Genomic DNA, 72,089 nt, shown 5'->3' with positions numbered 1-72,089 from the left:
CGGGACCACTCGGGCGCGCGCCGCTACACTGCTGGCATCTGAAAAGCTTCGGCTGATACCGCGACGTCGAGTACCCATAATTCTTCCCGCGTAGCCGGTTAGTGCGAAAAGGTCTCCGACCAACCCAGATCAAATACCCAAATTCATTAGCATTTTAATTAGGCCAACAACACAGTCTCACGGGAATCCACCCGGCTTACAACTAATCACCAATGATCCCAGTAACATGGTCGAGTAACTGTGTGGTCGTAACATCGGGGGGGAATCCGAGGAATCACCCTCGTTGGATTCCGAACGATGTACCCGTCAAGGTGGGCTTAGAGGAATCACCCTCGGGGGTCCCACACTCGCGGGGGGGCACGACAGAGACGTCATCGGGAATGGTGAAAGAGGAATCACCCTCGATAACCACGACCGATTAGCTATACTACAGAGATATCATCAGGAGTACTTAGCGAGGTGTCACCCTCGGTACCCGATAGTATCCCTGTAGCGTCGTACAACGAAGGGGGGGTGAACGTGCTGTGTCGGTTCTGGCTCGTCGATCAGGGATCGAGATTTGAAAACAAGCGGGGCAACTGATCTATAGGGTCAGAGGGGATGACTGCTCCACCTATACTAAGCAGATTAAAGGTACAGGACTGAAAGTAGCAGTTCATCAAAACAGGCTATGCATCAGATATAGGAGCTAACTACAACAGTAGCAAAATACTAATGCAAGCAGTTGGAAGAAAGACATAGGCGATATAGGAATGATCAAGGGGGGTTTGCTTGCCTTGCTGCTCTGCGGCAAAGGACTGATCGGCAGGGTCGTAGATGTACCCGGCAGCAGCGTCAGTCTCGGGGTCTACCGGTAAGAAGAGGGGGAAGAAACAATAAATAATAGCACCGATGCAACACAAAGCATGACATGGAAAGATGCAGGCTAGACATGAGCTAACGCAGCAACATCCGTCATAGACGGGTCGGAAGAATATCTGACGATATTTTCCGGGTCTCGGGCTACTACCGGTTACACTGGAAACGATGGAAAAGTTCCATGTTTGCTATGCTAGGGACGCGTGACAGACGAACGGGCCGTGTATCCGGGTTCGTCTCGCTTTGCTGATCAACTTTCATGTTGAAATTATTTTGATCTGACTTACGGATTATTTAATATTATTTTTCAAAGTTTTATTAATTATTTAGGAATTAAAAACAGATTTAAAAGATTTAATAAAATCCTATTATGACATCATCGCGATGTCAGGCTGACATCACATTTGACCGGTCAACTGACCAGCGGGTCCCGAGCGTCATAGGCACAAGTTTTATTTAGGATTAAATATTTATTAATCAGATTAATTCAACGAGGGACCCACGTGTCATACTCTAATTATGTTAATTAATTATTTTAACTAATATATCTATTTATTTATCTATTTTAAGACAACATTATTTTTTAATCATCGCGCGGGGCCTCCCTGTCATTGACAGCGGTGCATAGGCCCCACCGGTAAGTGGCTTAAGGTTATTTTCTCATTTATTTTTATTAGATACCTAACCGTTCAAATACCGTATTCCTCTAATTATCCAAATACACAAATACATACATCACATCTCATACATACATACATACCCATCTAATACACCATTTATTCTTTTTCATTTATCTTTTCTCTCAACACTCATCTCTCTCTCTCTGTTAACAGAGACACAACTTTCTCTAACACCACCTAGAAGAACCAAATACTCAAATCCTCCTACCGGAGTCCACCGTCGACGGATCGAGGCCCCGTTTGCCGGAACGGAACCGTGACGTCGAGGGGAACGACAAGGTGGGAGGAGCCCGAGGAGGGGCTCACCGACGGTGACGTGACGGCCCGGTGAAGCCGGAGTTCGCACGTAGTTGACGGTGGAGACGGGCGTGGAGGCGGTGACGGTGCCGATGGTGGTGATGTGCCGGCGAGGAGGAGCCGGTGAGGAGGGCCCCCCGGAGATGGAGCCGCCGACGGTGAGGGGCGGCCACCGTAGAGAGGGCCGCCGGAGATGGACCTCCCGGAAGGGGCCGGCCGCCGAGATGGGGGGGCCGAGGTGGCCGGCGCCCCTGCCGGCGGGGTGGAGGCCGAGAGGTGGGGGGGGCCGCCGGGAGAGGATGCTCGGTGGAGGGAGGCGGCCGTGGGGAGAGGAGGCCGCCGGCGTGGTGAGGGGGGCCGAGGGGGGGCCGCCGGTGGGAGGAGGAGTGGCCGCCGGGGGGGGGGGGGGGCTCGCCGGCGTGGTGAGGGGTGGCCGCCGGCCGGGGAGGGAGAGGGGCGTGGTGGAGGAGGCGAGATGGGGAGGGAGAGGCGAGAGGGGCAGAGGGGGGCGACGGGGTGGGATGGGGCTCTCGTGGGGAGGGAGCCACGGGAGGGGGAGGAGATGGCGCGTGGGGGGTGGGGTGGGGCCCCACCACGAGGGTGGGGTGGCTGGCGGCGGCGTACAGGGGAGGGGAGGGAACAGCGAGGGGAGGGTGGCGCCCAGGAGGGCGTTAGGGTTTGGGGGGGGGCGGCTGGGCCACTTGGCCCAGTTTGGGCCGACTAGGGGGGGGCTTTCTTCCTCTTTTTTTTTGTTTCTTTTCTTTTGTTTTTATTTTGTTTTCTCCTTTTTTTTATTATTATTACTTCTTCTAATCCCTTTTTCTTTATTCTATTCTTATTTACTTTTCTTTCATCGTTTATTATTTATACTCTTAGTCCTTTCTTTTGTTTATTTATCTGCATTTACTATATCTCTTTACTTATTTTGTTGAAGCCCCTTTCTTAATATATCGGGATCATCAACGATTCCAAAAGTACCCGACTTGATATTATAATTTGTTAGGGAATCTTTACAACTCCCCGACGTTGTTATCTCAACAACACGAAGATCTTTTCATGTTTGACTTAATCCCGAAGCTTCGAACTATGATTCGGTTTCAATCATCACGAGAACATTGTTATAGTTAGCGGTGACGTGGCATCATTAGCGGGTGATCACTGTAGCTTAATTACAATCACTACTGTAGCAAAAGTCGAGGATGTCACAATTCTCCCCTACTAACAAGAATTCTCGTCCCGAGAATTAAGAGGTAGAGGGAAAGAGCCCGGGGTATTCATCACGAAGATGATCCTCGCGTTCCCAAGTGGCTTCATCTTCAGAGTGATTTGACCACTGCACCTTAAGGAACTTGGTGACCTTGCGACGAGTCTTACGTTCAGCTTGGTCGAGAATGCGGACCGGGTGCTCTTTATAAGAGAGGTCTTGTTGTAGCTCAAGCATATCGTGATCCACTGCTCGAATAGGGTCCTTGAAGCAGCGACGGAGCTGAGAAACATGGAAGACATCGTGAACCTGAGAAAGGTTCGCCGGCAGTTCCAATTGATAAGCCACTCTTCCACGCCTTTCGAGAACAGTGAAAGGACCAATATAACGAGGAGCTAACTTGCCCTTGATTCCGAAACGGTGTGCACCTCTCATTGGTGTGACACGAAGATAAGCCTTTTCGCCAGGTTGATAGACCATATCTTGATGATGACGGTCATACTGACTCTTCTGACGAGACTGAGCAGCCTTCAGATTCTCATGAATAATGCGGACTTGATCTTCGGCATGTTGAATAATATCCGGACCGAAGAGTGATCGTTCCCCAGTTTCTGACCAATTCAGAGGAGTTCGACACCTTCGCCCATACAATACTTCGAAAGGGGCCATCTTCAGACTAGCTTGATAGCTATTGTTGTACGAGAACTCGGCATACGGGAGAGACTCCTCCCATTTCTTACCGAAAGAAATGACACAAGCTCGAAGCATGTCCTCGAGAATTTGATTGACTCGCTCAACTTGTCCCTGGGATTGAGGATGAAATGCAGTGCTGAAGGACAGATGAGTCCCCATAGCCTTCTGAAAACTTTCCCAGAATTTTGAAGTAAACAAGCTGCCACGGTCCGAACTGATTACCAACGGAATACCGTGAAGTGAAACAACTCTTGACATATAAAGATCTGCCAGCTGACTAGCATTAATCGTTTCTTTGACGGCCAGGAAATGTGCAACTTTGGACAGCCGATCAATGACGACAAGAATAGCATCATTACCTTTCTGAGACCTGGGAAAACCAGTGACGAAGTCCATTTCAACGTGATCCCATTTCCACTCGGGAATAGAGATAGGTTGCAGAGTTCCAGCAGGCTTTTGGTGTTCTGCTTTGATACGCCGGCATATATCACATTCTGCCACATAGCGTGCAATGTCTTGTTTCATATTGGGCCACCAGAATCTTTGCCGGATGTCTTGGTACATCTTGGTACTACCCGGGTGAATAGACAATGGTGTGTCATGAGCTTCTTCCATCACCTTCCCAGTCATCCTGAGATTTTCCTTCTTATTTGGGACGAATAGGCGACCCTTGAAATACAAGGCACCACCTTCATCAACAGTGAAAAAGGAGGGTTTACCCTTCGCAATATAACTCTTAATCCTGTCGACATCATCGTCAAAGTTTTGTATATTCTTTATGGAGCTCACAAGATCTGGTTCAACCACTAGGTTACTGAGGGAACCCTGATTAACAACACGAAGGTTCATCTTTTGATACTCTTCAGGGGGAGGAACAAGGTAACCCTGAGGAACAATGTGGAAGTTCAGCTTACGGAATTCCTCTTGCAGACGATCGTGAACCTGATGAACCTGGAGGTGGTTGCAGTATGACTTGCGACTTAAGGCATCAGCCATTACATTAGCCTTGCCAGGGGTATATGATATACTACAGTCAAAATCTGCTATACGCTCCATCCATCTTTGTTGACGCAGGTTCAGCTCCGGTTGAGTGAACAAGTACTTCAGACTTTGATGGTCGGTGTAGATTTCACAGCGATTACCGACAAGGTATTGTCGCCATTCCTTCAATGCATGAATGACTGCGGCAAGCTCGAGATCATGAACTGGGTAGTTCTCTTCATGAGCACGCAGTTGACGTGAAGCATAAGCGATCACCTTGCGATCCTGCATTAGGACACAACCTATTCCTTGACGAGAAGCATCACAGTATATGACGAAATCCCTTTTCGTATCTGGAGGAGCAAGTACTGGAGCGGACGTCAGTTTGTCCTTGAGCGCCTGGAAACTTTCCTGACATTTATCAGTCCATTCATAATTAACACCTTTGTGAAGCAGGTTGGTTAAGGGCTTTGCAATCTTGGAGAAGTTCTCGACGAATCGACGGCAATAGCTGGCGAGTCCGAGAAAACTTCTGACTTGCTTGACATTCTTCGGGGGAGTCCAATCAAGAATAGCTTGAATTCGTTCGGGGTTGACCGCAATACCATCCTTGGAAATCACATGACCAAGGTAAGTCACTTCGTCTAGCCAGAACTCACATTTGGAATACTTCGCATAGAGTTTATGCTCCCGAAGCTTATCCAGTACAAGACGAAGATGTTCAGCATGCTCTTCTTTGTTCTTTGAAAACACCAGAATATCATCCAGATATACCACGACAAATTTGTCGAGGTAGTCCATGAATATATAATTCATCAATCGAGAGAAAGTTGCCGGTGCATTGGTTAAGCCGAAGGACATGACGGTGTACTCGTATGATCCATATCGAGTAACAAAGGCGGTCTTTGGAATATCCTCCTTGCGAACACGGATCTGGTGGTATCCCAATCTCAAGTCGAGCTTAGAGAAAACGGTGGAACCAGCAAGTTGATCATACAAATCATTTATCCGCGGGAGAGGATATTTGTTCTGAATAGTGGCCTGGTTGATAGGACGATAGTCTTGAACCAATCGATTTGTCCCATCCTTCTTCTTAACAAAGAGAGAAGGTGCTCCCCAAGCAGAGGAACTCGGACGGATGAAACCCAGACGGAGCGAGTTGTCAATTTCTTGCTTAAGTTCAAGGAGTTCATGTGGTGGCATTTTATAAGGACGCTTGGCAATAGGAGTGGTACCGGGTACCAAGTCAATGACAAACTCGACAGCTCGAGCAGGGGGAATCCCCGGAAGTTCTTCTGGAAAGACATCTTGGAATTCTCGGACCACTGGAATGTTTTCAATCCCTTCAAGAGGCGACGCATTTAATGCATTCAAGGCATACAGCCGTGCCTCAGCATTACGGACGAGATGAGCCTGGTAGCTTACTAGTTCATCCGAAGGGTGTAGGAGGTGGACGGTTTTGGTGGCACAAACGATCGATGCCGTATGAGCTCTCAACCAGTCCATCCCCAATATGAGATCAATGTTGGATGACTTTAGTAGGATGGGGTTGGCAAGGAATTCTAATCCTTCAATTTCAACTGGAACATGGGGGCAAACCACAGAGGTTCGACATTCGCCCCCAGGGGTGTTTACCACTATCGGGAGGTTCATCTCTTCGCTCCTAATGTCATGCATGTATGCAAAATTTTCCGACATAAAGGAATGCGATGCTCCTGTATCAAACAATACAGAAGCAGGTACTGAGTTAACGAGAAGTGTACCCATCACGGTAGCAGGCTGGTCTTGAGCTTGACCCATATCAATGTTGTTGGCCTGACCACGAACATAAGCAGGCTTAGTGTTGAAGTTGCGGTTCTGGTTGTTGCCACGGCCAGTTGCGGGAAGTGCCAGCTGATTCTGATTCTGCCTGCAGTCTCTAGCACGGTGACCTGGACGGCCACACTTGAAGCACAGCCCGTCCTCAGGACGGGAAGGAGGAACTCGAGGCGGTGGAGCTGGGAGCCTCGGCTGCCTAGGCGGTGGAGGAGGCAGGTGAGGTGCAGCATAGGACGGCCTCGGAGTAGGAGCAGGTGCATGGTACATGTTGTTGGGAATCCAGATCTTCCGCTTCTGTGCAGATGAGCCCGAAGATGAGCCCATGTCACGGTTGCGCTTGCTGCTATCTTTGTATTCCTGTAGACCAGTCTCAACCTGAATAGCCTTGTTCATGAGGGTGGCGAAATCAGCATAGTCCTGAACGAGGAGTGTCAGCTTGATATCAGGGTGGAGGCCTTCACGGAACTTCTCCTGCCTGCGTGCATCAGTCGCAATGTCTTCTTCAGCATAGCGAGATAATTCCAGAAATTCCCGCTGATAAGCATCCACAGTCTTGTTGCCCTGGACTAAGTTGCGGAACTCACGCTTCTTCCGGTCCATGATTCCCTGGGGAATGTATCGAGCACGGAAAGCAGCCTTGAACCCTTCCCAAGTGATGATAGCTCCAACAGGCTGAGAGCGCCTGTGGCTGTCCCACCATTGAGCAGCGGGACCCTTCAGAAAGTATGCGGCAAAGTTGACATAGCTCGCCAGGGGCACATTGGCAGACTCTAGCTCATAAGAAATGTCACGGAGCCAGTCATCAGCATCTAGAGGCTGAGTTGAGCTGCGGTAGATCGCAGGGTTGAGACGGCAGAAGTCTTGCAGTGTCACGCCTTGTGGTTGGTTCATGTTCGGCCTTTGGAACTGATCCATGAGCCCTTGCATAAACTGGCGGTTCACCTCAAACTGTTGGATCATCCCCGCCATATACTCAGGAGGCGGGGGTGGTGCATCGTTGGCACGGCCACGCGGGCGGCCAGCTGGTCTAACCATCCTGTTAAATATTTAGCAGGAGTAGTTTAGCTTAAAGTAATCGAAAGGCATCGCACGCATTCATGAAGTAATCAAGCATAATGAAAGGGAAATGCGATAGATACTCCATAGTAGTTGAGTTCGACATACAGACCCATACATAAGTTCGATTACAGACTAACGATTAAAAACTCGAAATTTGGCGATAGCCCGGACGCATTTGACGATACCCTGGACTCACTAGGCGGCGCGCAGGCACGCGGTGGAAGAGTACCACAACGAGATGTAGCGATAAGGCTACATCAACGTCGGAGAGGACGAACGAATCCTGGTAGCTGGCGGTGATAGAAGGTAGGGACAGGACCCTGTGTCCCGTTGTGACTCTGATGACGGTGCCGCATCCAGTCGAGGAGCTGAGGTCCAAGTGCAGGGGTTCTACCCCCAACATCTGTCCACTCGAGAGCTGATGGTAGCTCTGTCCTGCTCGGCTCGCGGATGCGCAAAGGGGGAACCCTCGGACAGTGTGATGGCTGCAGCTCTGTCAATGCGTCGTAAAGACGAGTGCGCGTAGCATACAGCTCCACAGTCAGAGCTCGGAAAGCACGATCCATTGCCTCAGTGTACTGCACCAGAATCTGCGCGTCGTAGCGACGCGTCACGTAGGGGGCGCAGACAGCGACGTAGGAACGGTCGCTGCGCTCCCGAACGTCAGAAGCGTAGGCAGTGAGATCAGACCCAGTCTCATCCCCAGCGGGAGCATGCGGGATGTATCTGAAAGGGCTCTCCTCCAGGTGAGGGTACGCTCCACGGAGACGGGTGATGGCGATGTAGGCCGCATCATGGACGGCCATCTCGACCGACACTCCAATACCACAGAACACGTGGCGCTCGAGGGTCTCGCCGCCCCTCTGGTCGAAGATGCGAACCTCAGCCTGGTACTGGCACTGGTTGTACTCGCGGAAATCCTCGAACACGGTGTACTCGGGGTACCAGCGATATCCCAGCCTAGTCAAGAGATCGACCAAAATGGCCGGGAACCCAGTCGTCTCGGTGGCCTGTGTCAGGCGCACGTGCTGTCTTGCGGGACGCATCTGAAAATAAGATTGACGAATGTCAATGACAGTGTGTGTAATACATATTCACGAGAAAAAGAGTAGATAGTCCAGCGCTCCGGATTGATGTGATTCGAGAACCTAATGTTAGAGTTAGTAAAATCTTTGACCCGAAAGAGAAGAGAAAGTAGAGCCCAGAGTATAGGAACGGAATAAAAGATACTAATACCACCCAATTGAGATGTGGGCCCGTAAGCTACAACATCAGTGTTAGTAAGTTTTTCAAACACTAGACTCAACTTCGGCCAAGGAGTTGGAAAGGGGGCTACCTACAGGCAGTTGGCTCTGATACCAACTTGTGACGCCCTCGGCTTAATCGTACGCTAATCATACACGCAAATGCGTACGATCAAACCCAAGGACTCACGGGGAGATATCACAACACAACTCTAGACACAAAAAAAATAACATCAGCTTCATATTACAAGCCAGGGGCCTCGGGGGCTAGAATACGAAAGCTCGATAAACACACGAGTCAGCGGAAGCAACAAATATCTGAGTACAGACATAAAACATGGGGTGCCTTAGAGAAGGCTAGCACAAAAGATACAACGATCGAACGAGGCGAGGCCTCCTGCCTGGGAACCTCCTAACTACTCCTGATCATCAGCGGCCTCCACGTAGTAGTAGGCACCATCGGGGTAGCAGTCGTCGGCGGCGGGGATCTCCATCTCCTGGGCTTCATCATCTGGTCGCAGCAAACGGATCAAGGGGACAAGGGGGGGGGAGCAAAGCAGCGGTGAGTACTCATCCAAAGTACTCGCAAGTCTTACATCAGAACTATTCTAATTATGCATCAGTATCAAAGAAGGGGGTTATATGTGGACTGACTGCAGCAATGCGAGAATAGAGAGAGAAGGCCTAGTCCTATCGAAGACTAGCATCTTCAGGGTCTTGCAGCAATAGACGAGAGTAGAACAGGGGGGGGTAACACATTAATAGTCATATTGTTACAGCAATATTAAAGTGAGGTCACGCCTAAGGATCCTCCCTCGACTCCCTGCGAGGAAGCAATCCCGAGGCAAACTAATTCCAGTTAAGTAACAATTGTAGTTGTATAAGATCGGGGCACAACTCCAAGTCGTCCTGTAACCGTGGACACGGCTATCCGAATAGTTAATTTTCATCCCTGCAGGGGTGCACCACATGTCCCGTCACGCTCGATAACACTCTGGCCGGACATACTTTTCTGGGTCCTGCCCGGCCTCGGAATATCGACACGTCGCAGCCCCACCTAAGACTAATCAGAGAGGCCAGCCCGCCGGTCTAAAACCTAAGCACAAAGGGTTCATGGGCCCAGTTCCCCTTCACGCTCCCGCACGTGGCGTGGGCGGCCGACGTCAGTCCTAGCATCCCTTAATCACAAGCGCGATGCATCTCAGGACCACTCGGGCGCGCGCCGCTACACTGCTGGCATCTGAAAAGCTTCGGCTGATACCGCGACGTCGAGTACCCATAATTCTTCCCGCGTAGCCGGTTAGTGCGAAAAGGTCTCCGACCAACCCAGATCAAATACCCAAATCCATTAGCATTTTAATTAGGCCAACAACACAGTCTCACGGGAATCCACCCGGCTTACAACTAATCACCAATGATCCCAGTAACATGGTCGAGTAACTGTGTGGTCGTAACATCGGGGGGGAATCCGAGGAATCACCCTCGTTGGATTCCGAACGATGTACCCGTCAAGGTGGGCTTAGAGGAATCACCCTCGGGGGTCCCACACTCGCGGGGGGGCACGACAGAGACGTCATCGGGAATGGTGAAAGAGGAATCACCCTCGATAACCACGACCGATTAGCTATACTACAGAGATATCATCAGGAGTACTTAGCGAGGTGTCACCCTCGGTACCCGATAGTATCCCTGTAGCGTCGTACAACGAAGGGGGGGTGAACGTGCTGTGTCGGTTCTGGCTCGTCGATCAGGGATCGAGATTTGAAAACAAGCGGGGCAACTGATCTATAGGGTCAGAGGGGATGACTGCTCCACCTATACTAAGCAGATTAAAGGTACAGGACTGAAAGTAGCAGTTCATCAAAACAGGCTATGCATCAGATATAGGAGCTAACTACAACAGTAGCAAAATACTAATGCAAGCAGTTGGAAGAAAGACATAGGCGATATAGGAATGATCAAGGGGGGTTTGCTTGCCTTGCTGCTCTGCGGCAAAGGACTGATCGGCAGGGTCGTAGATGTACCCGGCAGCAGCGTCAGTCTCGGGGTCTACCGGTAAGAAGAGGGGGAAGAAACAATAAATAATAGCACCGATGCAACACAAAGCATGACATGGAAAGATGCAGGCTAGACATGAGCTAACGCAGCAACATCCGTCATAGACGGGTCGGAAGAATATCTGACGATATTTTCCGGGTCTCGGGCTACTACCGGTTACACTGGAAACGATGGAAAAGTTCCATGTTTGCTATGCTAGGGACGCGTGACAGACGAACGGGCCGTGTATCCGGGTTCGTCTCGCTTTGCTGATCAACTTTCATGTTGAAATTATTTTGATCTGACTTACGGATTATTTAATATTATTTTTCAAAGTTTTATTAATTATTTAGGAATTAAAAACAGATTTAAAAGATTTAATAAAATCCTATTATGACATCATCGCGATGTCAGGCTGACATCACATTTGACCGGTCAACTGACCAGCGGGTCCCGAGCGTCATAGGCACAAGTTTTATTTAGGATTAAATATTTATTAATCAGATTAATTCAACGAGGGACCCACGTGTCATACTCTAATTATGTTAATTAATTATTTTAACTAATATATCTATTTATTTATCTATTTTAAGAAAACATTATTTTTTAATCATCGCGCGGGGCCTCCCTGTCATTGACAGCGGTGCATAGGCCCCACCGGTAAGTGGCTTAAGGTTATTTTCTCATTTATTTTTATTAGATACCTAACCGTTCAAATACCGTATTCCTCTAATTATCCAAATACACAAATACATACATCACATCTCATACATACATACATACCCATCTAATACACCATTTATTCTTTTTCATTTATCTTTTCTCTCAACACTCATCTCTCTCTCTCTCTCTGTTAAGAGAGACACAACTTTCTCTAACACCACCTAGAAGAACCAAATACTCAAATCCTCCTACCGGAGTCCACCGTCGACGGATCGAGGCCCCGTTTGCCGGAACGGAACCATGACGTCGAGGGGAACGACAAGGTGGGAGGAGCCCGAGGAGGGGCTCACCGACGGTGACGTGACGGCCCGGTGAAGCCGGAGTTCGCACGTAGTTGACGGTGGATACGGGCGTGGAGGCGGTGATGGTGCCGATGGTGGTGATGTGCCGGCGAGGAGGAGCCGGTGAGGAGGGCCCCCCGGAGATGGAGCCGCCGACGGTGAGGGGCGGCCACCGTAGAGAGGGCCGCCGGAGATGGACCTCCCGGAAGGGGCCGGCCGCCGAGATGGGGGGGCCGAGGTGGCCGGCGCCCCTGCCGGCGGGGTGGAGGCCGAGAGGTGGGGGGGGCCGCCGGGAGAGGATGCTCGGTGGAGAGAGGCGGCCGTGGGGAGAGGAGGCCGCCGGCGTGGTGAGGGGGGGCCGAGGGGGGGCCGCCGGTGGGAGGAGGAGTGGCCGCCGGCCGGGAAGGGAGAGGGGCGTGGTGGAGGAGGCGAGATGGGGAGGGAGAGGCGAGAGGGGCAGAGGGGGGCGACGGGGTGGGATGGGGCTCTCGTGGGGAGGGAGCCACGGGAGGGGGAGGAGATGGCGCGTGGGGGGTGGGGTGGGGCCCCACCACGAGGGTGGGGTGGCTGGCGGCGGCGTACAGGGGAGGGGAGGGAACAGCGAGGGGAGGGTGGCGCCCACGAGGGCGTTAGGGTTTGGGGGGGGCGGCTGGGCCACTTGGCCCAGTTTGGGCCGGCTGGGGGGGGGGCTTTCTTCCTCTTTTTTTTTTGTTTCTTTTGTTTTGTTTTTATTTTGTTTTCTCCTTTTTTTTATTATTATTACTTCTTCTAATCCCTTTTTCTTTATTCTATTCTTATTTACTTTTCTTTCATCGTTTATTATTTATACTCTTAGTCCTTTCTTTTGTTTATTTATCTGCATTTACTATATCTCTTTACTTATTTTGTTGAAGCCCCTTTCTTAATATATCGGGATCATCAACGATTCCAAAAGTACCCGACTTGATATTATAATTTGTTAGGGAATCTTTACAACTCCCCGACGTTGTTATCTCAACAACACGAAGATCTTTTCATGTTTGACTTAATCCCGAAGCTTCGAACTATGATTCGGTTTCAATCATCACGAGAACATTGTTATAGTTAGCGGTGACGTGGCATCATTAGCGGGTGATCACTGTAGCTTAATTACAATCACTACTGTAGCAAAAGTCGAGGATGTCACAATAAACCACATACAAACACCGTGATTATTTTGACCTGATTTTTGTTGTTGAAACATCTCTCAATAATGTTGTGTGAATAACATGGTCATTAACGCATTGTGGACCTGATAAATTACATAGAAACACCTTGATAACTCACACATCACAGACCTGATAATTTATGTACCCAGTCCTGATAACTTTGGCGCGCGTGCCGGGGGGGGGGGGGGTGATCAAGTATCCTCCGGTAACTTTCGTGTGAATAGCATGGTAACTGACACATGGGAGACCCGATAACTTATGCACCCGGTCCTAGTACTCTTCGCGAGGGAGGGGTGATGAAATATACCCCGGTAACTTGTATGTGAATAGCACGGCAACTCACACATCGTAGACCTGATAACTATTGTACCCCAGTCTTGGTAAATTTGGTGATCGGTGGGGGAGGGTGGTTGATGAAATATATCATTGGTAAATTTTATGTGAATAATATGATAACTCACACATCGCAGACCTGATAACTTATGTGCCCCAGTCCTAGTAACTTTGGCGACAACGGTGAGGGGTGGGGGAGGGTTGTGGATGAAATAAACCTCTCATAACATTTTTTGTCAATACCATGGTAACTCAGACATCATAGACCTAATAACTTAGGTACAAACAACGCGGTTACTTTAGACTCGAATAAAAAGTTATTGAAACATACCCTGGTTACTTCTGTGCAAATAGCACAATAATGTATGCATCCGGAGCTGATAACTTAGGTATAAATACCACGATAAATTAGACCCAGGGGAAAGAAGTAGTTCAAAACACATCTCCGGTCACTTTTGCATAAATAACATGTTAATATACATATAACATAACTCGTAACTTTACGGTAAGTTTTGACGAAAAAGTGATTAAAAGATGTCAACATGAGATATAGTTTCGAAGTTCTCATCGCGATGGATTTTTTATGTGAAAACAATTTTTCAATAAAAAATGACAGTTTGAGCTATAAAACATTTTAATTTTTGAAATAGCGAGAATTTACACTGACATCAAGTTTCCTGTGCTCTACTGCATTTGCATGTGGAGAGAATGTTGGAGGAGCTATGAAACAAGTTATGAGATCCCATTTTTTTGCCTCGGTAATTTCCATGTAAACAGGATGGTAACTAGCATACCACATAGGTAATAACTTATTTAGCCTAGGTCTGATAACTTTTGACCTGAGAAGAAAAGCCGTCGAAACGTACTAACATGGGATCTAATTTCAAAGATCTTGTTGCAACGAATCCTCTATGAGAAGACAATTTTTCAATCCGACAGATGGTTTGAGCTATAAAACATTTTGAATTTTCAGTTTTAAAAAGAATCTACGCCGACATCACCATTTTTATTTTTATGCGTGCATAGAATTAATCAGGAAGCTAACTTCCAGTCGCCAACAATTTTGCGATAGATCCGTACTATTTGGATGACGTACGTTTCGCATCCAGTGGCATGCTAACGTCCTAACTAATCAGTAACCTTCTTTCTCTACTCACTAATAGCATCCATGAATGGAGTAAACACATGCATCACCCGATTGATCACAATTCCATGCATGAATGCAAAGTAATAGACAAAAAGAATGACATCAACAAAAGATTCTTCCCATTTCAAAGCTTTAAAGCGTTTTTTACCTTAAACCATCGCTTGGATTCAAAATCTGTTTTCACATAAAAATTGTCTCGACAAGATCTTTGAAACTAGATCCCATGTTGGTATTTTTCGATGACTTTTTTCTGAACAAAACTTATCACATCTAGATTACATAAACTATCACGCGTGCAATACGTAAGTTTCATGGTCTTTACACTAAAGTTACCAGGGGTATGTTTCAACTACTTTTTTGACCGGATCAAAATTTACCATGGTATTTGTATGTAAATTATCAGGTCTACAATACCATCATCTATAATTGGTGTCGTGTCTGGGCCGCGAGGTGAAGTCTACATGCCAACACGGCATGACCTGTTTGTAAAACGGAACTTTGCGGGTCGTACCACCTATGATCAAGTCTATTATGAATAAAGTACCAAGTTATTTAAGAAGTTATCATGGTTATGTTTGTTCACTTCTTTTGCCCATATCAAAGTTATCGCAGTGTTTGTACGTAGGTTATCGGTTATGCGGCCGAATATCACCATGTTTTAAACACAAAATTTCGGGGTTATGCGTTTTTAAACCTAGTCAAAAATTTATCGCGGTGTTTGTACGTGAGCTATTAGCTCTGTTGTGCGTATATTAACATGCCCTTGACACAAAAGACTAAGGTATTTTTTTAACAATTTTTATCTCCGGGGTCGAGAAACTCACCGTGGTATTTGTACGTGAGTTACCAAATTTTTTATGCATATATTACCATGTTATTTGCACCGAAGTTACTAAAGTTATGCGGGTGACGAGGGGTGATGAAATATACCCTCTGTAACTTTTATGCGAATAACACGATAACTCACACATCATAGACCTCATAACTAATGTACTCCGGTCTTGGTAAATTTGACGATCGGGTGGGGTTGGTTGATGAAATATACCCCCGTTAAATTTTTGTGTGAATAGCATGATAACTCATAGATCGCAGACTTGATAACTTATGTACCACAGTCCAAGTAACTTTGGTGATGGTGGTGAGGAGTGGGTGGGGGGATCGTTGGTGAAATATACCCCGACAACTATTTGTGTGAATAGCATGATAACTCATACATCGCAAACCTGATAACTTGTGTACCCTAGTCCAGACCTGGCCAAACGGGCCAGCCCGGCACGGCCCGTGCTAATCGGGCCTGGCACGACACGGTCCAGCCAGACACGTTTATTAGTCGGGCCGTGTCGTGTCGGCCCATGGGCTACGACTCTAGGCCGAGGCACAACCCGACTATTAAACGGGCCGGCATGTTGGCCTGATTAGCACGCTGGCCGCAATTTTTTAGCCTTATGGGCTTACTTTTAGGCATATTGTGCCATATTTTTATTTATATATATATATATTTAAAAAATCTAAAAATATATAATAAAATAAACGGGTCGTGCCGTGCCGCCCCGCGTGGCCAGCCTCCAGGCCCAGGCACGACCCGAGGTGTGCTTCGTGCCGGGCCCGAGCACGATTAGACCATGTCGGGCCGGGCCCATGTCGTGCCAGGCACGCGGGCTGTCGGGCCGGCCCATTTACCCGGCTCATTTGAACAGATCGGTCGTAGTCCTAGTAACTTTGGCGACGGTGGTGACGGGCGAGGGAGGGCTGTTGGTGAAATATAACCCCGAGACCCTCCCGGTAACTTTTGTGTGAAAACCATGGTAACTCACACGTTGCAGACCTGATAACTTAGGTACAAACGCCGCGGTAAATTTAGACCCGAATAAAAAGTTATTGAAACATACCACGGTTACTTCTATGCAAATAGCACAATAATATATGCATCACGGACCTGATAACTTAGGTACATATACCACGGTAACTTTGACCCTCGGGAAAGAAGTTGTTGAAAACACACCTCCGATCACTTTTGTATAAATAACATGTTAATATACATATAACATAACCGATAACTTTACGATAACTTTTGACCAAAAAAGTGATCAAAACATGCCAACCTGAGATGAGATCTAGTTTCGAAATTCTCGTCGTGACAATTTTTTTATGTAAAAACGATTGACAATCACAAAAGAAATTTTGAGCTATAAAATATTATACAATTTTGAAACAGCGAGAGTCTACAATGACATCTGCTTTCCTGTGCTCTAGTGCATTTGCATGTGAAAAGAATGTTGGAGGAGCCATTTTATGCCCTGATAATTTCTATGTAAACATGGTGGTAACTCAAGTACGAGAGAGGTGATAACTTATTTAGCCTAGGCATGGTAACTTTTGATCTGAAAAAAGTCACACAAACATACCAACATGGGATCTAGTTTCGAAGATCTTGTTGTGACCAATCTTTTATGTGAAAATATTTTTCAATTGGAGTGATGGTTTGACCTCCAAAACATTTTAAAGTTTTAGTTTTGATGGAATCTTGAGTGACATCATTGGTTTTATCTTATATGCATGCATGCAATTACTAAGAAAAATTAAACTGAAGGTGATTGTTTTTGTATTAAAGAAGAATTAACACCTCGTAATAGCAGCCCGGCACTAAATGAGTCGTTTGAATCTCTTGTTATAATCCGGTTGTTCGGACGTTAGCGCAATCCATGATTAATTGCTAATTAAAATAGCTATTAGTGAACAATGTACACATCGTCACGAACATGAAAAAAGAAATGAGACGAGCTAGTGTATGCATGTAAATTCAGAAGGGTGGATCGTCTGGATCTATCGATTGTCTGGATCTGTCCCTAACGTCCGGTCGACTTGACGTTAGCATAGTCCTTAATAATTCTGAGCAAAGAGAGCCGGGTCAAAATCCCTAGTTAAGGTTTACCCCTTGCAAAGATCACCCCTCACCTTCTCTGATGTTGACAAGTGAAGTGCACCGCTTGTCGCAACATGAGTGTTTTCTTTTTTCTCGTAGATATTTTAAATGTTTTATTCTTAAACCATCCGTCCAAATAATGAATCATGTTCATCATTGAATTTCTCGTGTCAAAATCTTCAAAATTAAGTACCATGTTGATAGGTTTCAATGATTTCATAAGGAACTAAAAACCCAGAAAAAGAAACAACTAGGAAAAACTGAAAAGCCGAACAAAAAGAAAACCAGAAAACAAAATAGAGTCCAGAAGCACATGCTGCGCTTTCCCTTTTTTGGGGGAAGCACATGTTGTGCTTCTAGCATAAGCTAAATTGTATTTATTCCCGAAACGCAAATGTGTTTCTCGTAGAAAGCACATGATGTGCTTTTCCTTTTTCTTCGATGGAAGCACAATTGTGGTTTTTTCCTTTTCGGGAAGCATAATCATATTCTTTTCCTTTTCTCCGGAAGCACAACTATGCTTTTCCCTTACACGAAGCACGACTATGCTTCTCATGAAAGCAAAAACTATGAATTTCACAGTTGCGCTTTTTCGTTTTGTGGAAAATCTTCTCGCAGAAGTATATATTTATTGCAAGTAGAGTCCTAGTGAAGTGTGAACAATAAATTGGTTGCTTTATTGATCGGTATATATATCCCCTGAAGCGAGACACGTCGGCACATGCGTGACATTTCGGAGAGATGCATCAAACATGAGCTTCCATTGCCGAGAGAAAATAGGAGGGGGTGTGCGTGGGAACCGCGCGTAAGTTACAATCGTGGCCTAACTAAATCTCTTGAGTTTCTGCGTCCAACACTAGAGCTCCATTCCACACTCAACGAATCGAGTAATGCTACCTCTACAAAAAGTTACTTAGTTTTTTTTTTACAAAGAACCGAATGTGGGAATTATGATTGACAATATGGTGATGAAGGGCCCATCCTAATTGAATTAGGAGGGGTACGTAGTGGGGTTATAGTTTGAAAGGTTAAGTAAGGCCCCGTTCGGAGTCCCTCCGCTCCGCGGCTCTGCTCCCGGAGCGGACAGAGCTGTAGTTAAAATTCATGGAGCGGCTGCACAGGTGCTGTGTAGATTCTTAAATTTTAAAGAAACGGTGAATTATCGAACAAGTTCTAAATGTTTGTGATTCTTTGTCGGTCTAGCATTATTGGTGCGGAACTGGACCGAGATAGAAGAAGACCATACATTCCCCCTTGTTAAGGCAAGTTAAATCTGTGCGTTTTGTAGTGTCCATCCTTTAGCCCGCAGATTGTCTCCTGTGCGTGATTGCACGGCCACTCCCATCCCATCATTTTGAATTTCCAAGCATGATCACCGCATGCACCGCCTCCCATCATTTTGTGTTTCGTCCCTTAACTAATCTCCTCCGTCAGATCATGCGTCTCATGCCATCCGCCACTGTACATGCCCACACGTACATGAACACTCTGTGTACCTGACATTTTCAGGGAGGGAAAAACAAATTTGAACGGTAACGGCTCTCTCCCCCTCTCCGAGGCTCCACCCCTCCGGCCCATACCGACGGCGGCCACCCAGGCGCAGCCGGCCACCCCAGTGCGCCCCTCCTCAGAGGGGCCGACCATGCCTTCGTTGGCCCAGCCCCTGCTTTGGGGATTCAATCCCCTACCTCGCCCAGCTGCAGCCGTGGCCGGGACGACCGGCTCAGATCTGGATCGACTACTTCAGACGCTGCCGCCTCCGCCTCCCGACCGGCCACCGCGCCTCGCTGATGAGGTTGACTGTATGCTCGAGACGCCCCCCCCCCCCCGGTCGCAACTGGGTCTATTGCCGCGGGGGCGGCTGAGCCGGTCGAGGCTGTTGCTTTCAATGCTCGACCGGTCCCTGCCCGCATTGACGCCGCGCGTCTTAACTCTGAGGTGCTGGGTGGTTGGCTCACTTGCTTCAAGCCGCCGGCCGCGTCCTATGCGCTTTCATGCCCGTGTGGCGCGGGTACGGCTGGCGCTGCTGCGGGAATCGAGCCTGAGGTGACGGCGGGATGGGAGACGCCGAGGTCGCGTTGGTCGCGCCGGTCGGCTTTGCAGCAACAGGAATTCAAGGCACGCGCTCCTCCCCCAGGCTGGCTCTTTAACCTCTGCTTTCATTGCCTTCACCCAAAGCACAGGGTTGTAGATTGCCGCAACCCGGTCACTTGCAGGCGTTGTTTTTGCTTGGGGCATTGCACGCACGGCTGCACCAACCCTCCAGCGCCGCACCTGCGTCCGTGTGCGCCTCCTCGTCGGCAGACGCTGCCGGCTTAACCAAGGCGGTCACTGTAGCTTGATTACAGGGGTTACTGTAGCTTAATCCGGGAATGTCACAATGGTGGTGGATGATCTACCCACCTATGTGACGCTGATTGCGAGGCCTCTCTCCCTGTGTTTGTTGCTTCATCGGCTATAGGGGGAGGAGAGCAAGGGCTTTAGTCCGCTAGCGATATGGGCGGGGGTAGGAATAACTTAGTGTATATAAACGCTCACGTCTTTTCTATTATATAAAAAGCTAAAAAAAACTGAACCGAAGGCCCTGTTCGACGGTCTTGGGGTCCAGCACGAGAGACCGATTCCACATGCATGCCTTGTGCAGGAACCGGCCGGAAATATAAAGGCAAACAAATCTAATCAGTCAGCCAAACTAATCCAATCTAATCTGGGTGTCTTGTAGTGTCTATCCTTTAGCGCGCAGATTGTCTCCTGTGCGTGATTGCACGGCCACATGCTTTGTTCGCTCCCATCCCATCATTTTGAATTTCCAAGCATGATCACCGCATGCATTGTCTCCCATCATTCTGTGTTTCGTCCCTTGACTAATCCCCTCCGTCAAATCAAACCATCGTGCCCTCTCATGCCATCTGCCCCTAACCAGAAAAAAATTGATAAGAAATCATCTCCGTACATGTGTATATATTCAGTTTCTCTTTTACTCCCCACATAACATTTGTCTCAAGTCAAACATCATGAATTTTGATCAAATTTATATTGAAGAATGTCAGCATTTACAAGCATTAAGACATACGACATGAAAATTAATTCCATGAAGCATCTAACCACATACGACATGTTCATTCTTTTTCTACATTCCTAGTCAAACTTTATGAAATTTGAATGAAGGCAAAGCTTATATATGCCAAGTAAAACAAACAAACAAAGTACATAATAAAATACTCCAACACAAGCATGGCATGCCAGTACGCGGTTATGTCGAAGCGGTTCGAGATTTGTGCAGCTCTTGCAGAAAGCAGACGGGCATCATTTCATTTCTAAGAAAACATAGAAAAGATTAAGGAACACTTAAAGGTGTGAGCTTTTACTTGTAGTTGCTGCTACTAGCTAACTCCTCCGATCGATCGGATGCGGCATCACTGTTCATCATCATGCATCGCTGCTCACAACTCATATATGGTTCACGGGCGCTGTCACTTGACTGTTACGGAAAACCTCGCGACTTTACTCCTCTATATATGCTCCATTGACTTCTCTCTACCTACGTACGTACGTACTTTAGACTCTAATTGATCGACTTTGCACCTTGCACCCACGTACTATCTACTCTTTAGTAATCAAATTGAATCAGCTACCAGCCTTTCTTCCTTTCAGCCACCAAATGATTTGCATCGACCAACTTTTTGTTTCCATCGAGTTCTCATGTACACTGTGCAGGTAGGTACTGCATGTCTGTACCCAAAGGCCGGAGTATGATGTTATTGATCTACTACTATGTTTGCAGTATCATAGACTCGTAACTACTACCTCCGTTCTTATTTTTAAACACAGTACACACTCAAGCGTTTATATACACGCCTATACATTTACCTCTACAAACGTATACATGCATATCCTATCTCTATGAGCACCTCTGAGAGGCTGAGCCAGCATATTATTTTGAGATTTATGAAGTCATCGTAGACGCCTCGTCATCGACGGAACGTTTCCTCTCGCTGAAAGTGTATCGTCGAAAATTCTGAAATAAATTCAGAAATAATGCAAGCACCAGGACTTGAACACTGGTGGGCTGGGAATACCGTTGTTCCTCTAAAGCCTTTGCACAGATTTTAATATGGATTATATATGGATGCACATAAACATATTGTAGAGTGTACATTGATTTATTTTATTTTATACGTAGGCTAGATAAAATCTTTAAAATAAATTATATTTAGGGACAAAGGAGCAACCGATAATAATCAAGTCAATGCAGGGTACGTGGCAAGGCGCATTTCAACGCAGGAGAAAACAAAGCAAAATAAAAACGAACCAGTGCAGTACGTACGGACAGTGAGATTAGAAGGATATAGCACTCTTGTCATGACCCTGCCACTTGCCAATCAAGCATGGTGCATCATAAAAGAGATGGACGGTCATCTGCCACAATAAAGTCCAGGGCATCATGCCACTTTGTTGCAAAAGAGAGTTGGAGGGGCATTCTAGTCCAAGAACGTGTACGCAACCCCTTGGCTTGTTTAATTAGTGCCTCATCTTGCATGACTAATCACAATCAGGCCACTTTCCACTACTATTATTTTTGCCAGCAGGCCACTCCTCGTTGTTTCTAGTGATTTGTGTGTGTGCGTGTGATCAGGCGTCTATTATTTTCGACATGAAGGGATGCAGATTATTTTGCTGTTTCAGGAAAACTCAGCTGAATTAAGATGTTGATTGATGTGTGAGAATACAGCATAGACATGTATGTGGCTAAAGCGATGAGTACATAGATAAATAAACATGTTCTTTTTTCCTTCTTATTGTCGAGACCGAGGCGAACGGGGTGGCGGGCAATCTACCCACCTCTCCGACGTTGATCGTGGGGCCCCTCTCGCTCTGTTTTGTCGCTCCAAGAACAGAATGGGGGCCATATGGTTTAGGTCCGATAGTAATATGTGTAGAGGTAGAAATAGTTTATGGTTCGTCTCTCATTGGGGCGGCAAGATGGTGGCGATGCCGTCGGCATGGAATAAAGGTTGCCCTAATTTCCCTCGTTCTTCTGGTGGTTCGTGTCATTGGAAGGTGTGTGGCGGAAGTCGTTGTCCTTGGCATATGACAACACTTCATCGTCGAGATGGTCTTATAGGCTCTGATCCACCTCGAATTTGTTTGGCCAGACGAAGTTGATGTAGCTAACTCGGTATGTCGCAGACTCCAACCGTCTCCTCGGGGCGGCGATGTAAGGGTTTCTCGTCATGCGTGTGTGTGATAGCCTAGCTTAATAGGGATGATAGACTATTAATAAGGAATTTCTTTTTTTCTAAGAATTCATTCGGAAAGAACTACAAAGTTAAACGTGCTCAGCTTAGAGCAATTTCAAAATGGGTGATCAAGTAGGAAGTTGGTTCCAGGTACGCATGAGTGAAGAGAATATGTGTAGAAAAGACTAGTAATGATATGCAGGGTCAGTCTAGATTCCGATAAGAGTAACAGACAGTAACCGACGGATGTGTCCGAGGCATTGCAGTGCGCGTTGATGAGATTTAGTGTAGGGTGCTTCATATCGATTTGTGGTTTCAACTACGGCGAGTATGGCTCGAGGGGTGATCTCAATGGATACATGCACGAAGACTTTCCGACTATTATCAACAAAATCATGTCGGTTTGGTTGAGAAGTGGCGTGCCATCAGCTGATTCTGGTGTCGAATATGATCGGTGAGTGGTCTAGATACTTCGACATAGTTTTTATTATGTTTCACTGAAACTTTTATATTAAATCCGGATCTTTTTTGTAGAAAACGATGCTCCAAAATGCTCCTGAAAATAGTGTTTTTAACTGATCTATCAATTTTCTTCTTTTGCACTGACCACTAGAAATGTTTGACAATGGTTTTTGTGTGTGTGGGGGGGGGGGGGGGGGGGGGGAGGGGTTATGATTCACCCCCGGGTGCATTTCAGCTCGGATCAGAAGCTCCGTGTGGACACTGGACAGTAACAAGAAGGATATAGCTAGCACTCTTGTCATGATCCCGCCACCTGCCAACAATTAAGCAGTCCATGGCGCATCAACGATCTAGCACTGCTTTTCTCATAGATCGACATCACAATAAAGTCCAGAGCATCATTCCACTTTGCTGAAAAATGATGGAGGTCCAGGAAACACCACCACACAATTTCTTCATTTCATTATAATATTGTATTTCATTCAAGGACAAAAAAAGAGGAGTTATTACTACTACGTACAAGCCTAATTATAATTAGAGCAGCCAGGTCACTTTTGATCAATTGTGCTAGCTCATCATTCGCTCGGCAGTGAGATTAACCCACAGGCAACTAACTATCTTTTGTGGAAGTTTCTTCGATTCTTTAGACACATTTTGTAGGCCTAGCTAAAAGCGACGACGTCGGATCAAACGATCTATAGCATATTAGCATTGCAAAATTAAGCAAGCAGCTGAATCGATCAAGATACTACTACTAGTACTACTAAAAATTACAGCCGCAAAGGTTAGTCAAAAGAAGCTGCTAATTATGTTACAATTAAGGTTAAGATGACAAAAGCATGCGTGTATGCGCGGTGCGGGGATCTGGTCGACGCCGACGTCCGTCCGTGTGTGAGCTAGTATATTTATATATATATCTATATAAGTTGGTTCGAAATTTGGAAAGGGCTAGTAGTATTAAAGTTGGGGACTGTGTGTTTATGATAGGGAGAAGACTTGGGAGCAGCTGGTACGTACGGCCTGTTGGATCACAACGGGACAACGCACCACGCAACCGCAAGATCCTCAATTCATTTCTGCTGCGGCGACCGACGACAAAAATCTCCCATGCATCAATGCATGCATGATTTCCAACATCAATAAAAGTATTGTCCATATATAATAACATTTTCTTCTCTTTTCAAATCAGCCTCAAAAGATCTTGATTTCATTAAAAAAATAAGAGGCATGTTCGGTTAATGAATGTAAATTCAGGCATAGGCCGTTGCAACACGACGGTAAGACGGGGCACTAGGTCGACTTGGCTATCCACATGATCCACACGCGCTGCCGCAAAAGGGAGCACCGCCGAGGATATCCGCGAAGGGTCATCGTCCTCACTGCTCCCGAAGAAGCGACCCCGACTTTATATGTCGACTCCTAAGACCAAAGGAAGCTTGGGAAGCTACTGGCTTATATATGTCGAACATTCGGCCACAAGGTGTCCAGAACCAAGCAAATCCCAACTTTGATGACGAGCCTTGCAAGAGAAAAGGGGCATGCCTAACACTAATGGATTCCAAGCTGTCCATGACATGGTATCGTTGCCGCTACATCGCCCAACATCTTAGCAGATTCGACTTCACACTCAGGAACAAGTTAGACAACCAACAACAAGGTTAATTATCATCATTATGGGAAATCTAGACAATAGGAATAACAACCATTCACACCGAAATATGATTGCACCCCCCTAAAAATCGCATGGGCACGTAGGTGCAGGGACACACATCTACGGAGCCGCACCGGCCACCCGATTGTCTCGTGATTTGCAAAGTCGTTGGATCTTGCACGAGGGCACATCAAGTTTTAAGTTCCGGTTCCTCAAACTTGTGATTTTGTCGCTCGCTCGTACTAAGTTGCAGTACTGGAAACATTTTTATCGATCGCAAAATCTGAAACTCGTGATTTTAGGGGTCACTCGTACCGAGTTTCAGTGGTTCAAACATAATAAAATTTTAAAACTAGTCAAAACGTATTCAAATGTATCTTTGTTTTTTTAAGCCCTCATCACAAATGATTTGAAAGATTGAAAATCAAAACTCAAAAGAAAAGGGGGGTTGCGTGCCTGCATGCCATATATTTTCTTGCTCACACACTTCCGTTTTATGTATTGGTGGCTCAAAATGCTCTAAATTTTTATTATGTTTAGCCTCTTCCAGTCTTGTACGTCTTCTATTGGCCCTCCGTACAAGAGATCTGGTCTCCGTTCCTGATGTAGGTACATCTGTGACTATCTAGTCTAGCAATCAATTGTTATATAGTCCCGCCATAAGCTACTTCTTTCGTTTGGAATTACTTATTGCATAAATGTATAAAATAAATGTATTTAAAATTTAAATACATTTAATTACGTTCATTTATATGACAAGTATTTTTAAACGAATGGAGTAATATAAAATCATTATAATATTCATTTAAATAATTTTATATTAATTTACAGAGAGAGTACTAAATTACATCTAGAAGAATGTTGTAGTACAAACTAAGGAGCGGATGCTAAGTTGATAGATGGACGCGTGGCGGAAAAGCGGGATATTATACGTGACGAGCGAGCTGGACGGCATTGGTTGCACCGGCGGATATGGTTAAGACATAAGACATATCCTGGATGATGCCGTGTCACGTGATGATGACTGCACTGCACAAGCCGGATGGATGGATAAGTAGGTGGGTGGTTTAGTTAGTTTTGTGGTCGTTTGCCGTGGCTCATAGGGCTGTATGTGTGGCGCTAGCCATGAATGCCCCCCCGTCCGTGCCTACGTGGTAGCCAGGGGACACACAAAAAAGAGCAGTAGAGACCTCGTGTGAATAGTAAAATCATAGAAAAATGACTGCTTTTCTTCATAAAATGCTGATTTTCATGCGTGAAACACTGAGAAAAGTTTTGATAGACTGTAATATTTCATTACCAGATGACATTCGAGAAAAATGTGGCAAAAAACAAAATCAATGATCCAATTTTTTTTCCTCAGATTTTTGTATACTTTACTGTTTACCCGAGCTTCGAGCTCACATGAGCTCGGGATCAAAACAGCCGCGTTCCCAATAGATAGTTTCTTTTGTAACCGACTTTTGTAGACGCCATCGCGATTTCAGGCAAATTCATAGGGTGTGGATACATGTACCTGCCAAGCCATGCCCCGCCACGCGATTGCTTCATGATGCGCAAAATCAAAAGATTTTGCACCAAGCTGAAACTTGCCGGTTTTGCCATTAGATCGTGTTAGGTTTCAACAATTGAAACTTGGTGAAGTCATCAAAACATATGAAAAAGTGGTTTTGTTTCAAAGCCATTGTCATGAGGAATACAAACATACGGATGAAACTTAGTTTGGACTTTTGGGTCAAAAAAGATATAAAAGATTCAAATTAAAAGCCAAAAGAAAAATGGGTTGATGACTTCGCACATGCGTGCTGCAAATTCTCTTGAGATTTCCTACGTCGGTTGGAAATGACTGTCTTATCTCACTCAAGAGAAAACAACAGATTTCGGTTAATTATAAAAGTCATCAAAAATTTGCCTTCACCTGTGTTCCTCCCTATTTGGTTTTGTCCCTCCTGCACGTCACCCCTACATCTTGCATTAAATCAATCAAATTGACTTAGGTCTTATTAAGAAAACTTAAATAAATCAAATATTCCCTCGTGTATCCTTATCTATAATGAAATCAAATTAAAATTTACCAAAACTTCAACTAAATCGAAAAAAAAAATTGTCTTCCTCTAATCATACTCGAATCAAATAAAAAATTATGAAAAGTTAGAATATGCTGGATAGACCTTCAATTTGCCATGGGTCTGCAATTGCGGCTAGTAACTTAGGTTAGTTTTTCTTCTTAGTTCTGGCGGCTGACGACGCTTCATGTTCGTGTTGGTCTTCCTCGATATGATCCTCCTTGAATTTATCCATCAGTGCACATTCAAGGGAGCCCTGATGTAAATTTCCGCCATCTTTTTGGGGCCGTGAGTTTAACGTTACTTGACATGCACATCAATGATATTTGATGCCATTCGTTTCGGATCCACTTAAGGGTTCAATGACGACGACTGCGGCTCTAGGACGATGATCCTTCATCGACAAGGCCAAACCGACTCCGACGAAGGAGTCGCCACGACAGCACATTAACATCTCGTTCGGCGATGGCAGTGGTCTTCTTATGTAAAACTTATCACGTTTGAGGCGCAATGTATCTCTCGGGAACCTTTATAACAAATCTAATGAATATGGGTCTCTCTTCTTTGTAAAAAGAAGCATGGATAAGCATATATAGGCACTATTCTCGATGAATCAAGTTATAGTAATATCCTCAATCCATGTGGGCTTGAGTCCTAAACATGGCACTTATGCTGGTATGAACTCCCTCCGTTCCTAAATATAAATCTTTAAAAACATTTCACTAGATGACTACATACAAAGCAAAATGAATGAATCTACACTCTAGAGTATGTCTATATACATCCCTATATAATCCTTTAGTAGAATCTCTAGAAAGACTTATATTTAGGAACAGAGGGAGTATATTTTAAATTTATTACAGGCCTTTTGGTGACGTGCATTCAGGAGACGTTTTTATTAACTACGAACACGTCTCTAACAACTCTTGAAGGCGTTCGTACGGTAGAATGTCATGTGTATATTTATAAGGTGAGTGTGGGTGCGTATGAGCACTGTATTAAAAAAGCATTATTAATTCCCATCGAAAATAAAGACTGTATAAGAGCAACTCTAGCAGACCCCGCTTCCCGCCCCGACCAGCAAAATAACCGTCAAAATGCGGGTCGGGGCGGAAAAGCCAGCCGATCAGACCCCACAGCCCGCCCCGGCCCGCAAAATTTTTTAGGGGCGCGACAAATTCCCGACCCCGACCCGGGGAAATGCGGGTTTCCCCTCGCGGCTGCGGTGCCCTGCATATATGCGGAAGTGGTTGGTGGAAGGACATTTCAGTCCGCGCTTTCTCCCACCAACAACCTCTCCTCTCTCCCCCCCCCCCCCCCCCCCCCCCGCGCCGCCGCCGGCCGCCGCTCAAGATTCTGGTGACAGCAGCCGGTAGGAGCACGCCGAAAGGCCGCCACGCGCACGAGGCCTCCCCTCCCTTCTCCCCTTCGTTGGAGGGCCGCCGGATTTGCAGATCTGCGGCACTTCATCGCCGGATTTGTCTTTTTCCGGCCGTCGGTTGTTGCCCGAGGCGATGGAGTGGTCGGAGAGCCTCTCCCGCAGCTCGGGCAAGGTCGCATCGCCGCATGCAGGCACGGGTTCGTCCGCCCGCCGCCGCCGAAGGTTTGCGGGCATGGATGTTGGGGAACGTCGCATGGGAAACAAAAATTTTCCTACGCGCACGAAGTCCTATCATGGTGATGTCCATCTACGAGAGGGGATTTCCGATCTACGTACCCTTGTAGATCGCACAACAGAAGCGTTAAGAAACACGGTTGATGTAGTGGAACGTCCTCACGTCCCTCGATCCGCCCCGCGAACCGTCCCGCGATCCGTCCCACGATCCGCTCCGATCTAGTGCCGAACGGACGGCACCTCCGCGTTCAGCACACGTACAGCTCGACGATGATCTCGGCCTTCTTGATCCAGCAAGAGAGACGGAGAGGTATATGAGTTCTCCGGCAGCGTGACGGCGCTCCGGAGGTTGGTGGTGATCTAATCTCAACAGGGCTCCGCCCGAGCTCCGCAGAAACGCAATCTAGAGGTAAAACCGTGGAGGTATGTGGTCGGGCTGCCGTGGCAAAAGTTGTCGCAAATCAGCCCTAAAACCCCACTATATATAGGAGGGAGGAAGGGGAGGAGGCAGCCTCAAAACCTAAAGGTTTGGCCGAAATTGGAGGTGGAGGAGTCCTACTCCAATCCTACTTGGAGTAGGGTTCCACCTTCCCACTTGGAAACTCTTTCCACCTTGTGTTTTTTCCTTCTCAAACCTTATGGGCCTTAGTGGGAACTTATTCCAGCCCACTAGGGGCTGGTTTATCTCTTCCCATAGCCCATGAGACCCCTTGGGGCATGACACCCCTCTCGATGGTCCCCGTCACCCCTCCCGGCACTCCCGGTACACTACGATGAGCCCGAAACTTTTCCGGTAATGCCCGAAAACTTTTCGGTAACCAAATGAGGTCATCCTATATATCAATCTTCGTCTCCGGACCATTCCGGAAACCCTCGTGACGTCCGTGATCCCATCCGGGATTCCGAACAACATTCGGTAACCAACCATATAACTCAAATACGCATAAAACATCGTCGTACCTTAAGTGTGCAGACCCTGCGGGTTCGAGAACTATGTAGACATGACCCGAGGGACTCCTCGGTCAATATCCAATAGCGGGACCTGGATGCCCATATTGGATCCTACATATTCCGAAGATCTTTATCGGTTGAACCTCAGTGCCAAGGATTCAAATAATCTCGTATGTCATTCCCTTTGTCCTTCGGTATGTTACTTGCCCGAGATTCGATCGTCGGTATCGCATACCTATTTCAATCTCGTTTACCGGCAAGTCTCTTTACTCGTTCCGTAATACAAGATCCCGTAACTTACACTAAATCACATTGCTTGCAAGGCTTGTGTGTGATGTTGTATTACCGAGTGGGCCCCGAGATACCTCTCCGTCACACGGAGTGACAAATCCCAGTCTCGATCCATACTAACTCAACGAACACCTTTGGAGATACCTGTAGAGCATCTTTATAGTCACCCAGTTACGTTGCGACATTTGATACACACAAAGCATTCCTCCGGTGTCAGTGAGTTATATGATCTCATGGTCATAGGAACAAGTACTTGACACGCAGAAAACAGTAGCAACAAAATGACACGATTAACATGCTACGTCTATTAGTTTGGGTCTAGTCCATCACATGATTCTCCTAATGATGTGATCCCGTTATCAAGTGCCAACACTTGCCTATGGTCAGGAAACCTTGACCATCTTTGATCAACGAGCTAGTCAACTAGAGGTTTACTAGGGACAGTGTTTTGTCTATGTATCCACACATGGACTGTGTTTCCAATCAATACAATTATAGCATGGATAATAAACGATTATCATGAACAAAGAAATATAATAATAACTAATTTATTATTGCCTCTAGGGCATATTTCCAACAATGGACTCATCGGGTCGTCCACCGGGCTCGGCGCTAGCGCAACGTCTTTGTGGCCTGCCGATGCCGTTCATACAGTGCGACGACTGCTAGCGCCAAGTGTTGTGGCTCACATCGGGCACGCCGACACACCCCGGATGGGTGTCCTACAAATGCGAAAATGATGGGGTACGTGCACTTGCAGTAGCTCGTTCCATAGCTCATTCTTTAGTTCAATTGCGGTAGCTCACTTCGAGCTTCCTCATTCTTTTGTGTAGGACGATAGATGCTCATTTTGGTTTTGGGAAGGCCAATACACTGATTTGTTGATAGAAATAAACTTAATAGATGTTAGTGCAGTCCTTAGTACAATCAAAGGCAATGATACGGCTGCATGTGCAACTAGAGGGGAAGCAACGTCTACTTCTTTGGAACCAAAGATGAAGGATGAAGAAAGCAAGATCAAGAATCCGCAGATCAGCAATGAGTCCATAGAGAAGATATTGGTTCAACTAGTGGGAGCAGTTATGGAAGTTGGAAATCTTCTGAAATGCATACTTGTGGTTTTCGTTTTCTTTGATTTCGCTATTCTGGCCAAGAATTGGTGATATCTTTTGTATCTAATGTTGTTGCAAAAGCAAAGAAAAGCATTGTGCTAGATCAATTTAAGTTGTAAATTTAAGTTTTACGGGCTGGGAGGAGCTGCGCCAGATCAGAATCCGCAGAAGCCGACCCGTAAGAAAAGCATATTACTTTTTTACGAATCTATTATGTGAGGTCTGCATCTGTGTCAGCACGCGCCAATCCACAGAAACAGTTTTGGGCGAACTGCAAAGGCGTTTTGCGGGCCGGCGGAACGTGGGTCTGCTACAGTTGCTCTAAGCAGCTTCTCCCGATGAGGTGAGTTGACCGTGGCAGTGGATTCGGCGGATGTTGAGTACTAGGGTGTATATCTGAGGGGGCAGAGCGCCGAGCAAGAGACAAATCCCACGTGTCAGCGGCGGTCCCGTAGCGCGCGATGCGACGTCACGGAAAGCAAGCTCGGCGTCCCCCACCACACCACACCACACCACCTCCCACCCCGTTTTGCCGTTGCCGTTGCCGTTGCGTTGGTTGAGAATGCACCGCACGTCTGCCTCTGCCCGCTCCGTCCCGCATCTCTCTCTGGTCTCGTTTCTTTTCATCCCTACGCCCACACTGCCAGGCGGCCCCGGACCGGATTAACTAAAAGAATCACCGTTGGAGCTCAGAGCATATAGGCCACAAAGCACGCAGAAATGCATTTTTTACAGGGCAAACGACCTCACACGAGCAAGACGCAAAGAGGGCTTCCAACCATGTACAGTACGTAACAACATTTCCTTTTTCTTTTTTTTTTTTGCATTTTCTGTTATGATAGATTAACCGAGTAAAGTCCTACTGTCCGCGACATGAATATCGCCCTAGTGAAAATCACGCGCATCATCGTATATATTTTCTTCGTCTTAAAATAACTGTCTCAACTTTGTATTAGCTCTAGTATAAAATTGTATTGAGTTTAAGACACTTATTTTAAGACGGAGAGAGTAGTAAATAAAATGAAATAAAACACAACTGTTTTTTTAAGACAACCATAAAACTTTATTCAACCGTCATAATGACGGAATACAATTGGGCTGGCCTAACCAAACGTGTCGGCCAAGCACCAAGTTTAGAGCGTGTTTCGCTAAGTTGTGAGCGTCTAAATTTGAGCCCCTAAATTCGTGAACTAAGTTGCAAGCAATAAAAGTAGATAGTTGTTCCTTGATCTCCCGGATGATAGCTCCATATGTGGATCCACTCCCATTCTCAATTCCTTCAACAACTCCTCTGCAATCAGAAGCCACGTGTATATGACTCGGATTTAGGTTCATGGACATAGCTAAGCCCTCGCAAATGGTTAGGCCCCCCAGAGTCGCAGGATCAGCAATGTTGAACACCATAGCGGACGCGCCAAAAAAACAATCTCCAGAATAGCTTCTGCATACCACTCCAATTGCATTAAAATGCCTCCCAGGTTGGAATGCAACGTCCACATTGAATTTTGAATGATGCTCAATTGACACTAACCAGTCAGACGACCGAACCACGACGTTACTCCTAACCGGTGTAGAGTGGTTGATTTCTTGTAACTCTTGTAAATAACTATTGATGAAGTCATGAACAACATATGGGGTCTTGTGAATATCCTCATAAACTGCTTTCCCGCGAGCACCCCATATGGCCCAACGAGATACTGAGAATTTCACAAACTCATCAGTAGGCAATGCTGCAAGCAAAGCAAAAATCCATGTCTTAGCCCAATCCTCTTGGCGAGAGCTTAGGTGATCAAGGATCACATGAGAGGACAAGACCCAAGTGATGCGCGCCATGGAGCAGTCCAGGAGAGCATGCCTCCAAATATCTTGCACTACGCAAAGATGGCAAGCTGAAGAAGTTGCCATGTTCCTCCGATGCAGCAGTTCGTCTGACGACACTGAATGCCTCGTGAGACGCCATAGGAAGACTCTGATTTTCGATGGTATCTGCAGATTCCATTGAGACTTCCAGTCTCGTCCTTTTGCTTCACTGTTTGACGGTTCCTCCCGCCTTCTAGCCAGTTCTCCCGATTCAGTCTCGTGCGAACCAACATGCGATACGCAAAACTCACAGTGAATATTCCACGTCGATCCTCGCCCCAAGCCCAAAAATCGTCAATCCTTCTGGTGCATAAAGGGATTCAAAGAATAGCTTCGGCATCAAAAGGGGTGAACACCGATCGAACCAGTTCTACTCTCCAAGAAGGAGTCGTTGTCTTGATGAGGTCAGAAACTTTCATTGGCGGTGATTGAATCAAGGATGTAATAGGCCTCTTATAGTTGCCTCTGGGTAACCAATTATGTTCCCAGACATGTGTAGTCTCTCCATCTCCAATGCAACGAATGATGCCTTGGGCCATTATGTCTCTACCATCAAGTATAGCTCGCCAAATCTATGATGGATGAAACCCCAACTCTGCTTCCAAAATTGAACATTCCGGATGATAGATGGACTTCAAAATCCTGGCGCTCAAACAGTTCGTCTTATTCATTAACCGCCAAACTTGCCTAGAGAGGAGAGCTAAGTTGAATAACTCAACATCTCGGAACTCAAACCCTCCAAAATGTTTTGGCCTTGTCATAACATCCCAAGCTACCTAAGCCGATTTGTGCTTTCCTCTCTTGCTGTCCCACCAGAACTTTCTTATGATTGAATTAATATTTTCACATAAACCTCTAGGAAGTCTGAAGCAAGACATGGAATACACTCGGATCGCTTGAGCTACCAACTTTATCAAGACCTCCTTGCCGGCGGCACACAAGAGTTTCTCCATCCATCCTTTCACCTTCTCCCACATCTCGTCCCGCAAATATCTGAACGTGCCATTTTTTGAATGCCCCACATCTACTGGCATGCCCAAATACCGCTCACTCAGGGATTCGTTCTGAACATGGAGATGATTCTTGACTCCTTCACAAGCGGTTTTGCGGATAACCTTTGCTGAAGAAGATAGATGATTTTGCATTATTTATTTTCTACCCGATGCATTTCAATATGTATCAAGCATGTTTAATACTCTCTTTGCTCCCTCCACACTTGCCCTGAAAAGCAACAGACTATCGTCTGCAAATAGAAGATGGTTAATGGTGGGAGCCGTTGGTGCCACCTTAATACGTGCTAACACGGATGATTGAGAACTGAATTTTAGTAGGCACCAAAGGCCCTCTGCTGCAATCAAGAAAAGGTAAGGGAGATAGGATATCCCTGCCGAATTCCTTGTGTTGGTTTGAAACTTTCAAGCTTTTCCCCCATTGAACATAAATGAAAATGAAACGGAAGACACCATGACCATCATTGTATCAATCCAGGATTGGGTGAAGCCCAACTTCCCCATGATGGCCCTCAAGTAAGGCCACTCCAACCTGTCATAGGCCTTCGTCATAACAAGTTTTAACACGCAATAACCGTTACTCTTGGACCTATTCCGTTTCATAAAGTGTAGGCACTCATAGACAAAAATGTTGTTATAATCAACCGCGTTGGCGGGGATGCACCTACATAGATTGAATAGGTTGTGGGGGTCGGGATAGAAGGGAGGCCGGCGATGGCACCTGCTCAGCCTAGTATCGCCCTAGCACCCCTAGTGTTTTGCTCCTGGGTCGGGTGACCCATCGCAAGGTTTCGCTCGTATGTAGCTCGATGCCCGAGCTTCGTATCCAGTCTATACTACGTGGAGCCGAGGCTAGAAATGGAAACTTGCGTGAAATATACGGGCTCGATCACAACAATGCACATGCGTAGCTGTCATGATCTATGCCACATTTCATACTATGCAAACCCCAAATCATGGAATTTATGAAATTTAATGAGGGAAAACATCACGCGTGAAATTGACGGCAATATTGCAACGGTACAGACTTACTCACCGTAGTCTGTACGGCTGCCGATACCACTGAGAGCCGCTAGGAAGCAAGGATTTGTGTCATTTAAGAGGAATATAAAACATCACGCCTGTCATGGTCTGTATTTCGGTCGATGCCACCTAGAACATTGAAACCAATAATTTATGGCATTCAAAAGGGCGGAACATCTCGCATGAATTCTAGGGCAAGATCGTAGAGATACGAACCGAGCTGTCATGATCTATACGCTATGAACCGAGCTGTCATGATCTATACGATACAAACCGAGCTGTCATGATCTATACGACAGCCGATGCTACCCAGAGTATAGATTTTAGAATTTATGGCATTTAAAAGGGTAGAATGCCCCACATGAAATCTTCGATACAAAACGATACGAGCTAACCTGTCATGACCTGTAGAATCGACATTACGGAATTTTATGGCATTAAAAGAGCACAACGCCCTGCGTGAAATCTACGACAAAAGCACAACGATACCAACCGCCGTCAAGCTTTGTACGTCAACCGATACGGCCTACGGTCGAGATTCTATTGCATCCACCGTGTTCCCACGACGATCAGATCCTACCGTCCGTCGGCGCAAAGATGCACGCGGATCACGGCCTCGACGGACCCGATATAAAGCCCCCCGGCCCGGCTTATCCTAGAACCGCAGAAGCCAGGTCTCCTCCCACACAAAACCTAGGCTAGAATTGTGAAAGGCAAGGCACAAATTGCTTGCAATTGCAACAGTGGTGGCTGGTGTGTTGTGGTGTGGCCCTATCAAAAATAGCTACACCTTTCGATAAAAAAGGCCAAAAATAAATCGCCGCTTCTTCTTCCTCCGGTAATCCTCTCCCCTTCCTTCCTCCCTCCTCCCTCCTCTCCTCTCCCCTCCCCTCCTCCGTCTCCTCCTCCGCGCCATCCGTCCAATCCGCCCAAAATTACCCCGCCAGTCGCCCCGCAAATGCGCGGCGATCGCCCCAATCCGCCGCGCCCCCATTTCTGCTGCCGCCGTTGCTGTTGCCGGAGGATTGATTGGTTGATTGATTTCCAAAAGAGGTAGCTTTTTTTGCTTCTTGTAGGGTTAGGGCTAGCGTTAGGAGGCGGAGGAGGAGGCGGCATGGTGGACGAGTACCACCACCGGATGGGCGCCGCGGCGGCCGACTTCCGGCGGGACCTGGAGGACCTCGTCTGCGACCACCTCGGCGGCTGCTACTCGCCGCCGCCGTCCTCGTCCTCCTCGCTCTGCTCCGCGGCGGGCGGCGGCGGCGGGGGAGGCGCGGAGGGCGGGGGAGGGGTCGGCGTTGGCGGGCACGGGGAGGAGGAGGCCGAGTCGTCGCGGCGGCGGCGGCGCGAGTCGCGGCTGCTCAGCCGCTGGGTCGCGCGGCAGGCGGAGGAGGTGCTGTCGTCCATGGAGCGCGAGGTGGAGCGGCGGAACCGCGAGTCGGAGCTCCTCGCGCTCACCCGGCTCCACCCGGTCTCCACCCTCGACCCCTCGGCGTTCCTCCTCTCCTCGCCCACCGCGCCCCCGCCGCCGCGCCCGCAGGCGCCCTCGCCCGCCGCGCCCTCCTCGCTGCTCCAGATGTGGCGGGAGCTCGAGCACCGCCGCGCCGACGCCGGCCAGCCCTTCGACCGCGAGCCGTCCCCGGACACGCCCGACCGCCACCGCGAGCGCGTGCGCCAGATCGCCCGCCGCCTCACCACGTCCACGGACAGCCCCACGGCCGCGGCAGCCACCGCCACGGGGGAGTGGCTCGGCGAGACGGAGAGGCAGAGGGTCAGGCTCGTCAGGGAGTGGGTGCAGATGGCCAGCCAACCGCGTGACCCCCGCGCGGCCTCGCGCAGGGAGGAGCCGACCGCCGCGGAGAGGGAGAGGCGAGGAGAGCCGCCCCGGCTCCGCGGCCGGCAGGCGCGCACCGATGTCATCACTCGGATGTCCCGGGAGCGTCAGCGCGAGCTGCAGGGGCTATCAGGGTACCACATTGTGTCACAGTTCCCCCAGCGCAGCCGCAGCCGCATTCAGGTGAGATGAGAAGCTGTCTGTGTTGCATGACAGGAATGATTTATCAGCAATGTCGAGTGTGCCGGTCTGAAAAATGCCTTGTTTTTGCAGGGGTTGCTTAGGGTAAGGTTCTTGAGGAACGCGGTGCTTCCGGTTGAAGAGGAGCGACAACCATCTGTGGCGGCGAGGGAGCTCGGGCAGTTGAGGCAGAGCCATCGAGTGTCCACCTTAAGGTTAGCAGACATTGCAATTGCAACTCACATCGGTAATAATAGTAGCTTTATTTTTATTCGTATCTCATCCATGAATGCAATTATGTCAAGTATAGTCATTGTAAGCTTGTAGTGCAATGGAATTCTTCTCCACCATGAAAACGCTGGTGTATTGGAAGAGATATTTGTTGCAACCTGCCATTCTCTTCTATTGTGTAGCCTATGCCCCACATGCACAACCTAATGTGTGCCTGTGGTCCTTTACTTTTCTTGGATTTCTCGGTATTATATATGGAAGACATTTTTCATGCTACCGGCACATTGCTTATTTGGCGCATCTTTACTTGTTGTCTCTAGTTGTGGTGATACAGAGACATCAGTTGTTGGCATTCATCCGAACATATGGGTGTAAAGCCCCCATTACTGAATGCCTCAGTGATTGATATATATATGATTCTCCTTAATTTAGAGTTTTCTACTGCAACAAGTGAAGAAATATTGTGTGCATGTGTTCTAGTCTGCAAGATGCCCTGTTGTTCATCGTATCACACATTTTAGCATATTTTTGAAAGCACACACATCTACAACCTGTGATAGGAATAGTAACCGTGCATTTAACATACTTTATTGGAGAACAAATGTGAAATAACCTACTCAAGCATTTTGCTCTTGGTAGTTTTCCTTGGCAAACAAAAGAATCTGGCATAAATCTTTTTCTTTTGAGGTTAAGGGCTTGTTCCATAATTCCATTATGTGCACGGGGTATTGGGCCAGAGTTTTACCTCACCTTTAGTGGGTCAATCCGTAGAGGCCTATAAGCAACTGTTCAGTTCTTGCCTTGGACGCTTTAGAGTGTAGTGCATCTTGTATGTTTTTTAGTATTAGCTGCTAGGAATGCCCATCACGTGGAAGAAGAACCATGCCACCATCATTTCTGTTTTCATAAAATTTGTAGTGGATATCCTGCTCTAGGTTGTTACTTGCAAGTACTACGTCTGTTCATAAATATAAGACGTTTTGGCAGTATAGATTGAACTGCCAAAACCTCTTATATTTAGGAACGGAGGGAGTACTTGCTTACCATACAAGTTGTATAAAATGATATAGAATTAGCTTTTATCTGATTTACTGACATCACTCATGTAAAATGGTCAAACTTTGCTACCAACTTTAGAAGGCCAGTGTTGTCAAGTCATTCGATTTGTACATACTTTCTAGTATTGTTGAATTTAAATTACTTCTGTTATCTGGAGCATTCGAAATTACTGTAATCTTATGGGCCTGACTGAAACTACATGAACCGATGATCATTTTCCCTCGGTAGGAAATTACAGGTAAGGTTCCAGGTGCCAGTACTGCTAAGTGCTAATTATGCTGGTCCCTGCCACAACGAGTCATTCTTGCTCTACACGCTAGAGACTGTCCACCAACCAAATTGGTCCTAGATGGTACTGTGAAATGTTTTGATGATATTGACTATATCATACAATGGAAGATAGGATCCTGAACTAAATCCACGTGCTACATGTTTCCTTCTTCTACTAGTTATGCTTGTGACACCAACTATTTGCTGGTACCGTGCCTGCTCATTAAGTTTTGTCTTTAGTGCTGTTCTAGTGACCTTGTGTTGCTGAAATGCTCCTGTTATTCAGAAAACTGACAACATTAGATTTCCTTGTTGATTGTGGTCTAAACATTTTTATTAGTGACATCATCAATCAAAACAGCTTACGCAATTGAAATCCCCTATCACTTGCCTTTTGTTCTTATCGTTTTCTGTTCTTATGTAATAACTATGTGACTGAACATGCTTCTTTCAGATCAGAGAGTGCTGTAAGTAGTCAAGATGTCAGCCCGTCTGATGCTCCTGTCGCTGAAAATGTTCCATTACTTGATAATGATGAAACTGAACAGGGGGCTGATTTTGGGCACCTTACTGTTAGTGAGGACGTGGCCCAAACTACGCCCGAGAATGTGGGTTTACAGGAGGATAACGTAGATGTTGCTGAGGCGGAGTCACCGGCTACAACATCGGTTGACATAGTTGATATGCAAGTGTCTCAAGTTGATAATGGGCTGCAAGATGAGACAGAACGCGAGACAATATTTTGGCAGCCATCTTTGGATGTCAGGCTTGATAGGTGGCCCAATGAAACTGCAGACAATTCTGACAGAAATTGGGAAGATAATGCAGAGGAGTTGCACAGCGAAATCGTGGAGGATGATGAAAGGGAGAATGAAAATCTCCAAGACGAGCATGATGTGTGGCACGATGACGAATCTCATGGCACCGAGGAGAACTGGCAAGATGACTTCCAAGATGCTGCACTTGACACAGGACCCATTCCTAGAATTGAAAACAGCTTCAACCTACGTGATGAAGCTAATTTGCACAACATGGAACTGAGGGAATTACTTAGCAGGTATGTTACTTCATTCCCAAAAATTTCTTTGCTGATTCCTCATCCCCTTTTAGTGCTGAACCTGTTTCAAATTTTTAATTGCCAGGCGAAGTGTATCCAATCTTCTTAGTAATGGTTTTGGTGACAGTTTGGAGCAATTAATAAGGTCATATGTTCAACGACGTGGTCATGCCCCACTCAACTGGAATCTTGATACAGCCATGCCCACTGCGAATGCACCAAACGGAAACCAGGAACTAGTAAGAAATGCTGAAAATCGGCAATTCCAAGGTCCTGTCAACAGACCTGCCCTTGTTATCCCTCCACCACCTTTGCCACCGCGGCAGCCACTGTGGCACAGAGATTTGCGCCATAACACCTGGAGCAGTAGACACAGGGTACATCAGGTATGTTACCTTCTCACCTCACGTTCTCTTGTATAAATAGTGTTGTTTTGGTCTGGTGATCTGTTTTGCATATGTTTCTCCCATATCTCATCCACCAGTGTTCTGCTCCAAGAGTAAATTTGTGACATGCCATGTCTCGTTGGTATAAGCCTGCAAGAGCTTTAAAAGTGTGTTTTGTTTCTCTTGTTCCTTTTGCTTGAACTACATTTGCTTTTAACGCCGTGACTTGTGAGATGTAAAGTAAAAAAAACTTTAAAAGCGGGAAGGTTGGTAATATTTTGTTGTTTTGCTTGACTAAGCTGCGTCCCTTATGTTGATTATAGAAGTTTATCTCGGGGAAGTCATTTGGTACTGTACTCTTGCAGGAATTGGACGCCATTAATGATTTGAAAGCTGACATGAATAGACTTCAACAAGGGATGAGCAGCATGCAAAGGATGCTGGAAGCGTGCATGGACATGCAACTGGAGTTGCAACGTTCGGTGAGACAAGAAGTGTCTGCAGCCTTGAGTAGATTCCCGGGACCTGAAGGTTGTTCACCCTGCTCCTTGTCAAATATTCCGATGTCCATGGATTCATAACTGTGCTGTTTTCTCTTATATAATGTTATTTTAACACCAAACAAGGCCTGATAGGGACACACCTTAGAGAGTTCTTTTATGTCTCCGTTTATGTAGCTTCAGGTAGTGATTATATTGAGGACACTTGCATGTTTCCAGTTTGCGTTTCAGTATATCGCCACAGGATTCTATTGCTGCAAACATTCATCGAGGGCAATGCTCTGAAATACTGAAATAACCATTTCCTGTTGTCTCTCAGGCATGTTTCTGGATCTACACGATGACGGAACAAGATGGGACCAGGTGAGGAAAGGAACCTGCTGTGTATGCTGCGACACACAAATCGATTCTCTACTCTACAGGTCAGCACCCGGCACACACACTCTGCACCTGCTCCCTCAGCCATCTTCTTACAAGTAGCTGAACGTACCACCTGATTTGCATCACCGCTCTGGTCTGACAGTCGACCTGTTTTGCTGCTGTTGGCAGATGTGGGCACATGTGCACGTGCTCGAAATGTGCGAACGAGCTGGTGCGCAGCGGCGGCAAGTGCCCGCTGTGCCGGGCGCCGATTGTGGAGGTGGTCCGGGCATACGCGGTGCTGTAAATTATACAACAACATCGGAAGTTTTGGCGCGGGAGGCTCTGTCGCGGAACCAGGGAGGAAAAGAAAGAGAGAAGCAAGACCCCTGCTTCTTCTTCATCTTACTGCTGTTTGTTTTCCTTAGCTTTTCTGGGTCTGTCTCCCCATGTAGCCTTCCTGTGTACCATCTTACAGGATTCACATTACATACATATATATATCAGCCGCCGCCTTGCCCAGCACGGCGGCGATGGGCGGCGCGTGCGTGCGTGCGTCGTGTTATTGATTGGTGAAAGATTTACCATGGGTAGCAATAGTTGTTAGTAGTAGCAGCATCAGGGAAAGGGACCCAACCCAGTGTAAAAGTTCTTTCGCTGTATTTATGCCCCCCCTCACCACAGCACAAGTTGAGTTGAGATGAGATGAGATACTCCCAACCCAAATGATATAATAGATTCTTCTTCTTGTTGACCTCATCATCCACATCTTTGTGTTGTCTTGTTTGACCACAGTCCTCTTTCTTACTTATGCTTGCTTGATGTATTATGTTTATCTTTTCAAAAATGGTAAGTACCTGACGTCAGGTGCGAGCGAGCACAGTGCAAATCAAACGTTTTCGATGGCAATTCTAATGATGCAAGGATGGCAAGTTTGTTGACACACAAGGCAATTTTTTGTCAGAAAATAAAGTAGAGCATGAAATTCCCATGCTTGTCAAGTGAAGTTATCATCCTCGCATCACTAAATTTACCATCGAAAATGTTCGACTCGTGCTTGTACCTGATGTTTGGACGTTATCAGATTCCTATCTTTTTGCTTAATCCCAGCCTAGTATTGGGCTCTGGTACATCCATAGTACTACCTATGCATTTTGCGTCAAGTAAATTAGTGCAAGTTTGACGAAATTTATAGAACAAAAAACAACCACCAATTCAATTTACTATTTGTCAAGTAACCCAAGAACATACCCAAGTGTTACACGTGTGACACGAAGTAACATCGTCCTGATATTTTTACAATTAAAATTGTCTTTTAAAAAAAAACTAAAACTTGTCATCCAAACAAAAAGTTGACATGCTTTACAACTAAAATTATCATCTTTGAAAACTAAACCTGTCATAAAAAAATTTCAGGATGAAATTGCTCCGTGTCACACGTGTGTCACTTATTATGATCCAACATATTCTTTTCGTAGTTATTCATTTTTTTTATAAACTAGATCGAATTTTATGTCATTTGAGTTCAGACAAATTTTATACGACGCCTTCTTTTTGTACTCACATGGAGTAGTTAATTAGCTGGTCGGTTGCACTGCAAATATGCCACACGCACAGAAAGAAAGTAGTAGCAACCGATGGACGGAAAATGTACACAGGCGGTGGGGGTGGACGCTACACGACGGAGTAATTATTGGACACAGGCGGTGGACGCGCACGTGCGCCCGCCATGAGCGAGCTGAGCGGTGGGCTGGACTGGTGGGCGCTACGCAGCTCGGCGGCGGTGTCACGCGGCGGGCGCGGGCGCGGGCGCCTCCACGTCGTGCTGCTGCTGCTCCTGGGGCGGCTTGAGCGGGCCGTCGTCATCGTCGGCGGGGTCGGCGGCGGAGCGGCGGCAGAGCGGGCAGGAGGCGTGGCCGGCGCCGGAGGCGGCGAGGGACTGGAGCCAGCGGTCGATGCAGGGCGGGTGGAACACGTGCCCGCACGCCGGGATGGCCTTGACGCTCTCCGCCGCGCGCAGCTCGGCGAGGCACACCGCGCACACGTCGTCGTCGTCGCCGCCGCCGTCGTGGGCGCGCACGGGCAGGGACACCGCCACCTCGGCCGGGTCCACGCGCCGGCACGGGGGAGGAGGCTGCTGCGGCCGCGGCGGCACCGGCGGCGAGGCCGACGGGAAGCAGCACGCGTAGAGGCGGCGCACGGCGGCGCGGAGGAGGAGGACGGCGAGGAGCCCCGCCAGGAGTAGCAGGAGCGCCAGGAACGACGGCGGCGAGGCGAAGGCGCCGCCGCTCTCGCGGCGGGCGCCCGCGTCGGCGGCCGGGCCCTGGGCGTGGTGCGCTTGTGCCAGGGACCATGGGTTGGTCCTTGCGATCGGGGCCAGCATTGCCGCTGATCGATCGATGATGCTCTCTCTCTATCTCTCTATCTGTGTGTATGCCTATCTGTGTGTGATATCAAAGCTATCAACCATGCGATGTTGCTCGGTCGATCGACATCAATAGCCGTCCGATCAAGATCAAGATCGATGCGTGCGCGGCATGCGTCATTTTTCGTTCGGTGGCACGATGTCTCGAGGACTCTTGGCAAACATGGAAACTCGGTGATGCGTGAAGACCGGGACACACGGCGTGTGTGTCCTGGCATTGATGCCATATGCCCTATCGTCCTCTATGCCGTGTGTATCGTCGTTTTCAGGAGGACCGTTATCTTGCTCAACTCAAGACACACACGCCAAACAAGGCCCGCCGACAGATTCATTACTCCACCGCATTCATTCACTTATCATGTTCTCTTTGAATAAGATGGGAGCATTGGAACAGTAAGCATTACGAGCAAAGGTCTATAAATGTCCGCTCGGTAATAAAGAAGATGGAGGGTGTGCCCCGCTGAGTGTCGGGCCCCACGGCCTTGCAAACAGGAGCTACATTGTCGATGGTCGACCGATGCTATATGCATGTGTGTGTGTGCGCCTATAGCATGTCATATCAACCATGCGATATATCAATATCCAGCACTGCATGTAAGAAATAGTTGTTGCTCGGTCGACATTGATAGCCATCCGTTCAAAATCAAGGTCGATACGTGTGTGGCGTGTATCGTGTTTGTTTGGTGACAATGACACGATGACTTGAGGACTCTTGGCAAACATGGAAATTCGATGTAACTTGAGGATCGCAACACGTGGCGTGTGTGTCACGACATTGATGCCATATGTCACCCCCTCGTCCATGTCATGTGATTCGTCGTCTTCCGGACCGCTATTTCGTTCAACTAAAGATATAAACGCCAAACAATGCTAGACAGATTCATTCCTTTCATGCATTCATCACTTTCTTGCATTAATCATTTATCATGTTCTCTTTGAATAAGATAGGAGCATATGAACTGTAAACATCACCATCTAAGGCCCCTAAACCACGGCTCAATGATAAAGAAGATGCGGGTGTGCTCAACTCAAGACATAAATGCCAAACAACGCATGACGTCAAATTCATTACTCTCCTGTATTCATCACTTATCATGTTCTCTTTGAATAAGATAGGTTCATTTGAACCGTAAGCATCACCTGCTAAGGCCCATAAGTGTCCACTCGGTAATGAAGAAGATGGGGGTGTGCTCCGCTCAGTGTCGGGGCTTATAGCCTTGTGAACGGGAGCAACATTGCCGCTAATCAACCGATACTATCCGCGTGTGCTTATATGTTGTGATATCAACCATGCGATATATCAATAGACAGTGTTGCATGTAAGAAATAGTAGTTATTACTGGATCCATATTGATGTCCGTTCAATCAAGATCAAGATCGAGACGTGTGCGGCGTGTGTCATGCAGGTTCAGTGGCATGGTGACTTGAGGACTCTTGGCAAACATGGAAACTTGATGATACCTGAAGACCACAACACGTGGCATGTGTGTACTTGGCATTGATGCCATATGCCACCCCCTCGTCTATGGCATGTGTTAGTCCAGCAGTCGCTTCATGAAGAGGCTTATGGGATGGATGTGATTAGAGTGCGCAGATATGCACCATCGGTTTTACAACTCTTTTTCCCATGGTTCTCTAATTCCCATGAAAGTTGGATATATGATTAATGCCGCGTCCTTACAACATGTTGTTAATACCGAGTGTATTACCTTGGGTTAAATGGTGATGTTGCTAAATGTTGGAAATATGCCCTAGAGGCAATAATAAATAAGTTATTATTATATTTTCTTGTTCATGATAATCGTTTATTATCCATGCTACAATTATATTGATTAGAAACTCAAATACATGTGTGGGTACATAGACAAACACACTGTCCCTAGTGAGCCTCTAAGGACTAGCTCCTTGATCAAAGATGGTCAAGGTTTCCTGACCATAGACATGAGTTGTCATTTGATAACGGGATCACATCATTAGGAGAATGATGTGATGGACAAGACCCAAACTATAAACATAGCATGTGATCGTGTTAGTTTATTGCTACTCTTTTTTGCATGTCAAGTATCTGTTTCTATGACCATGCGATCATGCAACTCCCGAGCACTAGAGGAATGCCTTGTGTGTATCAAACGTCACAATGTAACTTGGTGACTATAAAGGTGCTCTACAGGTATCTCCAAAGGTGTATGTTGGGTTGGCGTGAATCGAGAATGGGATTTGTCACTCCGTACGACGGAGAGGCATCTCTAGGGCCCACTAGGTAATACAACATCACAATGAGCTTGCAAGCAATCTGACTAAAGAGTTGGTCATGGGATCTTGTATTACGGAACGAGTAAATAGACTTGCCGGTAACGAGATTGAACTAGGTATGGAGATACCGACGATCGAATCTTGGGCAAGTAACATACTGATGACCCACAAGTATAGGGGATCAATCGTAGTCCTTTCGATAAGTAAGAGTGTCGAACCCAACGAGGAGCAGAAGGATCTGACAAGTGGTTTTCAGCAAGGTAAAATCTGCAAGCACTGAAATTGTCGGTAACAAGTGATTGTGTGGTGAGATGATTCGTAGCAAGCAACAAGTAACAAAAGTAGCAACGGTGCAGCAAAGTGGCCCAATCCCTTTTGTAGCAAGGGACAAGCCTGGACAAAGTCTTATAGGAGGAAAAATGCTCCCGAGGACACACGGGAATTCCTGTCATGCTAGTTTTCATCATGTTCATATGATTCGCGTTCGTTACTTTGATAGTCTGATATGTGGGTGGACCGGCGCTTGGGTACTGCCCTTACTTGGACAAGCATCCAACTTATGATTAACCCCTCTCGCAAGCATCCGCAACTACGAAATAAGAATTAAGACAAAGTCTAACCATAGCATTAAACTAGTGGATCCAAATCAGCCCCTTACGAAGCAACGCATAAACTAGGGTTTAAGCTTCTGTCACTCTAGCAACCCATCATCTACTTACTACTTCCCAATGCCTTCCTCTAGGCCCAAATAATGGTGAAGTGTTATGTAGTCGACGTTCACATAACACCACTAGAGGAAAAACAACATACAACACATCAAATTACCGAACGAATACCAAATTCACATGACTACTATTAGCATGACTTATCCCATGTCCTCAGGAACAAAAGTAACTACTCACAAAGCATAATCATATTCATGACCAGAGAGGTAATGAGTAGCATCAAGGATCTGAACATAAACTCTTCCACCAAGTAATCCAACTAGCATAAACTACAAAGAGTAATTAACACTACTAGCAACCTTACAAGTACCAATCGGAGTCGCGAGACGGAGATTGGTTACAAGTGATGAACTAGGGTTTGGAGATGAGATGGTGCTGATGAAGATGTTGATTGTGATGAGTCCCCTCCTATGAGAGGAGTGTTGGTGATGACGATGGCGACGATTTCCCCCTCCGGGAGGGAAGTTTCCCCGGCAGGATCGTCCTGCCGGTGCTCTAGATTGGTTATGCTCAATTTCCGCCTCGTGGCGGCAGCGAATCCACGAAAAAGCCTCCTCTTGATTTTTTTTCCGGACGAAACCCTTCATATAGCAGAAGAAGGGGGCCAGTGGGCCAGCAGGGTGCCCACAAGCCCCCTAGGCACGACCGGGGGGGTGGTGGCCGCGCCTAGCAGGCTTGTGGCCACCTGCTGGCACCCCTCTGGCACTTCTTCGGCCCAGTGTTCTTTATAATTCCTGAAAAAAATCCTCGTTGATTTTTACGGCGTTTGGAGTTGCGTAGAATAGGTATCTCAAACTTGCTCCATTTTCAGGCCAGAATTCCAGCTGCCGGCATTCTCCCTCTTCATGTAAACCTTGCAAAATAAGAGAGAATACGCATAAGTAGTGTACCGTGAAGTGAAATAACAACCCAAGAAGCGATAAATACCAACATGAAAACATGATGCAAAATGGACGTATCACATACCGATGAACAAAGGGAACAACATAATGGATTAACTGAATCCTTGACACAGAGGTTCGATCGATAAAGATCTTCGTAGAATATGTAGGAGCCATTATGGGCATTCAGGTCCCGCTATTGGTTATTGACCGGAGAGTGTCTCAGGTCATGTCTGCATAGTTCTCGAACCCGCAGGGTCTACACACTTAAGGTTTGATGACATTTTGGTATAGTGGAGTTATGTATGTTGGTGACCGAAGGTTGTTCGGAGTCCTGGATGAGATCCAGGACGTCACGAGGATCTCTGGAATGGTCAGGAGGTAAAGATTTATATATGGGAAGTCATATTTTGGCTACCGGAAAAGTTTTGGTTTTTTTTATATTGTACCGGGAAGCTTCTAGAAGGTTCCGGAAACTTATGGAGGAGTCCGGAAGTCTACCAAGGGTTCTACCACATCCCAAGGGTTTGCATGGGCTTAGGGGAGACACTGTGGCCTTCATGGGCCAAGCGCACAAGTCTCTCAAGGCCCATGCAGTTGGGAAAGGTGAAAAGTCCAACTTTGTATGGAAGGGAAGGAAGGGGTTTCGCGGTTTCGGTAATGCTAGGCGTAGCCCTCGTGGGACAGCAACACCACCACCACTGTCATGCCGTATCGCTGCTGGAGAACTCATCAACCTCTCCATCCTCGCTTGCTGGATCAAGGAGGCGGAGAACGTCATCGAGCTGTACGTGTGCTGAACGTTGAGGTTCCATCCACTCGGCACTAAATCGGGACGAATTGTGATGGGCTCGCGGGACAGATTGTGATTTGGATTGCAAAGACGGTTCACTACATCAACCGTGTTATATACGCTTCCTCTTAGCAATGTACAAGGGTATGTAGATGCACCCCCTCTCGTAGATGTTAGTCTCCATTGGTTGATCTTGGTGTGCATAGAATTTTTTTCCCATGCAGCGTTCCCTAACAGTATAAGCATGGTTGGCGCGACAACCTCGATGGCAACCATAGCACCTCGCATGTAACTCTATGCATCTATAACCTTCCTCCTTGGATGTGCATGAAGCGGAAGTTCATTATGATGTCGGTGCTCATCCAAGGCCCTAAGCAACCCGACAACGACATTGATGTGTACCTGTCGAACCCAACGAGGAGCAGAAGGCTCTGATAAACAGTTTTCAGCAAGGTAATAACTGCAAGCACTGAAAGTAGCGGTAACAAGTGATGGTGTAGTGAGGTGAAACGTAGCAAGTGAAAAGTAACAAGTAACAATTAGTAGCAACGGTGCAGCAAAGTGGCCCAATCCCTTTTGTAGCAAGGGACAAGCCTGAACAAAGTCTTATAGGAGGAAAAACGCTCCCGAGGACACACGAGAATTTCTGTCATGCTAGTTTCATCATGTTCATGTGATTCGCGTTCCTTACTTTGATAGTTTGATATGTGGGTGGACCGGCGCTTGGGTACTGCCCTTACTTGGACAAGCATCCCACTTATGATTAACCCCTCTTACAAGCATCCGCAACTACGAAAGAAGAATTAAGACAATGTCTAACCATAACATTAAACTAGTGGATCCAAATCAGCCCCTTACGAAGCAACGAATAGTCTGGGGTTTAAGCTTCTGTCACTCTAGCAACCCATCATCTACTTACTACTCCCCAATGCCTTCCTCTACGCCCAAAGAGGGTGAAGTGTTATGTAGTCGACGTTGACATAACACCACTAGAGGAAAAGACAACATACAACATATCAAAATACCGAACGAATACCAAATTCACACGACTATTATCATCATGACTTATCCCATGTCCTCAGGAACAAAAGCAACTACTCACAAAGCATAATCATAACCATGATCAGAGGTGTAATGAATAGCATCAAGGATCTGAACATAAACTCTTCCACCAAGTAATCCAACTAGCATCAATTACAAAGAGTAATCAACACTACTAGCAACCTTACAAGTACCAAACGGAGTCACGAGACGGAGATTAGTTACAAGAGATGAACTAGGGTTTGGAGAGGAGATGGTGCTGATGAAGATGTTCATGAAGATGACTCCCCTCCGACGAGATGAGTGTTGGTGATGACGATGACGATGATTTCCCCCTCCAGGAGGGAAGTTTCCCCGGCAGGATCATCCTGCCGGAGCTCTAGATTGGTTCTACTCAAGTTCCGCCTCGTGGCAGCGGAGAATCCACGAAAAAGCTCCACCCAGATTTTTTCCTAGACGAAACCCTTCATATAGCAAAAGAGGGGGGCCAGTGGGCCGCCAGGGTGCCCACAAGCCCTGTAGCCGCCACCAGGGGGGCGGCGGCTACCAGGCTTGTGGGCCCCTGGTAGCGCCCCTCTGGCACTTCTTTCGCCCAGTATTTTTTATATATTCCCAAAAAATACCACGTTGATTTTCAGGGCATTTGGAGTTGCGCAGAATAGAGGACTCAGACTTGCTCCTTTTCCAGTCGAGAATTCCAGCTGCCGGTATTCTCCCTCTTCAAATAAACCTTGCAAAATAAGAGAGAAAAAGCATAAGTATGGTACCACAAAGTAATATAACAATCCATAAAGTGATAAATATCAACATGAAAGCATGATGCAAAATGGACGTATCAACTCCCCCAAGCTTAGACGTCGCTTGTCCTCAAGCGAAAACCAAGATCCAGAAACATGTCCACATGTTTAGGGATGAAGGTGTCGATAAAACATAATATGGACATGAGGGCATCATGATCTCACATAGAACAGCAATACATCATAAAGATTCTTATGGGAAAGTAACAATTCCTTCAGAAAGCAAAGTATGAAACAAAAACCTTACCGAGAAGTAGCCAACAATAGTCCATAGTCATTGAAGAAGTTGCAATTTATCATAACATCAGAAAGAGTCAAATAAGAGCTTGTAAAGCAAACCCACATACTCAATCATCTCTTTTATTTTCCACAATTGTTACAACTCACGTGGTACTCATGGTATCAAAGTTTCAGTTGGACACAGAGAAAGATAGGGGCTTATAATTTTGCCTCCCAACCATTTACCTCAAGGGTAAAGTCAACAATAATAAAGCATAAGTACTCACCTCAAAGTTGATATATGAATATAGATCTTTCCGTAGCTTGTGACGGTAGCCAAGGCAAAGGCAAAATAAGGAATTGGTGGAGATCACCATGACTCTTTCAAGGGCAAAAAGTAAAGATACAAGATAGGCCCTTCGCAGAGGGAAGCAGAGGTTGTCATGCGCTTTTCAGGTTTGGATGCGTGTCCTCTTAGTGCGGAGGAACTTCACTTTATATTGCCTCCTGTGATAAAGAATTTTATTATGCAGTCTGTCGCTTTTATGTCTTCCTCATCACAGGTTCGTACAAAGCTTATTTTCCACACACTAATAGACCATACATATTAGAGAGCAATTTTTATTGCTTGCACCGATCACAACTTACTTGAGGGATCTTATTCAATCCATAGGTAGGAATGGTGGACTCTCATGGCAAAACTTGGTTGAAGGCTTATGGATGCACAAGTAGTATCTCTACTTGGTGCGGGAGTTTTGGCTAATATGAGGTGGAAGCAATCGTCACATGCTAAGGGATCTCTAGGCATATAACATTGTTTGGAACCAAGCAAACACAATTCATTATGTTGTCTTCCTTCTCCAACATCTACTTCTAAGCATGTAATAGTTTGGTGAGTGCTCACAATTGTAAAAAGTGTCTAAGATGATATATTTATATGTGAACCTCTCTTTCCTTATTACTTCTTATTAATTGCAACAATGACTGGGGTCTATGTTGGTCTATTCTCAACAAGTTTCAATCATCATACTTGTTATATGTGAAGCTATCACTTTCCATAAGATCATCTCATGATCTTTCATGCTATCGTTCTTTTAATACTTTTGATCACGGCACAAAACAAAGCCCTTGACTAAAATACTCTTTATTATATAGCTCCCGAGCTCGAATACATCGGGGGAGACACAAAGCAAAAGACTCAAACTGAACACTAAAGACTTATTCCACTAAGAGAAGAAATAAAAACTGAAAAGGAAAGAACTAAAACAAAGGTAAAAGCAAAATATATAAAGGTGATACGATACCAGGGCAACTCCCCCAAGCTTGGCAAAAGCCAAGGGGATTGCCCATACTAATGCTTAGTTGTCTTCCTTTGGTGGTGATGGTTGTGCTGTTGTTGAAATAGTCAGATCCTCCGTCTACCAAGGCATTGGTGCTCCATCATGGCACGATGAACGAGTCGCCGGAATCCTCAAATCTGCAGCCAACCGTATTGATTTAAATCTATACTCATACTCACAGTTTTGGTTCTGCAGGTCATAGATCTGGCCCTGAAGTTGATCAACCCTTTCATAGAGCTTGGAGAGGTGCTTCCCAATGTCAATGGCATCCATCTTGTGATTGCTGGTGAACTCCGTGATCATCATGTGATTGGCGTTGAGTCCACGTTCCACCATCCCTTGGCACTTGAAGACTTGTTGCTCCATTGCTTCGAGCCTCGTCTCCACGCTTCCGGTCTTCTTAGGCCCCTCAACATCACCGATGTGCAACATCCCCTCACTCGTCTTGATAGATTGAGGGTGTTTCAGCACTTCCGTGAGGTAGGGATTGATGACCTTCTCGAAGATCTTATCCTTAGGAGCTTTTGGGGAAGTCATGACGATCTAGATTTGCGACAGAAACAAGCTCGAAACAAAAACAGAGGAAAACTGCACGATACGGAGATCAAAACCCTCGGGCGTATATATAATGATTTTTTTCTGGACCAGAAGGAGTGGTCCGCAAGAAAACGGAGTCCGGGAGGCACACGAGGTGCCCACAAGCCCTGTAGCCGCTGCCAGGGGGGTAGGTGGTGGCTACCAAGATTGTGGCCGCCTCGTGCGCTCTCCGGACTGCTTTTTATTTTTCTAATTTTCCAAAATTCCAAAACGGAGAAAATTTCCTATTAGAAAAGTTTTGGAGTCCAATTACTTACCGAAACACATACCTCTTCGTTTTCAGGGTCTGAAACAGGCTGATAAACATCCCTTATGTACTCCTCTGGAGTTATGATATTGATGATATTGGTCTCAACATTTATGGGAGTACCAGAGATATAATGCTTGATTGTTTGCCCATTTACCACTCTAGGAAAATTACCTTCCGGGTTATTGATTTTGATGGCACCGGAATGATATACTTCCTCGACAACATAAGGACCTTCCCATTTAGAGAGAAGCTTGCGTGCGAAGAATCTTAAGCGAGAATTGTATAGCAGGACATAATGTCCTACATTGAACTCTCGTTTTTGTATTCTTTTATCGTGCCATCTCTTAACCTTTTCCTTGAACAACTTGGCATTCTCATATGCATGGGCCCTCCATTCATCTAATGAGCTGATATCAAACAACCGCTTCTCACCGGCAAGTTTGAAATCGAAGTTGAGCTCTTTGATTGCCCAATAAGCCTTGTGTTCTAGCTCAAGAGGTAAATGATAGGCCTTACCGTGAACCATTTTATACGGCGACATGCCCATGGGATTCTTATAAGCAGTCCTATAAGCCCATAGTGCATCGTCAAGGTTACTAGACCAATACTTTCGATATCTATTGACAGTCTTTTGTAAGATCAATTTGATCTCCCTATTACTCAACTCCACTTGACCACTAGACTGAGGATGATAAGGAAATGCAACTCTATGGTTGACATCATACTTAGCGAGCATCTTGCGGAAAACACCATGAATGAAGTGTGAACCGCCATCAGTCATCAGATATCTAGGGACTCCAAATCTTGGGAAAATGACTTCTTTAAGCATCTTAATAGAGGTGTGATGATCAACATTTCTAGTGGGTATAGCTTCTACCCACCTAGTTACATAATCAACAGCGACTAAGATGTGAGTGTACCCATTGGAACTCGGTAAGGGTCCCATATAATCAAAGCCCCAAACATCAAATGGTTCAATGACAAGTGAATAGTTCATAGGCATTTCCTGACGTTTACTGATGTTCCCTATTCTTTGGCATTCGTCACAAGACAAGACAAACTTACGAGCATCCTTGAAGAGAGTGGGCCAATAGAAACCTGATTGCAATACCTTATGAGCAGTTTTATCTCCAGCATGGTGTCCTTTGTAGGCTTCGGAATGACACTTCTGCAGGATCTGTCCCTGTTCATGTTCAGGCACACAACGTCTAATAACACCATCTACTCCTTCCTTATAAAGGTGAGGATCATCCCAAAAGTAGTGTCTCAAATCAAAGAAGAATTTCTTCTTTTGCTGGTAGGTGAAACTGGGTGGTATGTATTTGGCTATGATATAGTTTGCGTAATCAGTATACCATGGTGCACTATGTGAAGTGCGGATGACATTAGTTGCTCATCAGGAAAGCTGTCATCAATAGGTCGTGGGCTGATGTCTACTACGCAACCTTCTCCTTGTAGACGTTGTTGGGCCTCCAAGCGCAGAGGTTTGTAGGACAGTAGCAATTTTCCCTCAAGTGGGTGACCTAAGGTTTATCAATCCGCAGGAGGCGTAGGATGAAGATGGTCTCTCTCAAGCAACCCTGCAACCAAATAACAAAGAGTCTCTTTTGTCCCCAACACACCCAATACAATGGTAAGTTGTATAGGTGGACTAGTTCGGCGAAGAGATGGTGAAACAAGTGCAATAAGGATGGTAGATATAGGTTTTTGTAATCTGAAATTACAAAAACAGCAAGGTAACAAATGGTAAAAGTGAGCACGAACGGTATTGCAATGCGTGGAAACAAGGCCTAGGGTTCATATTTCACTAGTGAAGTTCTCTCAACAATGATAACATAATTGGATCATATAACTAGCCCTCAACATGCAACAAAGAGTCACTCCAAAGTCACTAATAGCGGAGAACAAACGAAGAGAATATTGTCGGGTACGAAACCACCACAAAGTTATTCTTTCTGATCGATCTATCATAGAGTTCGTACTAGAATAACACCTTAAGATACATATCAACCAAGACCATAATGTCACCTAGATACTCCATTGTCACCTCAAGTATCCGCGGGTATGATTATACGATATGCATCACACAATCTCAGAATCATTTATTCAACCAACAAATAGAACTTCAAAGAGTGCCCCAAAGTTTCTACCAGAGAGTCAAAACGTGTGCCAACCCCTGTGCATAGGTTCCTAATGTCACGGACCCGCAAGTTGATCACCAAAACATACATAAAGTATTCACATGAATCCACGTGTGCCAACCCATATGCATAGGTTCCCAATTGTCACAAACCCGCAAGTTGATCACAGCAGATAGACACGTGCAATACATACATCAAGTGTTCTCAAAGACTCAATCCGATAAGATAACTCCAAAGGGGAAACTCAATTCATTACAAGAAGGAGAGGGGGAAGAACATCATAAGATCCAACTATAGTAGCAAAGCCCATGGTACATCGAGATCAAGACATCTCAAGAACACGAGAGAGAGAGATCAAACACATAGCTACTGGTACATACCCTCATCCTCGAGGGAGAACTACTCCCTCCTCGTCATGGAGATCGCCAGGATGATGAAGATGGCCATCGGAGATGGATTCCCCCTATGGCAGGGTGCCAGAACGGGCTCCAGATTGGTTTTTGGTGGCTACACAGGCTTGCGGCGGCGGAACTCCCGATCTAGGTTTCTTTTTGGAGGTTTCTGAATTTATAGGAATTTATGGCGGTGGAATTACGTCGGTTGGGCCCACGAGGAGGTCACAAGCCTGGTCGCCACAATCTAGGGGGGGTGGTGGCGGCGTCAGGGCTTGTGACTCCCTCGTGGCCCATCTGGCCTTCTACCAAAGCTTCGGGGGTCTCTTTTGGTCCAAAAAATATCATCGTAAAGTTTCATTCCATTTGGACTCCGTCTGAAAAAGGGTCAAAAACACGGAAAAAACAGAAACTGGCACTTGGCACTGAGTTAATAAGTTAGTCCCAAAAAAGATATAAAATAGCATATTCATGCATATAAAGCATCCAAAGTTGACAAGATAATAGCATGGAACCATCAAAAATTATACATACGTTGGAGAGGTATCATGGGTCATCAAGGACATTCTCTAGCCTGGACAAGTTATCTGCTATAGGGTTATCAGCACCCTTTCGGTCAACAATGTGCAAATCAAATTCCTGTAGCAGGAGAACCCATCTGATTAGCCTAGGCTTAGCGTCCTTCTTCTCCATAAGGTACTTAATAGCAGCATGATCAGAGTGAATAGTGACTTTGGAGTCTATATAAGATCTGAACTTTTCACATGCAAACACGACTGCTAAAAACTCCTCCGTAGTGGCATAGTTTCTTTGGGCACTGTCTAGAGTTTTACTAGTGTAGTGAATAACATTCAACTTCTTGTCAACTCTTTGTCCTAGAACAACACCGACAACATAATCACTAGCATCGCACATGATTTCAAAGGGCAAGTTCTAATCAGGTGGTTGAACAATAGGTGCGGTTATCAAGGCCTTCTTAAGTATTTCGAAAGCTTCCTCACAATCCTCATAAAAACAAAAGGAACATCCTTCTGCAAGAGGTTGGTTAAGAGGCCTAGAAATCTTAGAGAAGTCTTTAATGAACCTTCTATAGAAACCAGCGTGACCTAGGAAACTTCGTATACCTCTGATATCTGTGGGGCAAGGCATTTTCTCAATTGCATCAACCTTAGCCTTATCAACTTCAATGCCTTTCTTGGAGATTTTATGTCCTAAGACGATGCCTTCATTAACCATGAAGTGGCACTTCTCCCAGTTCAAGACAAGGTTGGTATCTTTGCATCTCTGTAAGACTCGATCAAGGTTGCTGAGGCAATCGTCAAAGGAAGAACCGTAAACGGAGAAATCATCCATAAAAAGCTCAACAATCTTTTCACAGAAGTCAGAGAATATAGCCATCATACATCTTTGGAAGGTGGCAGGTGCATTGCATAAGCCAAAAGGCATACGTCTATAAGCAAAGGTACCGAAGGGGCAGGTGAAAGTGGTTTTCTCCTGATCAGATTGTGCAACAGGTATTTGCGAGAAACCTGAATAACCGTCTAGAAAGCAGAAGTGTGTGTTTAGATAGCCTTTCTAGCATTTGGTCGATAAACGACAAAGGATAATGGTCTTTCCTGGTTGTCTTGTTCAGTTCCCGGAAGTCTATCACCATCCTATAGCCAGTAATAATTCTCTGTGGGATTAGTTCATTCTTATCATTAGGAACGACGGTGATACCTCCCTTCTTAGGTATGCAATGTACTGGACTTACCCAATCGCTATGAACAACAGGATAAATGATTCCTGCTTCCAGAAGCTTTAATATTTCTTTCCTCGCGACCTCTTTCATCTTAGGATTTAATCTCCTTTGATGATCAGCAACTGGTTTAGAATCAGGGTCAGTTTTAATCTTGTGCTGACATAGACTGGGACTAATACCCTTAAGATCATCAAGAGTATATCCAATAGCCTCACGGTGCTTCCTCAAAGTTTTTAATATCTTCTTCTCTTCGTGATTAGAGAGGTGAGCACTAATAATAACATGATATATCTCCTTCTCATCAAGGTAGGCGTACTTAAGAGTATCTGGTAACTGTTTTAGCTCGAACACAGGATCACCCTTTGGTGGGGGAGGATCCCCAAGCAGTTCAACAGGCAGATTATTCTTGAGAATAGGATATTGTTCTAAAACAAATTTATCTATCTCATCTCTTTCATCCATATGCATATCATTTTCATGCTCAAGCAGATATTGCTCTAAAGGATCCATAGGAGGTACGGTAATAGAGGCAAGAGCAATGATTTCATCCCTACCAGACGACTCTTTTTCATGGGGTTGTCTTCCAAACTTGGAGAAGTTAAATTCATGAGACACATCCTCGAAACTAACAGTGACGGTCTGTTTAATGCAATCAATATGAGCATTGACAGTGTTGAGAAAGGGTCTACCAAATATGATGGGACAAAAGCTATCTTGTGCAGTAGCAAGGACGAGGAAATCAGTAGGATACTTCGTCTTACCACACAAGACTTCTACGTCTCTCACAATTCTCAGAGGGCAGATAGTGTCTCTATTAGCTAGCGTAATAGTGACATCAATGGGTTCTAACTCAGCAGGTGCAATCTCATCTTTGATTTCATCATATAGGGACCGGGGTATTGCACTAACACTAGCACCCATATCATATAAACCATGATTACAGTGATCTCCTATCTTGACAGAGACAACGGGCAGGCCAACTACAGGTCCGTATTTGTCTTTCGCGTGAGGTTTAGCAATTCTAGCGGAGTCCTCAATGATTTTGATAACATGCCCGTCTATGTCTTGGGCTAAGAGATCTTTGATAATAGCAACACTAGGTTCAACTCTAATTTCCTCAGGGGGTGCAAGTGGTCTAATGTAACCCCTACGTATCACAGTTGGAGCTTTAGAATAATCCTTTTTCCTAGAAGGGCAAGGTGATTTCTCAGCGTAGGCACAAGGAACAATAGGATCACTAAAGGCAATGACTTTCTCTTCAACTAGATTGGGTTTAACTATGTTGACTTCTACAGGAGGATGATACTTAAACCACTTCTCTTTGGGAAGTTCAACATGAGCAGCAAAAGATTCACATAGAGAAGCTACTATCTCAGAGTCAAGTCCATACTTAGCGCTAAAATCTCTAGAAGTGTTTGTTTCAACAAAAGATTTAACGCAATCAAACTGGAAATGCATACCTGACTCCTTACCTTCTTCAAGCTACCAATCTTCAAAGTTATGTTTGATTCTTTCCAATAAATTCCACTTGTGGTCAATATCCTTCTTCATAAAAGAACCGGTACAAGAAGTGTCAAGCATGGTACGATCTTCATGAGAAAGCCGAGCATAAAAGTTTTGAGTGATAATTTCTCTTGAGAGCTCATGATTGGGGCATGAATACAACATTTGTTTAAGCCTCCCCCAAGCTTGAGCTATGTTTTCCCTGTCACGAGGCCAAAAGTTATAAATATAATTCTGATCACGATGTACTAAATGCATAGGATAAAACTTTTGATGAAATTCCAATTTCAACCGATTGTAGTCCCATGATCCAGTATCATCACATAGCCTATACTATGTCAACGCCTTATCCTTCAAAGACAAAGGAAAGACTTTCTTATTTACCTCATCCTCGGGCAAACCTGCAAGCTTAAATAAACCACAAACTTCATCTACATAGATTAGATGCAAGTCTGGATGTGATGATCCATCTCCTGTAAAAGGATTAGCCGGCAGTTTCTCAAGCATACCCGAAGGAATTTCATAAAAGATATTTTTAATAGGTACCTCAGGTTGAGGAGCAACTCCTCGCGCATCCGTTTGTGGTGAAGATACCCCGAACAAATTCCTCAAAGGAACAGTTTCCATAGTGACAAGTGACAATAAATTTCAGCACAGTATATAAATGTTTCCTTACCAAAGGCGCTTCACTCCCCGGCAACGGCGCCAGAAAAGAGTCTTGATGACCCACAAGTATAGGGGATCAATCGTAGTCCTTTCAATAAGTAAGAGTGTCGAACCCAACGAGGAGCAGAAGGCTCTCATAAACAATTTTCAGCAAGGTAATAACTGCAAGCACTGAAAGTACCGGTAACAAGTGATGGTGTAGTGAGGTGAAACGTAGCAAGTGAAAAGTAACAAGTAACAAGTAGTAGCAACGGTGCAGCAAAGTGGCACAATCCCTTTTGTAGCAAGGGACAAGCCTGAACAAAGTCTTATAGGAGGAAAAACACTCCCGAGGACACACGGGAATTTCTGTCATGCTAGTTTCATCATGTTCATGTGATTCGCGTTCGTTACTTTGATAGTTTGATATGTGGGTGGACCGGCGCTTGGGTACTGCCCTTACTTGGACAAGCATCCCACTTATGATTAACCCCTATCGCAAGCATCCGAAACTACGACAGAAGAATTAAGACAACGTCTAACCATAGCATTAAACTAGTGGATCCAAATCAGCCCCTTACGAAGCAACGCATAGACTGGGGTTTAAGCTTCTGTCACTCTAGCAACCCATCATCTACTTACTACTCCCCAATTCCTTCCTCTAGGCCCAAAGATGGTGAAGTGTTATGTAGTCGACGTTCACATAACACCACTAGAGGAAAAGACAACATACAACATATCAAAATATCGAACGAATACCAAATTCACATGACTATTATCAGCATGACTTATGTCATGTCCTCAGGAAAAAAAGAAACTACTCACAAAGCATAATAATAACGATGATCAGAGGTGTAATGAATAGCATCAAGGATCTGAACATAAACTCTTCCACCAAGTAATCCAACTAGCATCAACTACAAAGAGTAATCAACACTACTAGCAACCTTACAAGTACCAATCGGAGTCGCGAGACGGAGATTGGTTACAAGAGATGAACTAGGGTTTGGAGAGGAGATGGTGCTGATGAAGATGTTGATGAAGATGACTCCCCTCCGACGAGAGGAGTTTTGGCGATGACGATGGCGACGATTTCCCCCTCCGGGAGGGAAGTTTCCCCGACAGGATCGTCTTGCCGGAGCTCTAGATTGGTTCTGCTCAAGTTACGCCTCGTGGCGATGAAGAATCCACGAAAAAGCTCCACCCTGATTTTTTCCTGGGCGAAACCCTCATATAGCAAAAGAGGGGGGCTAGTGGGCCGCCAGGGTGCCCACAAGCCGTGTAGCCGCCACCAGGGGGCGGCGGCTACCAGGCTTGTGGGCCCCTGGTAGCGCCCCTCTGGCACTTCTTTCGCCCAGTATTTTTTATATATTCCCAAAAAATTCCACGTTGATTTTCAGGGCATTTGGAGTTGCGCAGAATAGAGGACTCAGACTTGCTCATTTTCCAGTCCAGAATTCCAGTTGCTGGTATTCTCCCTCTTCAAATAAACCTTGCAAAATAAGAGAGAGAAGGCATAAGTATGGTACCACAAAGTAATATAACAGTCTACGAAGCGATAAATATCAACATGAAAGCATGATGCAAAATGGACGTATCAGTACCTAAGGCCTTTAGTTGAAGAGCTTTCGCAGCTATGGGATAAAAAAGGTGTACGTGTGTGGGATTAGCACAAACAACAGGAATTTGACCTACGAGCTTTGTTGTTTGTAACCATCAATGATTGGCCTGCTCTTAGTAACCTTTTAGGACAGACAAACAAGGGATACAATGCATGCACGCACTATTTCGATGGGACTGGAAGTATATATTTGGATAAATGTAAGAAGAATTTCTACCTGGGACATCGTCAATTTCTTCCGAGCAGGCATCACTTAAGAAAGAAAGGCAAGCATTTCAAAGGTGAGGCATATCTAGAAGAAGCATGTCCTTCGTACACGTGATGTTATATTTGATATGGTCAAGGATTTACAACTAATCTTTAGAAAGGGTCCTGGCAGACAATCTGCTCCGAATGACGCTGAGGGACACGTACCCATGTGGAAGATGAAATCTATATTTTGGGACCTACCTTATTGGACAAACTTAGAGGTCCGCTCTGCAATTGACGTGGTGCACGTGACGAAGAATGTTTGCGTGAACCTACTAGGTTGTTGGGCGTGTATGGGAAGACAAAAGATACACCATAGGCACGGGAGGACGAGCAACGTATGAACGAAAAAGACTGCATGCATCCAAAGCACTATCAAGGTATCACCAGCTACGCTCTTACCAAAGCATAGAAGGAAATATTTTTTGAATGCCTGCTCGTTATCAAGGTCCCGTGTGGCTTCTCGTCGAATATCAAGGGAATAATAAATATGGTAGAGAAAAAAATTCCAGAACCTAATGTCTCATGACTGCCACATCATTATGACACAACTGCTTCCGGTTGCATTGAGGGGGCTTCTACCAGAAAATGTTTGATTAGCTATTGTGAAGCTATGTGCATTCATCAATTCAATTTCTCAGATGGTAATCGATCCAGAAATCTTACCAAGGTTACAGAATGATTTGGTCCAATGTCTTGTCAGTTTCGAGTTGGTGTTTCCACCATCCTTCTTCAATATTATGTCACACGTCCTAGTTCACCTAGTCAACGAGATTGCCATTCTGGGTCCTCTATTTCTACCCAATATGTTCCCCTTTGAGAGGTTAATTGGAGTCTTAAAGAAATGTGTTCGTAACCGTGCTAGGCTAGAAGGAAGCATCTCCAAGGGCCATGAAACAGAGGAGGTCATTGGATTTCGTGTTGAGTTTATTCCTGACATTAAGCCGGTTGGTGTCCCTCAATCGTGGCATGAGGGGAGACTGAGTGGAAAAGGCATGCTAGGACCAAACTCAATAATATGTAGGGACGGGCATTCTTGGGCGCAAGCACACTACACAGTTCTACATAATTCTACCTTGGTGACCCGTATATCGATGAACACAAGAATATTCTAAGATCCAAATACCCGGAGCAGTCTGACGAATGGATTACACATGAACACATCGGGACTTTCGGCGGTCGGTTGTAAACACATATCATGGGTAACAACATTGTTGGAGATGACTTGTACTTGTTGTCGAGGACACCATCTTCAACTGTATTGACTTTCCAATGGTACGAGATAAATGGGAATACATTTTATATGATTGCCCAAGATAAAAAGAGCACCGACTAAAATTGTGTTGCCCGCTTTGATGCAACAAACACCAATAGGGCAAAGGACACATACTATGGTTACATAGTGGACATATGGGAACTTGACTATGGACGTGATTTTAAGGTCCCTTTTGTTGGGGAACGTTAAATGGGAAACAAAAAATTTCCTACGCACACGAAGACCTATCATGGTGATGTCCATCTACGAGAGGAGATTAGATCTATGTATCCTTGTAGATCGCACAGCGGGAAGCGTTAAGAAACGCGGTTGATGTAGTGGAACATCTTCATGATCCATCCCTCGAACCGTCCCACGATCCGTCCCACGAACCGTCCCGCGATCCGTTCCGTTCTAGTGCCGAACGGACGACACCTCCGCGTTCAGCACACGTACAACTCGACGATGATATCGGTCTTCTTGATCCAGCAAGCAATACGGCGAAGTAGATGAGTTCTCCGGCAGCATGACGGTGCTCCGGTGGTGGTGACTCCTGCAGGGCTCCGCCTGAGCTCCGCAGAAATCCGATCTATAGGTAAAACTATGTGGAATAGCCTTGAGTTGCACGTGGCAAAGTTGTGTCTCAAAAGTCCCTAAACCACCAATATATATAGGAGGATGGGAGGGGCTAGCCTTGGGGCTCAAGGCCCTCAAGGGTGCGCCGCCAAGGGGGAGGAGTTCGACTCCAACCCCAATTCGGTTTGGTGGGGAAGGAGTCCGCTCCTTCCTTCCCACCTCCCTCTTTTTTTTCTTTCCTTTGGTATTTTTTGCTTGTGGCGCCATAGCCTTCATGGGCTAACTCCACCAGCCCACTAAGGACTTGGTGCGCCACCCTAGGGCCTTGGGCTCACTCCCGGGTGGGTGGGCCCCTCCTCGTAAACACCCGGAACCCATTCGTCACTCCCTGTACACTGCCGGAATTGCCCGAAACTTTCCGGTGACCAAATGAAACCATCCTATATATCAATCTTCGTTTCCGGACCATTCCGAAAACCCTTGTGACATCCTGATCTCATCCGGGACTCCGAACAACATTTGGTTACCACACATATAAGTCAACTATACTAAAACATCATCGAACCTTAAGTGTGCAGAACCTGCGGGTTCGAGAACTATGTAGACATGATCCGAGACACTCCTCGGTCAATATCCAATAGCGGGATCTGGATGCCCATATTGGATCCTACATATACTCCGAAGATCTTATCGGTTGAACCTCAGTGCCAATGATTCATATAATCCCATATGTCATTCCCTTTGTCCTTCGTATGTTACCTGCCCGATATTCGATCGTCGGTATCCGCATACCTATTTCAATCTCGTTACTGGCAAGTCTCTTTACTCGTTCCATAATACAAGATCCCGTGACTTACACTTAGTCACATTGATTGCAAGGCTTGTGTGTGATGTTGTATTACCGAGTGGGCCCCGAGATACCTCTCCGTCACACGGAGTGACAAATCCCAGTCTTGATCCATACTAACTCAACGGTCACCTTCGGAGATACGTGTAGAGCACCTTTATAGTCACCCAGTTACGTTGCCACGTTTGATACACACAAGGTATTCCTCCGGTGTCAGTGAGTTATATGATATCATGGTCATAGGAATAAATACCTGACACGCAGAAAACGATAACAATAAAATGACACGATCAATATGCTATGTTCATAGTTTGGGTCTAGTCCATCACATGTTTCTCCTAATGGTGTGATCCAGTTATCAAGTGACAACACTTCGCACATAGCCAGAAAACCTTGACTATCCTTGATCAACTGGCTAGCCAACTAGAGGCTTGCTAGGGACATTGTTTTGTCTATGTATCCACACATGTATCTATATTTTCATTCAATACAATTATAGCATGGATAATAAACGATTATCATGAACAAAGAAATATAATAATAACTAATTTATTATTGCCTCTAGAGCATATTTCCAACACCTTTGTTTCGGTGCAAATGAGTCAATCTGTCTCGATGTTGGGTACAGATAGACCCGCAGTACGGAATGACAATAGTGGATCTCAACAATCTTGGGTACACAGACGAACCATTCGTCCTAGCCAATGATCTGGCTTTAGTTTTCTATGTGAAGGACATATCTACCAAACCGAAAAAAATAAAAGATAAGGAAGCGAATACATCATACGATGAGCCAAAGCGCCACATAGTTCTTTCAAGGAAAGGAAACATCGTGGGAGTGGAGAGGAAGACACACATGTGAGAAGATTATGAAAAGTTTCATGAAATTCCTCCCTTTAAAGTGAAGGCTGACCCAAGCATCCTGTTAAACGGTGAAGACTATCCACGGTTACGACACAATAAGTAATAAGCGTATACAAGCTTTGATGTACCATATCACTACAATTGCATGTAAAAAAAAGAAATCCCTTTGTAATAGATGATTTTTCGTCTGAAACCGTGATACTTCGAAAAATATTGTCGAATTTGTACACGAAGTGCCTCCAGTTTTTGTCGTACCTCTCTCAACTTTTTAGCACATGCTATGTGGGTGAAATTATGATACCATGCCAAGTTTCAACCTTTTCAGAGTTCATTTTTAGTGATTTTCAATTTCAGGGTCATTTAGCTCAAAAAAACATTAAATGCATGAAAAAATGAAGTCAGAAAAGGGTTGAAAATTGATGATGTGGCTTTGAATGGTGCATATTGAATGCATAAAAAGTCTGGAGTTAAAATATGTTAAAAATGAAATCTCTTTGTAATAAATGAGTTTTCGTCCGAAACCGTGATACTTCGAAAGAGATTCTCCAGTTTGTACACGAAGTGGATCTAGTTTTTGTCGTAACCCTCTCAACTTTTTAGCACATGTTATGTCGGTGAAATTACGATACCATGACAAGTTTCAACCTTTTCAGAGTTCATTTATAGTGATTTTTCAATTTCAAGGTCATTTAGCTCAAAAAAATCAGTAAATGCATGAAACATAGCAAATGAATTCAGAAAAGGGTTGAAAATTGCTGATGTGGTTTTGAATGGTGCATACTGAACGCATAAAAAATCTGGAGTTAAAATATGTTAAAAAATGAAATCCCTTTGTAATAGATGAGTTTTCGTGCGAAACCGTGATGCTTCGAAATAGATTGTTCAGTTTGTATACGAAATGCATCCAATTTTTGTTGTAACCCTCTCAACTTTTTAGCACATACTATGTGGGTGAAATTATGATACCATACTAAGTTTCAAGCTTTTTAGAGTTCATTTGTAGTGTTTTTAAATTTCACGATCATTTTGCGCGAAAAACTCATTAAAATAATAAACAAAAAAGCTTTTATAAAACACTAATAGGAAAAAGAAACAACTAAAAAGAATCAATTAAAATATTTTGTTATGATCAACTAAAACAAAACTATAATATTTTTCAATAGCAAAAAGAATCAACTAACAAGCATTTATAAACCTCTAGCTATGATCAAGATAATATTAACTTAAAATTATGCAACTAAAATTATTAAAGTGTTTTTTGTTAAGAAATTTACTACCAAAAAGATTTTTCATAAAGTATTTTTTGTTAAAAAATTAATAGAAAATAATAACATACAATTTTAAAAAAAAATACCCGCCTACTAGGCCACCACGACGTGCATACGACTAGATACCCATCTACACATGGGCGAGGATGCAGGCCCGCGGGGCAAGTAGGCCCAACTAGGCAGGGATGTAGATTAGGCATTTACTGCCTGCTTTAGAGAGGAGCTGAGTACGATAGCCGCGGTGGGGCTTATAAACCGCTCGGAGCGGCCTTCGCCCCGCGAGGTGGGACTAAACTTCCACCGCACCTCGGCTGTGCTAGCACTACCCCTTTAGTCTCGGTTGGTGGCTCCAACTGGGACTAAAGGACCCCCTTTAGTCCCAGTTGGAGCCACCAACTCAGACTAAAGGTTGGGGTACATAAGCGGCCACGCGGAAATGTAATCCCAACTTCTCCTTTTGAGATTTGCCTCGACGCCGCTAGGCTACCGCGACGCGCCGTGCCCCTCGCCGACACCCTTGCCGCGCACCTGCCTCGACGTGCGCGCGCCTTCGCCATGCCTTGCCCCGACGTCGGCTACCCCAGGCCTCGCCACCCGCCTTCCCTCCAACGAAAGGTGAGGCCACCTCTCTCACCTCACCTCCTCCTCCGGTGACCTTGCTCCGGCGAGCCCCCGTGCCCTTCCCCGCGGTTCCTGACCCCGTCCCTTGGCCATCGTGCCAAGTCGCACCGTCCGCCTGCTCCCACGCCGCACTCCCCCTGCACCGCTCCGCCGTGCCGCCCCGAGCGCCCCCACGCATCGGCCACGCCGCCGCGCACCTAAAAAATAAATGCATGGAGAAATGGTTCAGAACATGGATATGTATTGTGCAATGCTTAACAAATTTCCTAGAGTGTATGTATGGGTTTAATCTAAAAGGCAAATAAAGTACATGTTGTTTTTGAAGTGTAGATTGTTCACTTTCTTTAAGTTTGCTGAGTTGGTTAATTGCAGTGCTTGTTCACATTTTTGTGGGGAGGCTTGTACGAAGTCCCCAAGGCCAGCCTCATCTATTGCCATCTTCGGATTGTAAGCTGCATCAATGTAGGAATAGGGACCTGCAATTCGAATTTGCACATTTTGAACCTCGGGAAGTACTACTAGAACAGTCATTGCCAGTGTTCATGTCTTTTTTTCCATTGAACCTGCATTAAGAAAAGCTTTGGTGGCATTTGATGACCTGCATAGGGCTCCACTTTTTTCTTCTTGAAAAGGAGATCATTCCTAGCTTTCCAAACATTTCAAAGGATAGTAAAAGTGGTGTCCAGATTTATTCTGAAACGGTGAGAAGATAGAATAGTTAGATTTTTCCTAACTTGAATGCCTATAGTTTACAAAAGCGAGTGGTAGCCTTGTCAGATTTCTTCGTGATTAACTTGGTGAAACATCAGACCACACAAAACAATATATGGTGTGACTGTTGTTTCTAACTTTGCTATCTCTTTCTTCATTGTAATTTGTTAATTATGATGACTATTAATGTATTGTTGACTCTTCAAATCTACCATTCCCGTACTGTTAAGTGTGGTGTATACACACGAAAGGTCTGACAGTGATTATTGGGAGTGTGAACTCTGCGGCGACGATCGAGGTGTGTGCGACACGCCTCACCTCCGAGACGACGGGTTCTTGAGCATCAAGCTTGACGAGACCTTCGTTGTTTGTATGGTACGCAACGATGATAAGCGTTTTTTCGTAATTAAGCATGACTTTTGTTTCTTTGCTTCAACATGTAATTTATGTTTTATACAATTCGACTAGTTGCCACAACCGTCTACAACGTTGTGGTCATCGAAGGATCGCCACGACCATTGAAGCACACTTTGTTGCATGACCGTAGTCGTCGACACCATCACAACACGCCGCATCGTAGTGGTCATCACAACGTTTGTCGCAGCTGTCGTGGTCGTTGAAGCATTGCGACGATAATTGAAGCACACCTCGCAACATGGCGACGGTCGTCGGTGCCGTCATGGCACGCCTCATCGCGGTGATCTCGCCGCATCATTATTGTGGCCGTCGTGGTCGTTGAAGCATTGACACGATCATAGAAGCACGCCTCGCGGCAATCACAACACGCCTCTTCATTGTGGTTGTCGGAGCATTGTCGTGGCGGTCGACTTGGTCGTCGAAGTATTGCCACAACCATTGAAGCATGCCTTGCAGCATGGCCGCGACCGTTGACACCACTGTTGCACGCCTCATCGTTGTGGTCATGTAAGCATCGTCGTAGCCATTGAAGCATGCCCTACAACGAGCAGCTTCGCAACGTCCATTGAGTACCCTTCGGCAAGTAGCTTGGCAGCACCAACAAGGGATGCATTTGCGGCCTCGACTTTATAGCACCTCGATGCAACACCACGACTCCACCACTCCCCTCGCAGCATCACCTCCAAGCGTCGTGAGCGGCCAACGCAACAGCAACTCCATCGTCATCTATAACACCACCAACGGCCATCACGGTGTCATCTCAAAAAGTCACCTGGATGCATCCCGAGGACCGTCGTAGATCAACTCCACCAACGGGCGTCCATCACAGCAATGGCAATGCCTACACTTGCAACATTGGAGTATTTATGGCCTTGTAACGGCGGGCTCATCTTTGCAGCGTCGCATGTCCCACTTGCAACATTGGTGGACAACCTTGTTGTGTGGAGCCGTTGTGTTTGGCCCCGTGGACAATATTGATTGTTTTCCAATTAAAACAATTTTGTCCTATGCTCCCACTTTTTTGTTTTATTGGTTTCATATTTCTATGAAAAAAAATATTAAAATGTATTAGCAAATTCTAATTAAAAGAGGAACATGGCATTAGGCCAACGATGATGGTATACACTAGTGCATGCAATGATCACCACGAGAAGGAGTAGAATCCAAAACATTATTTTTGACTTATTGTACAAGAGAAGGCGGCACGTGGTGGAGGATTGCCACTGGACGGCGCGACACACGACTGATTTGTGGAAGAAATCAGTCGAGTGATTATAATACTTTTCCTTTGTTAAACTAAGCATCGCACCAGATAACGAAGCCATCTCGAAAGCAACCACCATATTATAACATTATATTAATAAATTAGTATCGGTGAATCCCCTCAAAACCAAAAAAACAAATCATCTGGTGAACGGATCCGATTTGATGGCCAGGCACATGAGGTGACGTGGCGCCACGCTGCCATGCGGACCCGGCGGTTCGGCGGTCCCACATGTCATTTTCTCGGAGGGACTATCCTGTGGTACAGGCGGCAGCGTGCACCTATTATTAAGCCGATAGATGTGGCGCCACAGGGATGGGCCGCGCTCGCTCACTCCGCCACCACTCCACCTCACCGAAGATGTCGTCGTCGTCGCCGCCGGCAGCCGAGCCCGCCACCGCCGCCCCGGAGATGTCCCCGCCGGAGGCACGTCTGGCGATGATGGAGCTGGCCAACATGATCGCCGTCCCGATGGCGCTGACGGCCGTCATCCGGCTGGGCGTGCCGGCCGCGGTGTGGGCTGGCGGCGCCAACTTGCCGCTCTCGGCCGCGGAGCTGCTCCCGGCGGGCCACCCGGACCCGTCCGTCCTCGAGCGGCTCCTCCGCCTGCTCGCCTCCCGCGGCGTCTTCTCGGAGCACGCAGCCGACGGCGGCCGGGAGCGGCGGTACGCGCTGACGGCCGTGGGGCGCACCCTGGTGCCCTCGGCGCCCTCCGGCGCGTCCTACGCCGACTACGTGCTGCAGCACCACCAGGACGCGCTGGTGCTGGCGTGGCCGCGGCTGCACGAGGCCGTGCTGGACCCGGCCGGGCCGGAGCCCTTCGCGCGCGCCCACGCCGGCGTCCCCGCCTACGCCTACTACGGCCAGGACCGGGACGCGAACGAGGTGATGCTCCGCGCCATGACCGGCGTGTCGGAGCCGTTCATGGAGGCGCTGCTGGACGGGTACGAGGGCGGGTTCGAGGGCGTGGGCACGCTCGTCGACGTCGGCGGCAGCTCCGGCGCCTGCCTCGAGATGATCATGCGCCGGGTGCCCACCATCCGCGAAGGCGTCAACTTCGACCTGCCAGACGTCGTCGCCGCCGCGCCCCCCATCGCCGGTGAGACCTTCAATCGAAACCATCTACCCTACCCTCAGGGATACCGACCTCATACATACGTACGGATTGCTCGTAGTTAGCATATTTCTGTCACCGATATCGATCCGGTGGTTGAAACTTGAAACGGACTCATTAACCAGCAAACAAATCTGCACGAACAGAGCAGAGCACCACAACTGACAGTGACAATGCCACCAGCGGTCGGGTCGACCGATCGATCAACTTAACCAGCCGACCAAAGCATGCAGCAGACATGGCACAGGCACACGTGAGTGAGTCACGAGATTGTGTTTCTAGTAGATCGGGGAGGGAGTGGGACACGATCGCCATGGATGGATGGATCCATCACCACCACACACACACACACACACACACACACGGAGAGGGTAAATCTAATGCAAATGGATGTTGTTTTCGACGACATCGACATCAGCAGCAGACGAGTTTGATAATGCACTCTTGCCCATGCTGGATTGAGAAATTTTTACCTCTTCAAATCAGACTTGGGCAGCAGGCAGACGTGCTGGGTTTCTGGGCAGTTCTTGTCCCTACCTAACATGCTAGAATTGAAATGACAATAGATCATAGTTGAATTTGTAGCGCACTTGTGGTAAACTAATGCATTCCTTACTATATATCTTGGGTTCACAAGTTTTACCTGTTCAGAGTTGAGAGTGTCGACATCAACAGTAGATGAGTTTGACAGTGAGGTTTCAGTTGTGTTGCTTGCCATCTTGGCTTCAGAAAAAAAATGTACCTGATTAATTGTGCAAATTTAAAAATGCAGGAGTGAAGCACGTTGGTGGAGACATGTTCAAGTCCATCCCCTCCGGCGACGCCATCTTCATGAAGGTGCGTATCACGCTGAATTTTTTAAATTAAACATCTATCTCAGTCCCAGTCCCAGTCACATACAGTACGTATTACCGATCGAGACCAAACAAGATGAGATCATCTTGTTTTCCTTCCTTCCTTCCTCCAGTGGGTTCTCACGACGTGGACCAACGACGAGTGCACGGCGATCCTCAAGAAATGCCACGACGCGCTGCCGGACGGCGGGAAGCTCGTCGCGTGCGAGCCGGTGGTGCCGGAGACGACGGACGCCAGCACGAGGACGAGGGCGCTGCTGGAGAACGACATCTTCGTCATGACCACCTACCGGACCCAGGGGAGGGAGCGCTCCGAGGAGGAGTTCCGGCAGCTCGGCATCGCCGCCGGCTTCGCCGGCTTCAGGGCACTCTACCTCGACCCTTTCTATGCTCTTCTCGAGTATGTCAAGTGATCCGTGGCTCTGGCCCAATTGCTTCTCCCGTACCCTACGTGTAACAGAAACTGAACGAGTATGACTCCCTAAGTGCATTTTGAGTTCTGCAACCAAGATCATCTTTTCAAATCATGCCAAATGCACCTATACAATTTGCGAATGATAACATGCACGCGTAAACTATACTAGTGGTTGAGGCACGCCGTTGGTTTGATTTTTTTTTCAAAACTAGTACTACGTATTTTATAATAAATTCGAAAAGCATATGTGTTTTTTTTAAATGTTAAAACTAGCACCCATCAGCCTTTGGTGGACCGACAAAGGTAGAGTTACTTCGGACAGACCGAATGAATGTTAGAAAATTTGTCACGAAGCACCCGGTGCACTCGGTGAAACCGTGTGAAATGCAGAAGAGTACATAAGTTTGATCACGTTCACTCGGAGCACAAAGAAAAGCACGAAGCATCGAAACAAATTTCAGCCGATGTAAACAATAATTTACAACTCTATAGGCAAAAACAACAAAAATAATATTACGATATTATGTTTCACTTTTGTGTCTTGTCCAGTCCATCATCAAAAATTTAGCCACCACTCATATTCATAGTAATATCATCCTGGTCGTATGGGAAACTAACAAGTACGTCTAGAAACAGTGCAACAAAATATATATACAATGAAAGCACCCATAAGAAGAGATGCAATGAAGCACACACCAACATAGGTTAAAAAATAAAATTCTCCAAAAGAATCAAAATGTTAGTACAATTTACCAAGATAAGCAACACAACATTGTTTGAAGCATACTTTAATGTTGGTTGAAACATACTCTAGGGAGGGCTCAAGCAAAAGTTCATTGTCATGATAACATATGTGAGAAACAATAATATAGAGTTACATGTATGTTGGTGTCTACGTTGTGAGCCCCAAGAGTCCCATGAAGAGCAGCGACACTGTCACCAACGAGGGAACGACGTCCTTGAACTTGAACAATCTAGTGTTTGTGTTGCTAGTTTGCTTCCAAAATAATGACAAAACATTGGACACTCGAGATGCTCGATCTCGTGTTACACTCAATGCCCACCATCGATGACCATGACATGCCCACCATCGGGAAAGCATGATCTTCCACTCTTGCTAGCCTTGCAAAAGTTTAGAAAGCATGATTAGTTTGTCTTGGATACAAAGATGATGTCTAAAAAACAATATGAAGCATGCAATGAAGCAAACTAAACACATTATAGAAGCACTTAAAGTAAACCATATGAAATGAAGAAGTATAACTATGATGTGTATGAAGCAAGTTGTGCACCGTAAAGAAGCAAAATTATGATACAAATGAATCATGAAAATTGGATGCATCATATCTATGTAATCTCAACATAATTTCTGTACGGTGAAAGCATATTTTAAAATGAGGTTAACAATATTTATGCAGTCACTCGGAGAGTTTGTCACGTTCACTCGGTCTCATTGAGTGAACGTGACCAAACTTGTGTACTCTTATGTATTCCACGCGGTCTCATCGAGTGCATCGGGTGCCCCGTGACAAATTTTCTGACATCCATTCGGTCTGTCCGAAGTAACTTTACAGCTTCTGTCCCTGATCTTGTTTTATCTCTACAGGTCGCATACGACCTCGGATTAAGACGGTTTTTATATCAAAA

At 46.0% G+C, this 72,089-nt stretch overlaps 2 protein-coding genes across 2 annotated transcripts; both read left to right on the top strand.

The window, feature by feature from the left end:
• Window positions 1-35,558: 35,558 nt before the first annotated feature.
• Window positions 35,559-41,382, top strand: LOC123402156. The gene is made up of 7 exons (XM_045096038.1): window positions 35,559-36,763; window positions 36,854-36,975; window positions 38,775-39,377; window positions 39,463-39,763; window positions 40,129-40,294; window positions 40,583-40,685; window positions 40,813-41,382. The coding sequence occupies exons 1-7, from the start codon at window positions 35,861-35,863 to the stop codon at window positions 40,928-40,930; spliced, it is 2,316 nt and encodes a 771-aa protein (XP_044951973.1). The 5' UTR covers window positions 35,559-35,860; the 3' UTR covers window positions 40,931-41,382.
• Window positions 41,383-68,359: 26,977 nt separating this feature from the next.
• LOC123404537 (nicotinate N-methyltransferase 1) lies at window positions 68,360-70,536 on the top strand. Its single transcript, XM_045098459.1, has 3 exons — window positions 68,360-69,158; window positions 69,946-70,010; window positions 70,141-70,536. Exons 1-3 carry the CDS (start codon window positions 68,375-68,377, stop codon window positions 70,438-70,440), a joined length of 1,149 nt encoding a protein of 382 aa, XP_044954394.1. The 5' UTR covers window positions 68,360-68,374; the 3' UTR covers window positions 70,441-70,536.
• The last annotated feature ends 1,553 nt before the right edge of the window (window positions 70,537-72,089 follow it).

The sequence above is a fragment of the Hordeum vulgare genome, chromosome 6H, assembly GCF_904849725.1.
Source record: "Hordeum vulgare subsp. vulgare chromosome 6H, MorexV3_pseudomolecules_assembly, whole genome shotgun sequence".
NCBI lineage: Eukaryota > Viridiplantae > Streptophyta > Magnoliopsida > Poales > Poaceae > Hordeum > Hordeum vulgare.
The sequence above is the reverse complement of the archived record's forward strand: the minus strand, read 5'-3'. Positions and strand labels throughout refer to the sequence as shown.

Bases quoted from the DNA above. Each gene is read 5' to 3' on its own strand.
- LOC123404537 (XM_045098459.1), top strand. From the start codon at position 68,375: ATGGGCCGCGCTCGCTCACTCCGCCACCACTCCACCTCACCGAAGATG. The intron at 69,159-69,945 runs GTGAGACCTTCA...TTAAAAATGCAG, and splicing joins CGCCGCGCCCCCCATCGCCG to GAGTGAAGCACGTTGGTGGA. The intron at 70,011-70,140 runs GTGCGTATCACG...TCCTTCCTCCAG, and splicing joins GCGACGCCATCTTCATGAAG to TGGGTTCTCACGACGTGGAC.
- LOC123402156 (XM_045096038.1), top strand. From the start codon at position 35,861: ATGGTGGACGAGTACCACCACCGGATGGGCGCCGCGGCGGCCGACTTC. The intron at 36,764-36,853 runs GTGAGATGAGAA...TTGTTTTTGCAG, and splicing joins GCAGCCGCAGCCGCATTCAG to GGGTTGCTTAGGGTAAGGTT. The intron at 40,686-40,812 runs GTCAGCACCCGG...TGCTGTTGGCAG, and splicing joins ATCGATTCTCTACTCTACAG to ATGTGGGCACATGTGCACGT.